The 72,089-nt window shown below is 39.2% G+C and overlaps 1 protein-coding gene across 2 annotated transcripts; it reads right to left on the bottom strand.

The window, feature by feature from the left end:
- Nucleotides 1–22,151: 22,151 nt before the first annotated feature.
- Nucleotides 22,152–67,550, bottom strand: lrrtm4l1 (leucine rich repeat transmembrane neuronal 4 like 1). 2 transcript variants are annotated; one of them, XM_061699366.1, is made up of 3 exons: nucleotides 67,213–67,550; nucleotides 51,427–53,051; nucleotides 22,152–27,417 (listed from the first exon to the last, which is right to left on the bottom strand). In XM_061699366.1, exons 1-3 carry the CDS (start codon nucleotides 67,214–67,216, stop codon nucleotides 27,352–27,354), a joined length of 1,695 nt encoding a protein of 564 aa, XP_061555350.1. In that variant the 5' UTR covers nucleotides 67,217–67,550; the 3' UTR covers nucleotides 22,152–27,351. The 2 variants fall into 2 exon arrangements, 1 of the variants encoding a protein (XP_061555350.1); XR_009769957.1 differs by having other exon boundaries at nucleotides 27,364–27,417; nucleotides 51,362–53,051.
- Between the last annotated feature and the right edge of the window lie 4,539 nt (nucleotides 67,551–72,089).

The following is a 72,089-nucleotide window of genomic DNA, read 5'->3' as shown; positions in this document are numbered from 1 at the left end:
CTTCCATCTTTGACTCCCAGGCCTCAGCTGCTCTATACAGTCACAATGTGTGTTCTGATGATCACGGTTGAGTTATTCAAATAGCTTCTCCCTCTGTTCAGATTTCTTTCTCTTTAGTATATGTAGTAACTAATGTTTACTAACTAATTTTCCTGCTGCTTTACTTCTGTGACTATTGAGAAAGCATGCAACATGCTTGGAAAGGTATTCTGTTTGCAGACTGGAGAGACAAGGAAACATTTCCGGCTTGGTCAAATACAAAAAGCCCTGCGGCAACATTCTTCCATGCACGATGAAGACAATGTAAGTAGTTTAGTGGCAGATGTGTGTTATAAAACTTTAATTTTAGTTTTAAACTGAACTATGTGGTGCCAAACTTTCTACAATGCAAGGAAACTGTCTTTATAGAGTGAGTGTCTTATCTCTATTAATAAAAACAGGAATCTGTATTTTGTAAGCATTTTTTCTGGCAATAATATAAGTGGAAATAAAGCTTTTAGGAGTGTGAAAATGTATTTAACTACATCAGTGTGTTTATATGTTTTACGAATAGACAATTCGAAAGAAAGATAAAAAAAGGATAAAGATTTTATGTATGTATCCCTTGTAAACGCTTGACTCATTTGACCTTCTTTTACTCTAATGTACAAAATATTCAGCGTGCGTCTCCTTTGATATGTATGCTCAACAGATACTGAGAAAAAGTGTCATACAGCAGATTACATCAGCTCTTACTAAAGAATGTTAATTCTGAGAAAGTTCACAGGCAGTTCAACATAAAGCTCAGAGACACTCCTGCGCAAAAGTATCGGCACAGGTAAGAAAATCCTTTATTAACAATTTGTAACATAGTTGAACATTTTTTTTTTTTAAATTTATTTCCAGGTATTTACCATAATTTCTCAAGTATAATACACACCCCAAATATCACACTTCCGCAGCTGAAAAATAATGCTGCGTTTACACACTACTTCATTCCCAGCAGCCACAGCAGCCCTGTTTGTCCAAAACGTAGTATGCCTTGAGATTTTGGCCAATTTTCTCTCTGTATCAAAGTCTTGCTAAGTTTTCTTATGTCTACCTTAGGTCTATCATGGTATCCATGGCAGGCCTTGAGGGGGAAGGTGCTGCTGAGTCCCAGAGGCTCAAACGTGCGCAACGGTTTGGCCGGCGCTCAAGCGGTATTTTCCCTCCCGGCCGATCACGTTCTGATGGGGTCCTTCACGTTTCTCATTTTCTGATTAATGTCCAACACATTTGTATCATCTCTCAAGGCTTTCCACAAATGAAACATCGACACAGGGCAGATTTGGAGCACAGTTTGTGACAACAGCAGACTCAAATAAAGCTCCCTTGCAAGGCCAGCCATTTATACTCCAAAGTGAGATCTCCCTTAATCACAGTGCCTTTTTGAACACGTACAACATGTCTTGTGTTCCATAGCTCGGGACACTGGGACACCGCTTTAATTATTGCAAAATGTAATTTTCACTCTAAAACCACTCAGCCACAAACACATGGTGTTTACACTCTGGAATTATTCTTCCGTCATCTCCTAATGGAGATGTCGTCACTGCTTCGGTGGCAGGCACCCACCTTGCGCTACGTCAACCTTGGTGGCAAGGCGTTGCGCCCTGCAACACGGTAGCACATACACAATGAATGGGTTGGGTGACGACGGGCTGCTTTGTGTTAACGGTAGTGTGGAAGTACCTTCATTCCAGCAAAGAGGGGCTGCACAGTATAAGGTCAGAGTAACCATCCAGCAAATGCAAGATTGGTTGGACCTCGGTCATCCAATAAATCTTTTTACCAATCTGTCTAATTCCAGCTGCTTTGACGCCAAACAAAAAGGCTGTTTTATTCATTGAGAAGCCTGAAGAAAGTAATTTGCCGAAAACCCTGGTGATGTGGGGTTACTCTTGACTGTGACGTTGTAAAGACAATAACAATTAAAATGCTATTCAACAAGTAAGGGCATTAGTTGATATGAGGGTATGATTTGATGTGTCGTGAAGTCCAGTACCAAATGGCCTGCGGCCTGGTACCGATCCCGGTAGTTGGGGACTGCCCTAGGACACACTCGAGCATAGCTCAAACATTCAGGGCAGCCAGTGTCACTGTTCAGAGGATGAAAAAAGTGTTTCCTCCATGGACATCGACGAGGCCCAGGAGCAAATGATTGCTTGCATCAAAAGAGATGCTGGTACTGTGGGCCTCACTGTCAACGCATCTGCACTATTGCAATGGAAGGTATGGGGACCAGATGTTGACCGATCCACACAGGGGTTTGAGATTGGTTCCAAAAAAAATGTCCAGGAACATTTTGAAAGCCCATATGAAGATGAAACCAAGGCCCTGATTGTACTCCACTCAAAGGAAATTGCTTGAACTTCAGCTGCTGAGGCAGTCAAAAAGGTGAAGCAGACAGGAGAGCACATAATTTGAAGCTTTCAGTAGAGAGCGCCCTGTTGAGAGAACAAAGCCATTCTACAACATTATAACAACATTAAGCTGATAGTGTTCGGTACTTCAGCCGTGAGGAGAGTATCAAAAGACACACAGAAATAGCTCTCAAACAGGAAATAGAGCTATTTTCAAGATTGTACATGGCTTTCCAGACCACAGATGGAAACCTACAAAAGTTCTCTCGACACAAGAACAAATCATGTACACTAATTTTGATGGGGGAGGTTTCCGTCTCGGACTGAACAGTGATCTACTTCCATGCCTTCCATGCCATGTTCACTGTGCATGCTCTACCAGTTTGAAGGTTACCTGCACTATTTTAGATGGGACAGCCATCATCCAGATGCTGAAAGCAAATTGAGTAAAAACCTTCAATGACTATGTTCATATCTGACCAGAAAATTTTAAAGTGTGGGACCGCTACTTGTCTGAGTCCCTGAAAGTTGTTACAAGAGCAAAGCATGGGACAGGGTTCAGAGACGTGTAGTAGGTCCTGCAGCAGTCCTGCAGGTCCAGGAACTTGCAGCTTTCTTAGAATTGACATCAATTAGACCCCGCTGTTTGCCTTGCTCTTAGATCCTCTACTCAGATTGTTCGTGTAGAAGGATAAACAGGTCGTCACTAATGATATGTAAGTCCTTAGCAAGCCACCACTCCCACATAGGTCTTCGATTGCTCCTAGTATGCACAAGAAAGGTGATAGTCACATGTTATTATTTGTGGCCCGTGTACCAAAAAATGGCCATCATAAAATCATGATTCAAACAGTTGATACAGATGTTGTGGTTCTAGCTATGGCAGTGGCTCAGACTCTACAGCCAAAAGAAAAGATTTGGTTGGCTTTTTGAGCTGGAAAGAATTTCCAATACTTAGCAGCCCATCAAACTGCAGCAGACGTAGAGCTTGAGAAAGCATGTGCACTACCAGTGTTCCACGAATTGACTGGCTGTGACACTGTGTCAAACCTTGTTGGCCACGGGGAAAAGAGTTGGTTAGTTGGTAGAGTAGGTTGTCCAGTGACTGAAGGGTCGGCGGTGCGAATCCCAGCTCTGACTGTCCACAGTCCAAGTGTCCTTGGCCGAGACACTAAACGCCTGCATTGCAGCAGCTGCTCACTGGTGTAGGACTATATGGGTGAATGTGAGCCTCGGTGAAGTGCTTTGGACACTGTGATGATATAGAAAGTGCTATATATAGCAAGGGTGAGACTGCTGCCTCATTTTTGAGCCAGTTAGCTATCTATCCAGTTATCACTCATCAGCTTCCATCCTGATAGGCTCAAATTGATAACTTTCTACTTCTGCCCTACTGTGGTCAATCCTGCTCCACCATCTCCCGTTCATCTGTCGTGGCTGCCGTCCACCTCCAGGGGTGGCTCTTTTCCAGCCTCAGTCATTGTGATGCCCTGCACATCCATGTGGCTCCTCAGGCTCAGCTACAGTATGTCTTCTCCCACTCTGGACTGGTCGTCAGCCAATCACAGGACACACATAAACAAACAACCATTCACACTCACATTCACATCTACAGGCAATTTAGAGTCTTCAATTAACCTACCATGCGTGTTTTTGGGATGTGGGAGGAAACCGGAGTACTCAGGGAAAAACCCACACAGACACGGGGAGAACATGCAAACTCCACACAGGGGAGGCCGGATTTGAACCCAGGTCATCAGAACTGTGAGACAGATAAGCTAACAAGTCGTCCACCGTTCCGACTAAAATTATTATTATTAATTATTATGATTATTATTATGCTTTCTCGTTTTTGTTTTTTGCCAACTACTTCTGTCTTGTATTGTACAGCATATCATTCAGAATGTATCCATTAAAGTTTGAAGAGATTCCATATTTATAACTCGTAGAGCTCAAGAAACATCTGTGGATGAGGCAAACCGGGGCCAAATTCTATGAATGCTTTCCCTTCACAGGGTCTACAATTAACAATGACTAATCCATGAGACAATGGAAGGAAGATTTAGCAAAGCAGTTGATACAGCAGCCTAATTATGAGGCTTGAGAAAAGGGCACATGCAGCAGTTGTGATAATAAAACAGCAAATTAGTAGATGATAACAAGGATATAAACCTGAAATAGTTTCTCTTCCAAAGTATGACAGCAGTTATATTCTGTCTGAATGCTGTTGTGTATTTAATAGTGCTGATTGCTTAATGACATCAGGTGTGATTTTGCTGAAACCGAACCGTTGTTTTCAATACAGTCATTTATACAAGACTGGGCTTAGGTGGACCACAGAGGGGTCTTTCCTCATCATAAGGCATGATACCGGCTCTGCAAACATCTGCATGAGGAACTGATGAAAAGTACAGAAGGGCACCACAACCTTCAGCATGTCCCTATCTTAAAAAATTTTGCCGTTCCTTACAACTTGCTATGGGGTAATTTAATTCTAATTATAATTCACTATAATTACATTTTAATTGTAATCACATACTATGAAATACCTCTGGTTGGCAATTAATTTTAGTTTTACAGTAACATATATAAAACTAAAATGTTCTAGGTTGGTTAATGCTTAACGCTTGTTGATTATAATGCAAATACATTTTATTTTCATAATATCAGCTGATACCGGTACATTTTCTTGAAATATTAATATATCAAACAGAATTAGGCAGGGGCGGTACGGTGGCCTCGCCTATGTTGAGTTTAATAATTCAATCAGGCTTTTGTGTGCAATAATCACATGCTGATCTAATGTGATGGATGTTTGGTTTAATTCACTCTTGACATCTAGCATGATTGCTCTAGTTTTTCACATGACATTATGCAGTAATCAAGTCAAGCAATTCTTTTGTTGGTGTGCTTAACTCCAATTAAGTGCATTTATATAGAGGACAAAAATATCTCGTTCCCCTCTCCATCTTGTCAAATAAAATGTTAATTTGTGAACTGACAATATGCCACGCACTTCTGTTGTACGGACTTAACAAAATAAATGTATTCTTCACAAGATCCTGTCTAGACATACCAAAAATTCATTGAACAAGATATTTTGTGTCATTAAATTAAATTCATCCACATCAATTGCCAGGAAGGACAACGATTTCAAGCTGTATTTGTAAAATTATGTTAGTAACTGAATAAACAATTCCTATACACCTTAACTCTTAGAAAATAAATTGAATTTCTGCACTTGTATGTATCATTAGATAACGTTTATTAGTGCTTTAAAAAGCATGAGATACATTTATTTTATGCATGTTACTCATGTTAATTGAACTTGTCTTACCTGGTGAGGAACTGCATGTATTTATCCTACGACGCAAAAACAATGAATGCCGAACCTTTGTTTCAATTTGAGGTTCCCGACTTGTTGTCTCAACTGGCAAATTTCCCCTTACATAGTCGCGTTTTCGTTTGGCACCTTGTAGAAAACAGCTGGATCAGAAACCACGGCGTAGTCATGTCCATGCAGAAACGTTTAGGCCAGACATGTCTTTCCTCCCAAACATTGGTTCTTGAAGGGAGTCTTTGTTTCATTCGAACAAGTGAACAGGTTAATTGGAAAATGAGTGTCATGATTGGTATAAAAGGAGCATTAGTTGCTCAGTTGCTCAGGAACTCAGTTGTTCACAAACAAGAAAGCATTGGGGTGAGGTTGATCACTTTGTGGACAACTGCGTGAGCAAATGTGCAAAGTGCAACAGTTTAAGAACAATGTTTCTCAACATACAATTACAAGAAATGTAAGGATTTCATCAGCTACAGCAGGGGTCTCAAAAGTACGGCCTGCGAGCCAGAACTGGCCTGTCAAGGGTCCAGTCCGGCCCGTGGGAATGGAGAACAGATTCACTGCTATTTTAATTATGTCCACTAGAGCGCACAGTGATGACACTTAAAATGACATTGTGGACTTGTGAAAGTGCTGTGACACCTTTGCACTACAGTTCTGTGAAAATAAGTACCTCCTTTAGACATATTTAAAGACATTAAATCTTGCAAAAGCTTCGGCTCAAAAGAGATTGACAGGTGGAACCTTTTTGTTTTTTTTCATGCACTGCCACAACTTGTATTTTTATGTATACATTTACAAAGGATTGATGACTGAACAGTGCATGTTCACTGATAAATAAAATGTTGAAATTGCAAAGGTTTTTGCGAAAAACTCTGATTCCCCATATGATATGCAACATTTACGACACATTAATAATCAATAAATAAATAAATATTTTCCGGCTATACTTGTAATTATTTGCACCAAAACAATGGGAAAAAAATTTAATTACTCATAGCTTTTCTTAAGGAACAAATATCCTGCTCCAGCCAACTTGAGATCTAATTGGGGTGAATGTGGTCTGTGAACTAAAATGAGTTTGACACCCCTGATCTACAGTCCATAATATCATCAATAGATACAGATAATTGGGAGAAATCTCTGCACGTAAGCAGACAGGCTGAAAACCAACATTGAATGTCTCTGACCTTTGATCCTTCAGGCGACACTACATTAAAAAAACTACATCATTGTTTACAGGCTCTTGTCATGTGGGCTCAGGAACACTTTAGAAAACCATTGTCAGTTAATACAGTTCTGCTAAAGTTGTCCCTGTGGAGGGCGTCAAGTCACTGACATTGAATCTTTTCATCCATGGGAAAGGTAAAAAAAAACAAAAAACTAAGAAGGCTGTTGTACTTACTAGAAGCCTGCCATATAGGCACTCAGCGATGTTGGGCGTAGTGCTGAAACTTTAACCTTTTAATTTTCCTTTGGGAGTGTGGCATTGACTAGCAGATAGCGTTTTGAAAAATATAACAGAATGCTGAAGAGAGGACGAAAAACGGAAATAGTTAGACTGCCTGAGATTTTATATGGAAGCTCCACAGTCAAGTGTTGGCATATAGTTGGGCTTTATGCTTTAGTCTGAGAAATTTCCTGGAAATATTTGTTATTATTTATTGTGTATCTATCAACTGTATAACTCAAATAAACAAATAATAACACACTGGATGCCATTATTAGCTAATTTATTTGGAAATTAAATGAGGTCATCTGAGTGGTATTCTCAGAGGAGAATGTCCTATAATGGATTTCTAATGGCCTGTTCAAAGATGCACAAAACTGAACAATTGAAAGTGAGAGGTGGGGAGGAGGATCCAGGTAAAACATTTCCATAATGACATTAAGTCCACGGGGAGCAAAGGAAGCTCATTACATAACATAACTCAAAGAGCAACATGGGGCAGTAGCCCTTATCCACATTCCTACCCCATAAGGAAATGGAAGCTCAAGGACAGGCTGTGACCTTGACACAAACCCAGCAAATGTAATGAAGACACGTCTGAGCTTGACTGATTGAAATGTGGCAGATGATTAAATACTCTGCACCACCATCAAGTTGGATACAGTGAAGTATTGATCCCCAACGCCTGTATGCGAGATGTGAGGCTCCTCTGAAACAACTCAATACCAGTGAGGAAATATAGTATATACAGTATATTACACTGCGTTCCAAATTATTATGCATGGAGGACTTAAGGTACTGTAAATTATCCAAATAAAAGCGTGTACTGAATTTTTAAATGTCTGTATACTGTAACTTAAAGCTGAACTTTTTTTTTGTTAAAAAAAAAAATAATTCAATTTCCCAAGCCAATGCTAGAGGAGATGACAAAATGCTGATTAAGCCTGTCAGCTCCTCTAGCATCTTGCTAGTTTATTTATTTTTTTATCATTAGTGAATGCCTGATTCATTTCCCACTCTGGCCCAGTTGGTGGCGCACCGAAAATGACGTGGAAGGAAATGACGGCAGGGAAATGAGGCATTTTGCCGAGCAATGGGTGGAGCGTAGGGGTAAAACGCTCACTAAAAATAATATTTTCCGTTTCTGTAGCATAAAATAGTCATACAATAATTACTGTGCAAATGAAAACAATAATAAAATTGCAAACCGCGGTTTGGAGGAAAAGGTAAACACAAAACGCTACCTTGGTGATGGTGGAGGCCTGCTGCTTTTATTGTTAGTCCCATTCATGTCACCTCTGGTGTTTATTTATCGTGTCCACTCAATTCTTCTTTTTTATAAAGTCCCAGGTTGAGGAGGGTCCTTCTTTTGGAAAAAAAAAAGCCTTCCTTTATGATCTGAAATGAGTATACAGTAGATATAAAAGGTCAACACTCCCCTGTTTTTGAAAGGAGAAGGAGGCTTGGGGCAAGGCGGTATATGCACAGTTCTTGCAAGGACTCAAATAAATGTTTGTCAGATTTCAAAACACTTAAAAACTGGTAACAGAGGGTAATTTTTCTTTTAAATATTGATGAAGGAAAAAAAGAGGGCTGCAGCAAAATTGACACTTTTTTTTGTTTAGGGCAAAAGGACAGGTGCTTGAGCATGACCTAGTAGCTATGTGTGCATGTGCCTGATTAGCACAACCATTAAGCAAGCAAAACAAGAAATTGCTGTTTGTTCATTATTTTAGTTTAGGCGTTTTTTTTGTGGGCTCATGCCAAGCTTTGTAGAGGGTCAAGAACTAATTACATTTTGGTTTAGCTTACTGTTATTCATGGTTGCAGTCAATTTTGTCATGAAGCTTATTGCAACCTTTCTGCTATTTAAAAAAAAAATATATATATCCTGAAGTTTAGCCCGGTCTACTTAATAGTTCCAGAATGAATCCTGTCATTTACGAGTGTACCGGTAACTGTATGTTTACCCAAGAACACTAGTCAAATGGTTAAAAGAAAAAAAAGACTGCCTACTGTGATGAAATGTGATTAAAATGGCAAAAGCAATGAGTTTTGTCACACAGGTGAAATAATTTCCCATTCCCTCAATGGGATCTTAATTCGCAGTTTTTCAGTTTGAATTAATCCCATAATTGTTCACGTCTGTTGCTATCTAACTTGCAGTTTAGCCTTTACATCACTGTAGCTTCATGCTGTGCTGCTTTCAGTATATTGAAAAATACACGGCGCTGATTTAGTTGTCTTATCACACTTAAACATAACATTAAACAGACTGCTGAGTCAAATTCTCCTCAAATTGCATCCGTTAATTACAATGCTATTTGCCACCGATGGAGGTGGTTTTCTCATGCTCTTAATCCTTAATATTATATAGTATACAGTGTATGAATTGAATAAAAATGTAAATATAATACTTTTGTTTTTGTTCCAATTTTTCATGAGCTGAACTCAATGATCTAAGACCATATTTAATGTTCACAAAAGGCATATTTCTCTCAAATATTGCTCACAAATCTGTCAAAATCTGTGTTAGCGAGCACTTCTCTTTTGCCAAAATAATCCTTCTACCTCACACGTGTGGCATATCAAGATGTTAATTCAACAGCATGATTATTGCTTTTTGTGCCCACAATAAAAGGCAACTCTTAAATGCAATTTGACTGTATTAAGGGAGGGGGTCCGGCTGGTCAGAAAACCATGAACAGCATTTTATATATATATATATATATATATATATATATATATATATATATATTAATGACACACATCCTTGTAAAACTATTTCAATGCTGCTTGGACTTGCAAGAAGTACCGGCGTCATGGAAAGACGCAGAAATCATTTTGCTACATAAATCAGGTGATAAAATGGACCTAACATATTATCGCCTGCTCTAAACGATTTATAAAGTCTTTGCAAAGATATTGGACAAACGAATTGGAATCAAACTCAATGAAGCACAGCTGATAGAACAAGCGGGTTTTCGTAGCGGTTTTAATACTATGGACCACTTACAGACAGTTCAACAAATAATCGAACAACGCAACGAGTACGAAATGCCTCTGTGTGTAGTCTTCATCGACTATGAAAAAGCGTTTGACTCAGTCACCACCACTTCGATACTGCAGGCGCTAGTAATTCAAGGGATATAGCCGACCTATATCAACATTCTACAATCAATATACAACGATTCTTCAGGTTCAATACGAATTGATCATGAAAGAGTGCAAATAGATCTAGGAAAAGGGTCAGGCAAGGCAACACACTGTCTCCGAAACTATTTACAGCTTGCCTTGAAGAAATATTTAAAAACCTCAATTGGGGAAAAAGGAGGACTAAAAATTTACGGCACTTATTTGAACCATCTTCATTTTGCAGATGACATCATTTTATTCTCCTACGATGCTGAACAACTACAGCGTCTTATTCAGGAATTACAGTTAGAAAGCCGTCGCTCAAGTCTGAAAATGAAAAAAAGCAAAATGAAGGTCATGTTCAATCGTTACTGTCCACAAAAAGATATCAAAATGGAAGACTATGTCCTAGACGCCGTCGACAACTACGTCTATTTGGGCCAACTTGTAACAATGGATGGAAATACAAGCACTGAAGTTGAACGCCGCATAAAGCTTGCCTGGCAGGCTTATGGAAGGCTTAGTGTTATATTCAAGAACAATCTTCCCATTTGCTTGAAAATAAAAGTTTTCGAGCAATGTATTTTACCAGTCCTCACTTATGGTAGTGAAGCTTGGACTACGAATGCCAAAGTTATACAAAGACTCAGTGTAACCCAAAGGAACATGGAACGCCAAATGTTGAAAATAAGCATTCGTGACAAGAAAAGATGCAATTGGATAAGACAGCAGACGCGAGTTACCAACATCATTCAAAAAATAAAAAGCCTTAAATGGAAATGGGCTGGCCACGTTGCCCGAAGAGCTGACAAAGGTGACCCACAGAAACTATCAATTGGATACCACTGGGCACAAAGCGACCACGGCGAAGACCTAAACGTAGATGGATAGATGAAATCATTAAACACACCGGAATACACTGGCAACAAATTGCAAAATGTCATAGTAGTTGGAAACGTGAAGAAGTGGCCTTCATCCTGCAGTGGATAGATAATGGCTGATGCTGCTGCTGATGATGATGATATAAAACACATGAGAAAGTGCTCCTTTGCTTCTGGAGAGTGTTATGGAGAGGATGTGAAGTATTGTCCATGATGGAGAGATGTTTGTTCCGAGAACGCTTGTCCCTTACTGACTCGAATATCTCCCATCTTCAATCCAATGTCTGTTACCAGCGTTCTTAACGATCTTGTTACTCTGCTTGACATCCCTGACAATGAAGCACCCCATTCCTCCCCTTACCTTCAGAAGACAACAGCAAAGTAAATAATACTTACCCCAGACTGATAAATTCCCAAAATCATCATCAACAGCAAAAGTGTGCAAAATCATGCAATGTAACAATGATGAATTCAGAAATAATAACACAACAGAGATGAGCAGAATTATGTCAAAGTTAATATTACAGGGACAAATACATTAAATGATGAGAAAACAGAGTAGTATATAAAATGGAAGAACAGTGACACAGTGAGTCAATTGTTTAAAAAGTCACTGGCAAGAGTAAAGCTTTTGCGTTGTCTGTTGGTTTTGACATGCAGTGTTCGACAGAACCTACCAAACGGGAGCTGGTCCAAGGTGGGAAAAGTCCAAGGGAATTTTGTTTGCCCAATTATTTTTTCTTGAAGCGTACAAGTCCTCAAGAGTGTGCGAGACGTCTTTCTCTATTCATGAATGATTTTATTCTTCTCTGTGGCTCCCTGTTTGAAACAATAGGATTCAAGATAAACTTGTAATATCTTTTTTGGCAGTAGTTCATCAAAAAAAAAAGGGCTGCAGGGAAAACAATAGTAAATTATTGGATTTTAAAATGTAATGGAGCTGTGGTTGTAGCCTTCCTGCCAGATGAGAAATACTGAGGTGTTGTACCAATAGCTCAAAATTTAAGGCACTACAACTAAGTATTATCAGCAAAAGTATGTTTTAAAGAGCTTAGCCACCCCCCGCCCCCCCAAAAAAAAAAAAAACACGGAAATGAGGGACATCTTTGAAGTGAGAGGCAGGAGTTGAACCCAGAAGCAGACACTGACTCCTGAAAATAAAAGTTTATTTTAAAAAAGACACAAAGTAACAACAAAAATGGAAAGCAGGAGGCAAAGGAAAAAACACAAAGGAATTTAAAAAAACTAGCAGCGGCTGAGCTCTCAAGACGGCAAGGCTGAAAAAGAACAAAACCGCAGTCAGTCCAAACTAAATGAAGTGGGAAAATCTCCAAGACTCCAAAAACAACAAATGAATGAACATAAAATTGCTTGTAAAACTAAGAGCAAGACAAAAAGTACACAAAGGGAGATAATGAGAGCAAGGGGGGGGGGGGACTGGGAGGAATTGTGAGTCAGAAGGAAAAAAACATTGATACATGAGTGTAGCAAGACGTTTTGTCGAGGAGCGGAAGTCAGATCAGAGCGAACTAAAACCTTCCATCCATCAATTTTCTGAGCCGCTTATCCTCACAAGGGTCGCGGGAGTGCTGGAGCCTATCCCAGCTATCATCGGGCAGGAGGCGGGGTACACCCTGACTGGTTGCCAGCCAATCGCAGGGCACATACAAACAAACAAGCATTCACACTCACATTCACACCTACGGGCTATTTAGAGTCTTCAATTAACCTACCATGCATGTTTTTGGGATGTGGGAGGAAACCGGAGAAAACCCACGCAGGCACGGGGCCGGGGATTGAACCCCGGTCCTCAGAACTGTCCTCAGTTCAGCACACCTGACCCTGCAACAAAACAAAGACAGAAGTAACACAGGAAACAGAACAGGCATGATTTTAAAATATGACATTCACAAAAAAAGATTCACAACAACATCTTTGTATCTGTCCAAAATACCCCTCATTTCTGATAAATTCAATTTATAGCCGTTAGACATTTTCAAATGTATTTCATTTTGCACCAATATGCAACAAAATATGGATAGGAGTCGGGCCTGCAAAGAACGACGAAAGAAATGCTAGTAAACCATTAAAAAAAAATATATATATATATCGAGAAGTATGATCCCAAAACACTTTATCATTTCAAACTTATCTTTCAACATTACCCTTATAACTAAAAATACATTATTTGGGGTTTAACTTAACACTTAAACTAACTTACAATTCTCCCTGACTTGCAAATATCTTAGAACAGCAACAACACTTCAACATATTTACTTGCCACCAATTACTACTTTCCCACTAACCAGGGCTTTGGCAGCATAATGTCGCAGTACAGAAATTGCACAAAATCGGCAAATAGGGGTGCTGTCCAGCGAACAGCTGAGGATAGGGGGATCCACAGGAAAAAGTGAATTTGTGAATAGCAAACCGCAAATAACTTGGGGTTCACGGTAGTGATTATGTGAACGTAAAACATATATATATATATATATATTATACCCACTGATTAGAGAACATTTCTGTCTGTAGAGAGACGCTTTCATATTTACGATGCTTACATAGAATATACAGTATATACAGATATGTGATTTTTCAGATGTGAAATTATTGAAAATGTACTTATGTACTTAAACGTAAAAGCCAAAAATGTAAAAAAACAAAAATGAAAAAAACAAAACCAAAAAAACTTATACTTTAATAACAAAACAATAAACCAAAACACAGTTCTTGCTACTAAAAATATCATTTTAAGATGACTGAACAACAGTGCATAATGGGAGGGTTGAGACAACGGGCAGTTGGTAAAACATTATGAGGAAAAGAGTCATAAGATGGGTTTCATGTATTTTTTTAGGCATTAGATTTGTCAGTGAAATTAATCGTTATCTCGATAGCTCCAACTACCGGAGACAAATTCCTTGTGTGTTTTTGAACATACTTGGCAAATAACGATGATTCTGATTCCGATTCACATCATTTGAGAAGCCTCCAGGGCATGGAGCTTTTCTTCTGCTGCCTCTTGTTGACATGAATTAATGATCATTGTTACCTTTTAGATTAAAGGTGCTCAGGTAGAGAGCTCATCTTTCTGCTCAGCAAACTGAGGTCGACTCAACCTTTTAGCTTTTCAGAAAAGCCTCATAATAATGTCTTAGCAGAGCACATTTATCAACTAACAAATCACGGAATCAATGGGGAGCCCAACGCTGAGGTGTCTTATGTGAAAGACGTATGGTTCACGTTGTGTCTTGGCTCCATTTCACCCCACCAAAAATGGACTAAGAATTAGCCAGGAAAATGTCCATTCCATCTGTGTTTCCCAACAGATGCTGTTACACTTTGCAAATACTAGCAAACTGCAATGCCATTTTTTTCTTGAATATTCTGCACGAGCAAGGGCAGTCTCGTTTCTTCAAAGCCAAAAGAAATTTTTCTCTTTCCCCTTATCATATAACACCAATTGACTTTATTGTAGCAGTACTTGACTACAGCCATTTAAGAATGTAATGATTCAAAGGATCCGTCTTGTCTGTTAATGGGTTATAAATAAAAAGCAATTACATTTTTTGTTCACAATTTGACAACTGAAAAACACAATATAAACAGTAAATATAACAGTACAGTGATGCACCAAATGTTTTATACCAGTTTAAAAAGATATGTGCAATCAATGACTGTGTGATTGAATAATGAGTGAACTGAAATGAAATGCATTTACATTATGATACCAGTGGCCTCAGCAGCCCCATTTGCCCAACGCGGAGTGTGACATGAGATTTTGTTAATTTCTTTTCCCTCTGTATTCAAGTCCTGCAAAGTTTTCTCATGGTCTATCACCGTCTCCATGACAGGACATGGAAAGGAAGGGGCTGCTGAGTCCCGGAGGCTCAAAGGCACACTCTAGTTTTGCTCGTGATCCAGCACTGATGCCTGTATATTCCCTTTCAGCCTGTCACTTTCTGACGGGGTCCCTCAAGTTTGTAACCTTCTGATCAAGGTCTGACATATTTTTCACATTCAATCAAGGCTTTCCACAGATGAAACGGCAGCTTTGGAGCACTTTTGTGGCTACGGTAGATTCAAAAGAAGCTCCCCCTTGCTGGGCCCGGCTTTATACTCGCTCCCAGAGCGCATGCTGTGTCAGACCATAATACAACACAACACGACATATCGCGCCAGGCCCATAAACCATCACATGCTGTTATTTGCCATGACAAAACAGCTACCATACAGCTTAGCTTGCCTTGAAACTTGGAAGGACTGTGAAATGTAAGGGATATATATATATATATATATATATATATATGCTTCCTCTCCCAATATGGACTCCCTCTAACTTTTGTTTCAGCTTATTACTGTGCGTAGTCACATTTTCTTGTGTTCACACAGTTTTACTACACCCTACTAAGAATTATTTTTTTTGATAGTTTAAAAATCCCCATTTGCTCATTAAAATTTTAAGAAAACATTTGGCCCGGAAATACTCACACAAATCAATTAGACACATTTGCCTTGTACCAGCTTTTCATTTCATGAACCATGAATAAAAAATTTCCTGGTAGTGGCTCGGGCGTGCTTTGCATTGTCTTCCACAGAGCCATGAAAGCTGCTTGGAGCAGAGCCACACATGTGCACTTGTACCCAAAGTAAACATCAATGAACAACAACAATGAACGAATGAGAACAGGATGGAAGAGGCCAGTCATACAATGATAATGTCCCACAGACTGTGGGTTAATCGCTATCACTTGATTGCACAGTTGATCAAAAGGATTTCGATTTTCTACTGAGGCTACGTGGAGAGATTTGTCTTTTGTTATCTCTGCTTTGCACTGAATCAAGCGCCTTTTCTCTCTGGTTTCATTTATACCAATCCACGCTGAATCAAAGCCAGAACCAGACATCTCTCTACTGTACACGTGTTAGGTTAGTTATTGCACCATTTGCTGCTTGTTGGCTCATTTTGTTCCAGCGTCTCTGGAGTAATGATTCACATGAATCAGAGATTTTTAAATACATCACAAGTAATTTACAAAATACTGTATATACTTCCCCCCTTTCTCTCTTGAGCGGTAGGGGTTATTTTAGGGACTCAGTACTGCTTAGAGATTTCTTCTTACAGTACACAGCATCCCCAGTTTACGGCATCCATGCAGTAATCTGCCATCTGGGGGATTGGCAGTTTGTGGTGTCCGCTGCTGTTGAGTCTTTGTTTCATGATTTTTTTTTTTGCCAAAGTCTGCTTGACTGTAGTGAGAAATGATTATTACACCGACGTGACTCACAAGTTCAAGGCTGCTGGGTCTTGAGCCTCATTTAATAATATCAACGCTCTCTACGTCCCGAAGATCCTCTGGTAGGCTCTTCCAGCGATGACTTTGAACGACAGCTTGCAGTGGGTCTTCGATCTGACTCTGGGTGATACTAAAATACCACGACTAAAGGACATGAGATTCTGCTAGTATTAATATAGGAAAAGAAGATTTGCGAGATAAGATAAGCCAAGACCATGGAGCTTTTGATACATCAGTTTAAAAATTTTTTTTTTTATCTTGAAACACCTCAGGGAGCCAATGCAGTCTCTAAAATGGATGTAATGTCCAATTTCTTCAAAACGTACACTCAGATGAGTGCAGAAACCTGGCCAGTGAGCTGTTTGCAAAAGAATTCAGAATGGCATTCATAATGCACTTATGAATCACCAGGCATGGTGTCCCATCATGTGCTAGGCCTACCTGGAGTAATTTTTACGACATGTAGAAGCTGCAGGGACATGCTGCTGATGAACAGAAGCTTTGCTGCAAGCAAGGCCTTGTCAGTACAGTCATTGTGTGTTGTTTGTTAGTCAAGCGAGGGAATTATTATATTTTGCAGCTTGACATTTTACAGTAAATGAGCTATTCAAAAATGATGCTGGTTCTTCAGACACAATTATTATTACACATTCAATAATTGTATAGTTCTAATTAAGAATGTCAGAAAGGAATTAACATAACTGTACAATTTATTGTTGTGGTTGTCGTGTTCTGTTGTAAACCCATTTTGAGCTTCTTAAAACAAAGAGCATGTATAAATAGATGTTTCATGTCTTTGTTTTTAATGGGTTATGTACTTGTTTGTTGTTTTTGTTTTTGTGATATTGGCTTTTTGTAAAAGTAATTTCGGCCCTCTGTATGTCCTTCTATGCTGCTCTTATCCACAGGCACTGCTTTTGTCTCGATTGGACATCTGTAACCTTAAGCTAAATATGTTTTCATTTCATAGTTGTACCTAGAACTCCTTGAATGTCCAAAGAGGTCAACGATTATCATATACGTATCACCACCAGTGATCTCTAAGGTGTATTTATGGTTGATTTGTTGATACAGTATGTACTGTTTGAGTGATTATATGTGCTGAATGTGATGATATGGAGATGACTTGCACTATGGGTCTCAAGCTTTGGGCCTAGGAGCAGAACAGCGGTCAGCTGCTGGATCAGCAACTTAGTTTGGCTAAATGAAACTTGCCAGTGAGGTAACACAGTCTGGATATTTAGGGAGTAGGTATGGATTTAGGATGGTCAGCAATCTTCGCAGAGAGACCATCAGAGCAACTCCTGACCGGATTTAAGGTAAGCTCCCCAGTTTTTTATGTGTGCTTTTTGTGCTTGCTCCACTGTTACCTTTTGATCCAGATGTCCAGTAGGATTATGAAAAATATTAAGCCAGTTAAACATTAAACTTGACTAGGGTCTAGCAGCGGTGTTCCACCCCTGGAGGATCTAGATATTGCAATTCCTCCACTCTTTTCCATATTAAAGCTTTCAACAGCCACACTTTTCATGCTGCCACCGCCCCACCCCCAACACTGCAATCGACAAGTCAAAATTGTTCCAGTACAGACCTCTAAACTTTTGTTTTTGTTTGTTTTTTACAGCTTCCAGTCCCAATGTCTATAGGGTATTTCAGATTAAAACAAAAAATGGTTTAATTAATTGGAGGAAAAAAACTATTAAAAATATTCCAGAAAAGAAATATGATAAACAGTACATACTTTTTTAAAAAAAGGAGAAAGCACAAAAGTAGGAGTTAGTGTTGAGACTCTCAATTAGAATCCTGTTGGGATCATATGGGGAAAGCAGATGATACTCCTTCTGTGGGTTGCAAAGAAGTTACATCACTTATTTGAAAAAAAACAAAACCTGCTCATATGCTGCTTTTGCAGACTGGCTAAATCGGAGCACACACACACACACACACACACACACACACACACACACCAATTTTTACCATTGTAACCACATTTTTTAAATGTGAGAGATCCAACACATGGCCAGAGAAATATCCGCATGTGTTTGTTTACTGCTCTTACGTGTGTAATGTGGTCAAGATGACGAACGCAGCACACCATGTATATGACGATGTCGTTGGAAAAAGTCTCTGCTCCCGAAGCAGATCTCTAACATAGTACCAAGCCTGACCTGTAAGAGGTAGCATGGTGTCACAGGGCAAAATTGAATTACACCGCCTCCAATTAGTTTCGAATTCCTAGGCTTTTAGCTCGATCCCATAGATACAGCTACATCACTCTTGTTCTGTCGTCCTTGTACTCTATCCCTGTTCATTTTACGATTAATTACCACTGTGCAAGTTCAATAAAGATTCTAATCAAAAGACAGTCCAGTAAGACGAGATTGTTGTATTTATTTTGTTTGGATTTATGTTTTTTTCTTGTAGCTTTTTTAAAATATAAAATTAGGATTCTACATTATATATATATATATATATATATATATATATATATATGCATGGGGTAATTAGGGTAAATGCATGGGGTAATTAGGGTAAACGAGGCACAGGTGTACGAGACAGGGGGAAAACCACAACCAGAACACACACTCATGACACATTTAGGTGTTACATCAAATGAAGTTGCTTTCTGTTTAAAAAAAAAAATTGCTGGTGAATCACCTCTTCAGTTAGGCAATTTGATGCAAATTTGAAGCAAAGCCCAGAAGCAGGAAAAGGAACATACGACGTCAAATGTTATTTTGCTTTGCAATGATCTGTTTCTCCCACAGTCCTTCCCTTGGAATATTGGCATTTTGTTTTTTGTTTTTTTACAATCCGATAATCACTTCCATTTCCATTTAGAAAATATTATTCTAAGCAGTAAGTTACTTTTTTGAGTAGTATGCATGTTTTCAGTTATTAATTTTAGTGGAGTGCATCTTCTCTATGCCCTTTTCTATCATTTGGTTGATGGAGAGTGCCTGCCTCCAAATTGTCACGGTCCCCCAACATTTTACTGTGCTAAATTTAACGTCACCATTTAGCTTATAGTTTAACATCCTCTTCCAGGAGAGTCTCTGGTGAAGGGCTTCAGAGCGGCAACTGTTATTCGCCGGGGAGCGGAAGAACCATGAATAATGCATTGTATCTGCTGTGAGGCATACAGCACTGTCTGCTCTGCCACTTCACATGCCACTGATGGTGACTGAGTTATGGAGATCAGTGTGAACAGCAACCGATCAGACAGTGACACAAAAAGAATGAAAGGGTGCATAGGCAGTACTAAGCACAGGGATATATGAAATGTATGACAGAAAATGTCAAAAGGAAAATGTTTAAAATGATGTTTCATTCAGATGTGGCAAGATCAGATGAAGCCACATTGAATTCAGGCCAGTGAGAATATGACTGCCAGAATCGGCCTGTGTGGTGGTTGGACTGGATGCAGGTTTGCTCTGGAGGGTGGCCGGTCCAGATGCCACTTTTGTTTGCCAGCCATGAAATTGAAATTCTAGTTATCTTTAATTTACTTTCCTTTTCCTTTTGTGCGGATAAACCTTCTGGGTTTGTAAATGCCAAAGACTGTAAGTGAATAGCGCAGGCTCTGTGTAACACTCTTTCTCCCAAGCGGCAGTGTTCAACATTAGTTTTTTTTCTTTTCCATTAACAAAAGTTGTGAATTTTACAAAAATAATTTTTCATACAGTATGTTAATTGAAACAACATCAGTTAAACTTCACTGTGGAAGTGTTGCAGTGCATTGATTGGTTGGCAGCAGGGTAATAAGAACCAAGCTCCCATAAAGATACCATTTCCCATATAAATGTACTATTCGTATTAAAGGTCAAATATGCAGTTTTCAAACTGCTAGAAAGATTTGAATATAGCTTTAAAAAAATGTTTTCCTCCACTCTTTGCTGCATGTCAAAGTCTGATTTTTGTGAACATATATCACGTTAATGATCCTCAAGTGACTGCTTTGAAAATGGTCATCTTACTACAGATTGCTTTTGTTTTGGTTCTGAATGTGGAGATGGGATTAAGCTGCTGTCCAGTGCAGGGGCGAATCTATTCTAGTGTTATTAGGCCCACTGGTCAAAATCTTGAAAAATCCTAAACTATTGGCCTTATCACCTTCAACAAAAAGCTGTGTGTTGTAGCATTTTTTAATAAGTATAATATATAAACAATATATAATTGCTTGATTGATTTTAGCATGGCGGCACGGTGACCAACTGGTTTGCACATCTGCCTCACAGTTCTGAGGACCGGGGTTCAAATCCCAGCCCTGTCTGTGTGGAGTTTGCATGTTTTCCCCGTTGCCTGCGTGGGTTTTCTCCAGGTACTCTGGTTTCCTTCCACGTCCCAAAAACATGCAGGGTAGGTTAATTGAAGACTCTAAATTGCCCGTAGGTATGAATGTAAGTGTGAATGTTTTTTTGTTTATATGTGCCCTGCGATTGGCTTGCGACCAGTTCAGGGTGCACACCGCCTCCTGCCCGAAGATGGGTGGGATAGGAGATAGCAGATATAGGCTCCAGGACGCCTGCGACCCTAGTGAGGAGAAGCAGAACAGAAGATGAATGAATGAATTTCCAAGTGGCCCATGCGTCCTTTGATTTTTCTGTATGTGACCATTGAAGGAAAAGGTTTAGAAACCCCGGCATACAACATCATGGCAAGTCAGAAAAGTTTCATTTCAATTCATGTTTTGGGGGTCTTATTCTTTGAACACTGTGATTTTGTGTGCAACTGATGCATGGTTGATTTTGTTGTACTAATAAAACTGTGTTTTGAATTTGGGGGAAAGTTTTTTTTTTTTTCATTTTTATTTGTCCAATTACAAAGGATTTGGTGAATACACATATGAAACTTGCAGAGTTCAATACGTTCAACAAGCTTATAAATGATAGTTAATGATATCTTTGCATTGTCATTGTTATGCAGTATGTGGAGCATTTTTACACCTGTTTAAGAATACTCTCGCCTCTTAAAAGTCCTCTCCACTCCTGACTCTTCATATCTTAATGTAGCACTTTTGAAGCATTAAAATGTTTTATGAATAGCTTTTATCATTACTTAAATCAACTTCTAGAATTGTGGGTGGGGCTTTTGAAAAGCACATCACAAGGCTTTTAGTACTAGAATTATTCATGAGTAAGGACCTGGAAATGCTAATAAACGGGGGGCCAGAAGTAAGTGACAAAGTAAAGAGAAATGCAGTCGAAAGGGAGGTAGAAGTGATCATGTCCTCAGGGGGGATTATCGAAAAAATCCCATATGGTACTTTATGAATATAAACCATCGAGACTTCTGGGTTTACAACCTGACATGTTCTGAGTACAGTGAACATGGGGAGGGCTCAATAATTACGAGTCCCTCTTGAGTTATACAGTGCATTTCACAAGAGCATAATTAGGGCTGTTGCAGCTAACAGCGGGTGCGACTGTGAACAAGAACACTTGAGGAGAGATCAATGTTCTTCCTCTCTAAATTAATGAGCCTAATGATGATGTGACAGCTTCGGCACTGGTGATCCATGGGGAAAAGGCTGGCCTTCACGGAGTGTGCACACATGTACAATTCTGAAAAGCCTTGAGCATTATGGCATAGGAACAAGATATGGCTAAGTCATATTTTATTTGATCAATTCATATTGCTGACCAATCAAGTCAATATTTTCATTGAAAAAAACACATTTGAAAGTGAACAAAAACATACAGCCGCTTACTAAGCATCAACAGTGAGGAAAGCAGAAATGTACAATAGAAAATGAAAACGTTTCAGCATAGAAAGGGTTACATTTAAGGGTTTTGAGAAGCATGTCACAACTCAGTAAACAGTACCTTAAGATGAAATACAAGGACACAAAGAACAGCGTGCAGAGATGACCGTCTCCAGAAGGGAGAGTGGGGTGGCTAGTTTAAGGAAAGTGAAACAAGTCATACATCCATCCATCCATTTTCTGAGCCGCTTATCCTCACAAGGGTCGCGGTGAAACAAGTCATTTGATGTGAAAAGTGCTCAGTTATCTTTTCAGGACGGGTCCGAGTAAATACCATCGCTGCAAGATTCACAAAGCCACGCACATTGCACGTATGAAAACGAAAAAGCTGATTCACAACAGAGCACTTTTACATACAGTATGAGATAAATAGAAGCTTCTTTTGGCGTGCTATGGGACAATCTGTTCTCAAAAGATTTTAGTAGAGTGTCAAGTTTCGAACAAATGTGAAAAGAAGGTAAAAGTAGAAGGAAACAAACAGAGAGGTAATTGGTAAACTGCTATGCAAGATATGACTCATTGTCAATTTTCAAATCTTAAGTTTGGGCCCACTTGGTATTATAGCAAAGCAAAGCAAATTTATTTATAAAGCGTATTTACTAACACCAATCCTCTTTTCTTTATTGCGAAAAACAATTTTCTCAGTTTTATTGTGGTTTAATTGAAGAAAATGTTGGCTCATCCAGTTATTTATCTGTTTTAGACAGTGACACAACACCTTAATTGAACAGTAGTCTTCTGGAGACTCTGTTAGATATAACTGTGTGTCATCTGCATAGCTATGATAGTCAAAATTAAAGTTCTGAAGAATTTGACCCAAGGGTAGCATATACAGGCTGAACTGGAGGGGTCCAAGAACTGACCCTTGAGGAACCCCATAGGTCATTGCCATTCGATGAGGTGGAATACTTCCATCTCATCCACACATCCATTTTCTTTACCGCTTATCCTCACTAGGGTCGCAGGCTGCTGGAGCCTATCCCACCTATCTTCGGGCAGGAAGCGGGGTACACCCTGAGCTGGTCGCCAACCAATCGCAGGGCACATAGAAACAAACAACCATTCGCACTCACATTCACACCTACGGGTAATTTAGAGTCTTCAATTAACCTACCGTGCCTGTTTTTTGGGATGTGGGAGGAAACCGGAGTGCCCGGAGAAAACCCACCAAGGCATGGAGGGAACATGCAAACGCCACACAGGCAGGGCAGGGGATTGAACCCTGGTCCTTAGAACTGTGAGGCAGTCCTACTCACGTTTCCAACCTGTTCAGCAGTAAATTATGATCTACCGTATCAAAGGCCGCACTGAGGTCCAAGAAGACCACAATTGACACCTTTCCCGAGTCAGTATTCAACCTTATATCATTTAGCACTTTGATAAGAGCAGATTCTGTACTGTGATGAGTTCGGAAACCTGATTGAAATTTGTAAAAAAGTCAATTTAAGTTCAATAAATTACTGAGTTGATTAAAAATAACTTTCAATAATCTTGGCTATGAAAGGAAGATTTGAGATGGGTCTATAGCTTGCTAACATGGAAGCGTCCAGCGTTCTATTTTTTACCAGAGGCTTAATAGCAGCTACTTTAAGAGCTTTAGGAAACTCGTCTGACTGAAGTGAGCAATTGATTATTTGCTGCAAATCAGCTAGCACAGACTTCGCAATAGCTTTGGAAAAAGTCAGAAGGTATTGAGTTAAGACAGCTCGTTGATGGTTTCAACTGCTGAACCGTTTTCTCAACTGTATCAAATTCTGACATGGTAATGGAGTTTTTCCTGGGTGGCTTCAGATGTAGTATCATTTATCATTTTGCTGATTTGTGCAAATATTTAACCTGATGTATTGTATTTTTTCACTAAAATAACAAGCAAATTCATTGCATTTATCTGCTGTTAGGAGTTCTGGAGCTATCTGATTCAGGGGGTTGTGAGCTTGTCAACCACAGCAAACACAGTGCGAGTATTGTTGAAGTTCTTACTGATGATTTCAGAAAAGTGTTGCTGTCTAGCCTTGACTAACTCTTGGTTAAAATTACAAAGACTTTGTCTGTATAGGTCATAGTCAATTTGGAGTTTAGTTTTTCTCCACTTACGTTCTGCTTTCCTCCACTTTGATTTAGAGGTCTTTACCATAATTGTGCTCCTCCACGGTGTTCTAGGTCACCTCAAGATTGTCTTAGTTTTAATAGGAGCGACAACATTCATGACATTTGAGATTTTACAGGTGAAATTATCCAAAAGTTCATCAACTGTCTCAGCATTCACAGTTTGTGGCACAGCAATGGTCTCCATAAACTTAGTGGCAGTACTCTCATTTAGGTAGCTTTTCTTAATAGACATAGAGGTTGTCTGAAAATTTGGAAGAATCTGTAATTCAGAAATACACAAAAATGGTCAGAAATAGCCATATCCTTAATGTCAATTGATAGAATTTCAACATCCTTAGAGATGACCAGGTCTGTGATGTGACCTTGAGTGTGGGTTGGACTCTTAATATGTTAAGAGAGGTCAAATGTGTCTAGTACAGCAGAGATTTCTTTAGATTTTTTTCCCCATGTTATTGTCAACATGAATGTTAAAGTCTCCCATTATGACAAAATAGTACAAATAACTGACAGCAGTTAAGGAAAAGTCCTCCATACATTTTCAATTGTTCCTAGGACGCCTATAAATTATTAAAACAATAACCTTTGGGTCACCTTTAACTAAAAAAACAGATATTCAAAAGACCTAAAATCACCAAGGATAATTTCTTTACACTGAAATAATGACTTTAAAATAACAGCAATACCACCGCCTTTTTGCCCTATTCGGCACTTGTTCATAAAATAAAAATTTGGTGGTGTTGCCTCATTTAAAATGGTTTTACAGATACTTTCTGTTAACCACGTTTCATTTAGTAACAAAAAGTCCAGATCATAGGTTGTCATTAATCAACATTAATTTATTACCCAGTGACCTGATATTGAAAAGAGCTAGTCTCGAAGAGATAACTGAGGACAATGGTTTGATAGATTCACATTTTATCCTCACTATGTTTGTAGTTCTACTTTTTTTGTGCCATATTTCTTTGACCAACTTTCTGTCCCTTGTAATTACAGGGATCAAAAATCCCTGATCTCCATAGGGGTCTGACTTATTCTGGAAAAGACCCCGCAGCTATGAGTCAGATTCGCAGATAAGATTCTTCATGGGTGGAGGAGGGGCCCTTCGCATCTTAGTGGACGGTGGTTTCAGGCGAGGGGGATGGGAGGAAGATCTTGGCGTGGTGTGCGTTACATTCCAATATTGACAATAGTCTTCATCCTGTTCTTCACACCAAATGCACTGGCCATCAGTACCAGAAACTAATAGTAGAAGTAGGGGGACAGTTATTTTTGACAAGGATCTTACAGTTTGTAAAAACTATACAAGTTAAGACTGGTCGTGTGATTTATTTTCCTTCCTCAAAGGAAGCAAGGATGCATCATGCTTGTTTTTGACTGTAAAACACTAAAATGTTATTATTGTACTGTTAATATCATACCATATTATGATAATATTGCATTGTGAGTTACTTTGTGAATCATACCACAATGAACAGTCTAACAAGCTACCTGCTCAAATCCACATAGTAGACTCAATAATGCACAAACATGCGGTGGGCATACTCTGCTATGTTTTGGAGCAACAATTAGGGGGGAAAAAAATATATATAATTACATTGATTCATAGTTGTTTAGAGTTATGGGGATGAGGCACAAAAACTACAAGGAACCCCAAAAGGCATATTAGCTTTGGAGCTTTTTACATTTTCATACAAAATTCTACTAAATTCTTGTGAGAACAGCCTCTCTCATAGCATGGCACATTACCTCTATTGGCACAGAACTGCAACTTTGTGAAAATTAAGTATGTCATGTCTGCACATGTTTAGCTTTTCTCATTCCCATTTTAAATGATTATGTCCCCACAGAAATCAATACCAATGAGTCCAGGTCTCATTTTAGGCCAACACATTATCATCGATGTGGCACTGAAAAAGAATGGAATGCACTTAGAAGGTAAGATGAAGAAACCATTAATTCTACGTCACACATCACGTTAATGGGATGTTTCTGACATGTTCTAGGATGGCAAAGGAACAAAACATAAACAAAACACGAGAAGAGATTGCTTCATTAAGATTTCAAAGTTATTTCAGAAAGACATGGAGTCATGACTAGGAGTGACAACATCAAAAGCAGTGCATTTGGTGTTTAAGGTTAAAAGCGGCAGAAACAAATAGCCTTAAAGTACATCATTAATAACATTATACTCTTAGAAAAGTACAATTCATTCATGATGAGTGTTTTCTTTTTTCCACTACTTATACTTCTGATTGCATTTTCTTTCAATTATATCAAACCAGAGAGACAGGGTCTGATCGGCATTCGCAACCACATTAAAAATAAAATGTACAAATAATCATAATAATAAATTACAAATGCACAACAACAAAAGTCATTGGCTTGGGATAGTCTCAGTTCTGGCTATTCTTCTCTCTTTTGACTTTTCTCTTCTTACCACCTGCAACCTGATTCATCTTTAACAACAGGTGCAAAAACAGATCCTGTGAGGCACATACTGTATACACCATCCAAGCCTTGAATGAGTCTTTTCATGAAGAAAGAAAAGTCTGTCATAATGCTCGAATGGTATCAAAATCCACTTCAATTACTCACACTCTGTCAGTGGAGGAGTCAAAGCTCATTGATGAGTGCATATTAATCAGTAAACCTTTTAAAGCAATTTTGCATATGTACAGTCTTGATCCTCGAAACCAACCACGTTGTCCTCATAGAGACGATAAGCAATTGTGGTTGAGATCAGTCATTTCCCAGTAGTTATTGTGAGGGTTTATTTTTTTTTTTCATATTAGGCCATCAGTACCAGAAACTAATACTAGAAGTAGACGGAGTCATAACCATTTATTCTTGCAACGCAATTTTCCAGTAAGTTTTTTTTAGGGAATCATTTCAATTTGATCCTTATGCTCTTCTCTATGTAATTCTCTCTGCAATTATAGATTGTATGTTGAATTAGTATGTTGTTCCCAGCACGATCCAAAGCAGTTTCTTCTAATGGATGGTAGGCAGATCGCCCAGCCACGCACTGGGTAGTGGGCGTCGACACGTGTACTCATTCTGCAAGGAAACAGACAAAAAGATCATTTAACAGCCATTCAATGCCAGTTTCAGAGGTAGATGCCAAAGTGTTCAATTGCAGTGACTGGTGATTTCATTATAAAGCAGTGAAAGCAAAGCAAGACACGCAATTTATATACATACTGTACATACATACATACAGTACATACTCTCTGTACATAGGTCCAAATGAACTAAAACTTCCTACTAATTAAGGCACATTGATTTCTTTGGGAAGTCCTTCTTAATGTTATTCATAAATGTGCATTGGGACATTGTTATTTAATAGGAATGCATACATACATATGTATGTAAAAGTAATTTATTAAGTTCAACATTCTTTGCAAAATTCATTGCCAATTAACCACTCAAAAATAACAAAAAAAAGGCCTGCATATTTGCTTATAAATATGCAACATTGCGAAGCCCCATATTATTTGCATAATTAAGATACACATTATATTACATATGAATATGGTACATTTTCAACATTGTAAGAATCTGTTGCTTAACATATGCTTCAATAAATGTGTTTGCATGTGGGTCATTTTCATATAATTTGATCAATAACGGTGAAGACATACCACACTTATTTTGATTTTTAAATGAATTCATTTTACTGATATGAGTATTTGAATTATTCACAGGTGTTATCATTCCAAAGTTAATAATTATTCTAAACAAATAATATTCTAAAGTAATATTTTTAAAATTTTTAATGCCAAAAATGTCTCTACCATTATGTGTCCCAAATGAAGTTTCATGAGTTATGAAGATGCTAATTACGTTTTGGGATTTTTAAATTGTAGGATTTGTCTTCTGTTGCTTAATATGCCTTTTCCATGAAAACGAACACAAATGCACCTTAGTGACTTCAGAGTTCCTTTTTTTTGGTTCTTTTACAAATGATCCGTCTTTGTCACGTAAGCTTACGTAAGTCTTTACTGTTAATGCCACTGGAGGGAGCCTCAATATGTTGTTGCAATACACCAGAAGGATCTGTGACCTGAAGTGCGGCGAGGATTAACCAGACATTTTGCATTCACACATTAGCAGACAGCGAAATAAATGGTGTTATTTCTGAGATATATATATCCACAGCATATCATCGCCAGCAGTTGCTCGAATTACTCTCCGATCATCCAGTGATTTTGGGTTCGTAGTTTACTAGCCTTTTTTTTGTAACAATTGTCTTGACAGTTATTGATCAAATTGTATGAATATGACACCTGTATACTAGTTATGGGCATTGATCAACTATGTGGTTGGAAATTAGTGCAATCAATTAAAAGATCAATTGTTATTTTTCCAAATACTACTTGGCAGAATCATGAACAACATTTAGAATTTTGGTTAAATACACTGTAACTTTATTTGATTAGCTTTCAATCAATCAGTCATTTAACAAACACAACCAAGGATAAAACTAACCGAAAAGATGTAGGGCGGGGAAGCTACATCTTATTATGCCTACACCCTTCTTCTAATTTTCAGTATAGATTAAATGCATCCAGGTGGAGGAGTACCCTAGCAGCATAGCTTTGTGGATGTAAATAAACCACGCTTAATTCACATTGACTTGTTGGACGGGTTTTGGCATTTCACTTTCATTTGAGAGACAAACTCTTTCATACAGAGTCTTACTCAGCTTGCATATAAAAATTTGATGCTGAAAATAGCAACTCTTACAGCATCTGCAGTTTGATCTAACCTTTAAAAAAAGCCCATTTGGGACGAGGTAGAAGGTAATTCCACCATTCACTCATAAAACAAAGGCTAAAAATCTTTTAGTATCTGCTAAGAATGATCCCATTTCAGCTCTTTGCTCCACCAGCAGTATTGTCAGTGAGGAGCAGATCTAAGAAGCAAAAAGGGCTCAGAAGGAATGCTCTGAGCTGAACTTTGATTTGGATTTATCAGACTGACAAGTCTTCAATATTACCTTATCTACCTTGAAGGCAGTTCGCTAAGACAGCTAGCTGTGTGAATTGTCAAAAAAATCACAGCTAAGTACACATGGAGAGAAAAATAGGAATATGCATGTAATAACGCAGTGTCACAACTTATCAACTCGAGGTTTACACGATATGTTTGGGATAAACCAATTAGGTAACTTTGAGAAAATAAATGCAACAGGTTTTCAGTCGTTTTGCTGTACCTTGGACTGCATGCTTTTAAATGGTAGCCCTTGAAGAAATTAAGATGGATGTTGTTAATTGAAAAGAAGAGCAAAGAACAGCACTGCCAGTCACTCTTCTCTGTATCTTAGCTTCTTCAAGCAACATTACCTGCTTCTTTTTTTCCTCAAATTTTACAATCTGTCTTTTTGCTTTTTACCATATGTCCATCGATATACATTACCAAGTAATACAAAGGCATATCAAGATGCACAATGGCACGTATACACATGCATTTTACAGGGAAGAAATGTTGAATTTGGGGAGTGTGGGAATTTTTGGAATGCAGAAAATTGTTCTCTTGAGAATTTGGAATGTGAATGATGAGGAATTGTTGTTGTTCAATGCCTCATTCTCTTCAACACATTTTTTGGGAGTGAACATTTTTTGAATTTTCAGATAATTGGCCATTTTTGGAAAGTTTAAAATAATACCTCGCCTGTCCTAGATTTTAGGAATCTTTGGAAAAATTGAATGTTTAGAGTTTCGAATTAGAATAATACTTTCACCATTCACACAATGAAGTGGAATGTTTTGGAATGTATTAAATAGAAAATCCTTTGTTGGTAATGAAAGCTTCACGGCCCACATTGATCAGCTGTGAATTTGGCCAATTGACAAATGACACAAACTGTCTTCAAATCTTGACAGAGGATTCTTAGTAAAAATGTTCTTGCACTTTTTTTCCATTCATCGGTGTTTTGTGCTAGTTCACCGTCATGCATTACGTGTACCATGACATCAACCATGAGTTCAATTTGGAATATATTTCCCCAGTACAGTAATCCATATACATTTGTCCAAATGTTTGCTTGAGTCTTGTTCTGTGAGCACACATTGAGGCTATTTGCATTACTTCTGTAACTATTGCGATCGGTATGCTTTGCATACAAATGGTCTTGAGTGAGCTCTATAAATTGCTTCTTGTGTGAAACTTCGGTAATTAGAGACCTTTTCATACTGTAGGCCATCAATTTGGATTGAGACAGACAATATTAATTTGCATAATGTAATAATGTATGGACATGTTATGTTTTTTTTTGTATGTGTGTATTACTTGGGTTGTTACTAACATCTGTTAAAAATCTCATGTCAACACCCCAATTGGAAATACATTTTCGGACAAATGTTGTTGAGTATTTATTGTCCCTGTTGTACCTAATTACTCCTGCAATGGAAATGAGAGAAATTAAAATACAGATGATGGATGCAAGCAAGGAAGTTAATTTACATTAGTAGATGTACCTGCTTTTAGTAACTGCCTCTGAATGGTACAATCAATAGTATACGTGTCTTGCTTTGCAACTGGTAATGAAGCCATTAGTGGTGTAGCGGGCTTGTTTTGTCTTGTTTTCCCTTGCTATACTGTACATGTGCTTTTATGCATCATTGCCAAGCTGGTATTCCATTGCCTTTTTCAGTGGTAATTATTGTAGTCAGCTACAATAATAATAAAATAATAATAATAATGGACTTTAATACCATGAGTTCAAGACATCTTTCCTATAATTAATTAATAAAATAATTAATATTAAATATGAATAATATTCTGGCCCCCTTTAGATATAATGAGCCTGCTGCCTATAAAAAAGCACTCATTTCATTGATGAGGACATGGAAGACTGCCCAGCATTACAGACGTTTTCTTATCCGTCACTAGAGATTAGCTTGACTTTTCCAATCTTTGCATAAGTAGATGATGTAGTTCACTCAAGTTTTGCATTTAGAGTTTAGATTCCAAGCTGGCAAGAGCCCAGGAGAAACTCTGCAGGCCAGATTGAGATGAACCCTTGAGTTACACGAATGCAGGGTGACAGTTGGTTGGCCATTGATACTGATGATCTCAGTAACCATGTTAACAGGCCATGTCAGGGATATTCTGCCTCGAAGCACAGAAAGGCATTTAAAAATTAATATGATGTCCGGAGACAAGCCAATAGCTGACAAAATACATAGAATAAACATTTGAGTCTCTAGAACATTCCACTGCCCCTCTAATACTTCCCTTTCTCCGTGTTCATATGACATTCTTCCCCAAGTCTTGGCTTTGAGTTGTTAGGCAAAGACAAAGAATGCTGGCAGAAATCCTGGTGGTTTCAAATTAGACTATTTTTAAACCACCAGTATCGCTGTTTTGCCTTATATACTCAGCGATGACTTGGCTTATGAAGTCACACTTTCAATTCTCAAGCAGCTTGCCAAACGAGAAACTACATTATATTCACAGTGAGCACTCAAATGTGAAATCCTGAGTGGGGCTAGCCCGCGAGTCGAAAACAGTCTCTTTTATGACCTATGAAGGCTAGAATGATTTAATCATTAAATGTTAAATGCGCAAAATAAATTTTATAATAACACATGTTAAACTCTTAATCCATATTACCTGTACCTTTAATAAACGTTTTGTGATGGCCACCTTAGTACGGAATATTTAGTACTGTAATTTATTCACGAAACAGAACATAAAAAAATATAAAAATCCTTCTGAAATCCAAACAAATCATAGGCCAACTAGCATTCTGAAAAACACTTTTTTCAACCTTAGTGATTCTAATATAATTAAAATACCAAAACATATTGAATTTCAAACTCGAGCCTCACATTTTACGGGGTGAAAAAACAAACAGTTTTGCACTTCTACAATTCAGGACAAAAACTGAAATTCACAATATTTTCGGGGGAGAATCCACAGTTTGTGATGAATTGGCAGAGTGGAAAATTACATTGCATTTTGTGATCTTTGGAAGCATCTTTGCATAAACGACCACCATCTCAATCTACCACAAATGTAATGAGATGTTGAAAATGTGAGAAAATTGCCAACTTATTACCACTGCATTTCCATTTCCATTAGATCACTAAAAATGTTATTTAAACCCAAAAAGTACAAATGAAAAATTTCACATACTGTATATCACTGTTGCCATCCAACCTGGATAAGCCTGTAACCACTGATGCTGATAAATATAATACGATACAACCCACAGAAAAACATCATACGTAGTAAAATGTGCAATCTCGACTACTTGTGATAAAAAGGCATTCAGGTACTAATCAGGCCTTATCGGAATACCAGTGGGTCAATTGGTTCAAGTACGTTTTTGCAAGTGAGACCAAAACAGAACAATATACTCATGTGAGTCTGCTGTCCTATCTCATAATAATAATCTTATGTGATCATTTGAATAGACACAAAGGCACAGATAGAGCATGTCAATGCGTGTTCGCAGCTCATTTTCTTTTCCAACATTCTTTTATCTTTGGGCCAAATATCTATCCATCCATCCATTTTCTGTACCACTGATCCTCACAAGGGTCGTGGGCATGCTGGAGCCTATCCCAGCTATCTTCGGGCAGGAGGCGGGGTACACCCTGAAATGGTCGCCAGCCAATCGCAGGGCACATATAAACAAACAACCACTCGCACTCACATTCACACCTAAAGGCAATTTAGAGTCTTCAATTAACCTAACGTGCCTGTTTTGGGGATGTGGGAGGAAACCGGAGTACTTGGAAACCGGAGTATCTGGAGAAAACTCACACAGGCTCGGGTCGAACATGCAAACTCCACACAGGCGAGGTCAGGATGTAAACCCCGGTCATCAGAACTAAATATAGAAATAATGGAATATCTCCGCTTAAATCAATGCAACATCATTGCCTGTGTTGGTATGATGAAATTATATCATTTTGCAAAACAATGGTCAATCAGTTCAATCATTTCAGAACAATAAATGTTTGGGCTGAAAAACAAAACTAAATATGACAACCACTGAACTAAACAAACTACTTGTGGACAGTGTTAAACGTCAAAGGTAGATTTCACTACATGTTTCATTGTTTTTGAGTTTTAGTACTTATGGTTGTTTGTTTTTATGTGCCCTGCGATTGGCTGGCGACCAGTTCAGGGTGTACCCCGCCTCCTGCCCGATGACAGCTGGGATAGGCTCCTGCATGCCCGCGACCCTAGTGAGGAGAAGCGGCTCAGAAAATGGATGGATGGAAGATTGGGTCCCATTTCAGTTTGATCCTCTCTGAATATCATATACTATTTAAAATGCAATGCTGTTAAAATTGAAGTTTTGATATCTAAGAACCTTTTTATTTCAAAGTCAGCTACTCATGGCAAAGAAAAAAAATTGAATTAACATTAAAGGGCACCATGCATTAAATGTTTTGCCCCCCCAAGAAAAAAAAAAAAAACAAGCGTTATGTCAGTGTTGCTGATATATTGCATACATTTATGGCCTAAATCAATAGATAAATTAATCAGTTAATTTATTTTTTGGTACTTTTTGTACTAAATTCATCTCTGTTGTAAAGTTAAGCAAATACTAAAGAACAACATATATTTTTAAAATTAAAATATCGGAATTGGCATCAGCCTTAAAAAAATCCATATTGGTTGGGCCCTACTGTTCATTAGTATTATAAACAAGTGGTGTGCATTTATAGTCAAAATACAAACGTATGATGAAGGATGAATGACACATTTTCAAAGAGCATTGGACATCATGTGTCTATGCTTGTGTGTTAGTGGATGGATAGAAGATAACGTTGGTCAATTATTTCAGTGTGACCTTAATGTACAGTAATAAAGTGGTGACCCCAAAACAAAGAAAAGACCAGCAAAGCCACATTGACTGAGGGTGGGGGCCCTAATTTCCCATGTCTGCTCTAGTACCTGGATATTTATCTTTAATGAGATCTGTTTGCTTCCTCTCACTTGGGAGAAGTAGGAAAATGATCTCATTTGTAATCTTCCATGTGCTTAATCAGACCATGTATTTGCATATTGCATGTCTCACTGTTGCGAAACATAAAAAGAGGGAACAGCTTCAATCTCATTGCATACAGACAAACGACAGTAGGTTTAAGATCCAGTACAAACCTTATTCTTGCTGAAGAAACCCAAGAATTTTATAAGGAAAGTCAGGGAAGCTTGTATAAGCTCTTGATGGATGGTACACAGTAACTTGCACTTTCTCTTGAGTGCTCTCTGTCTGACATCCAAACATTCAATCCTCTGATTAATAGAGAGTGAGATGCATTAACATACTATTATAAATGGGTAAACAAGGCCACATCGGCATAACTTGGTTTGGAGGAAATGAAATAATCCTTTTGACGACAACGTTTGTTCTAAATTAAAGAAATGATAATGGCACTCTTATTAATTATGTGGCTTCAAATTGTGTTTCCAGGGAAACTGTCTTTTGTAAAAAAAAACTTGGAAAAACACAGCAGTGGTTATAAGCACATAACCACTGCTGTGTTTTCCCACATTTCAATAATGTAACAAACATATCACAATACCGGTACTGAAATGATACCATGGCAAAAATAAAACATTTCAGTAAAAGCAGTGGAATGAAAAGTGACAAAACAACTTCAAAAACGTTTCTATTTATTTGTATTCATTCAAAACAGGCGGCACGGTGGAAGACTGGTTAGCAAATCCGGGGTTCAAATCCAGGCCTCGCCTGTGTGGAGTTTGCATGTTCTCCTTGTGCCAGCGTGAGTTTTCTCCGGGCACTCCGATTTCCTCCCACGTCCCAAAAACATGCATGGTAGGTTCATTGAAGACTCTAAATTGCCCGTACGTGTGACGGGTGTATAAACAATACCTGTGATCAAAAACAGGTATTGTTTATAACCGCATAAACTTCTAGAAATTATTTTCAAACATGTACAGTATAATGCATTTAGAATTAAATGGTTTCTGAATTCATTTTACAGAGTATTTAATTAAGAGTAGAATAAGTACTTCAACTTTTACCAATCATTTTTTTATTTTATTTTTATTTTTTTACTTGAGTTCAGAGTGTGTGTACCTTTGCCGCCTCTTATGTTATTTAAAGCATTGCGCAATGAAACCGAGCAGAGTGAGCACAGCAATGTGGCAACATCCATCCATCCACCAATCCATTTTCTCTACCACTTGTCCTCTTTAGGATCACGGGTGAGCAAGAGTCTATCCCAGCTCACTTTGGACAAGAGGTAGGGTACACATGGACTGGTCGCCAGTTATTTGCAGGGCCCATATAGACAAAAAATATTTGAAAAAAATAAATAAATAAATAAATAAACATTCACACACCTTCGCACTTATTGGTAATTTAGAATATTCAATTAGCCTAACATGCATGTTTTTAGAATGTGGGAGAAAAACCTATGCAAACATGAGGAGAACACTGCATTCCTCACAGAAAGGCCGGAGCCGAGATTCAAACATGCAGACCTCAGAACTGTGAAGGAGACATGCTAACCACTCTGCTGCCTGGTGTGAACACTTTACATAAAAAAATAAATATTACAGTATGGATTGCGTTATTTCAGATGTGATTGGCAAAATAGATGGATATTGAGACATTACATAGTGACTATGAACTGCAGCATGAGTTGGCAATGTTGTTTGCTGTAAAAAATAAAAATCTAATCAAATCAAATACACGTACTGTATCAATAAATGGCCTATAGAAGTTGAGAATGAAATAAACACCAGCACCGATCAGCAGTGGAGAGGCAACTCTACACAAATAAATAATAAACTGTTTAAATAATATGATTACTATAGAGGCAGATGTGGAAATAAGTGCATCTTCATATATAATATGTATAGTATAATATAGTACGAAGTAGTAGTATACATTTTGGGGATTGCAGCAGTGAGCATGAGTAGTATTAAACAAAATATCATAAAAAGCTGAACAGCGAGCCTTGTTTTGTGTGTACACAGCTCCAAGATCTCCCAGAGGATATCATTTCCAATGGACTTTGGATAAGAGCAAGGCCAGCACGTCCGTGGGGAGGTTTCGTAGTGTGTGCACTTATTTACAGAACGTGGGTGAATATGTGCATGTTTTATCAGCACTTTGGCATTGTGATTTATGATGGTTGTGATTTATCCAGGTGATGGATGAACACATTAGGAGCTACAGCTATGCCAACCCTCTATAAGTCTCTGTCACTATATATTCTGGGGTTGTATTTAACACAACTCCGTGCAATATTAAATTATTCCCACAGTTAAAACAAAGATGAAATACAGTGGAACCTCTGAAATCAATCACAATCCTTTTCAGGATGCTGGTTGAGCTCAGATTTTTTTGGATTTGAATTTTTCTCCATACACAATAAAAGAAGTACAAACTCTGTTTCCGAAGTTGACTATTAGTCATCCAAAAATAATGATTTACTGTAACAAGGAATGTAAACGTTCCTACAAACCAAACTGCAGTTAATAATAGTAAAAACAATACAATGTGTTCACTTCCTTAACATTGAAAAACAATGTCTTTAGTGACAAACATGATTACTGCTTAAAAGCCTTTTGACACTCCACTTGCTCAGTGTGAAAGACCCCTGCGTCAAAGCGCAATGACGACGGCAACGGGGGTACGGTCTTCCCACATTTGGAAATTATGACGTAACAGCCTAGGAGGAAGTCAGGAGGCTTTACTATTAATCTCGATAAAGCCATTTTGTGGTAAGCAGTCAGGACAGAGACATGCTGCTTTCCCACTTAGGGTTCCATTTCCAGTTCTGCGGTCATCATAAATTGTTCCTATTAGCAATCACTGAGATCCTTTTGTGGCTCACTCTAGTTAGTTTTATGTTTACACAGTAGAAAATTATTCCTCCCATTTCTTCTTGGTCACAAGAATGTAAACACAGCAACATTTGCTTTAAGAACTTGCAAGCAAAACGAATCATAAAATGAAACAAAACAGGCTTTTTGTTGATGACCTTAACATTATCTGGACATTCTAGCAGGTCATGCGATATCTATGTGACTATTTACTGCTAAGTAAAAGATGTGTCTATTCAGTTTATGGCCGAATCTGTTGACATGCCACATGTCTACTGTGTTCCAAAATATTTTGCTATAGGTTCTATAAGATATAGCAAAACCCTAATCTCAAATGTTTCATACAGTTTAATAAAATAATTTGTGTGTGAGAGCAAACGGGTTCATTATGCTAAAGGTATGTTATAGACATTTTCTGTCAGGCATTTGCATCAAGTTAAAAGAGCATATGTTAAAAACAGCCACTTATGAGCATCAAGCAGGTATTAGAAGATGCCTGCTTGTGTATCTGGAGTCCCAAGAACCGCTCAATTCTGTATCCTTCACATACTTGCAGTCTTGCATAAACTTGTATTTTGGCTACCTCTGACCAATGCTTCCAGATGGATGGAGGTCTGGCTGGTTGGTCGATTGCCACCATGTCACCACATGGCTGCGACTTCAGCAAAGCAGTGTCGATGATTTTGGCTGTAATCATGCGTAAGAAGATAGGCCCCTTTTAATAACAAAGTATGTTAAGTTTCTAACTGACCATTTCCTGCCTTCTTATAAAATCATCAGAGCTTCTACAGTATATCAATTCTGCAACACAATTGCACCATCCAATGCTGCAAAAAACACCATTAAAATCTTAGCTACTATGGTTATAAAGGGAGAAAAAAATCATGACGTGGCCACCATCATACACTAAACTTAAAGTTCCTGTATTTTGGCTATTTAGACCATCGAGTGACTCTCTAACATGGACTTACTACAACCCCAATTCCAATGAAGTTGGGACGTTGTGTTAAACATAAATAAAAACAGAATACAATGATTTGCAAATTATGTTCGACCTATATTTAATTGAATACACAACAAAACAAGATATTTCATGTTCAAACTGATAAACTTGTTTTTAGGAAATAATCATTAACTTAGAATTTTATGGCTGGAACACATTCCAAAAAAGATGGGACAGGGTCATGTTTACCACTGTGTTACCACCATTTCTTTTAACTACATTCAATAAACGTTTGGGAACTGAGGACACTAATTGTTGAATCTTTGTTGGTGGAATTCTTTCCCATTCCTGCTTGATGTACAACTTCATCTGTTCAACAGTCCAGGGTCTCCATTGTCATATTTTACGCTTTATAATGCGCCACAAATATTCAATGGGAGACAGGTCTGGACTGCAGGCAGGGCAGTCTATTACCCGCACTCTTTTACTGCGAAGCCACGCTGTTGTAGCACGTGCAGAATGTGTTTGGCATTGTCTTGCTGAAATAAGCAGGGGCGTCCATGAAAAAGACGTTGCTTGGATGGCAGCATATGTTTCTCCAAAACCTTTATGTATCTTTCAGCATTAATGGTGCCTTCACAGATGTATAAGTTACCCATGCCATTGGCACGAACACAGCCCCATACCATCAGAAATGCTGGCTTTTGAACTTTGCGTCCATAACAGTCCGGATGGTTCTTTTCCTCTTTGGCCCGGAGGACACGACATCCACAATTTCCCAAAACAATTTGAAATGTGGACTCATTGGCCCACAGAACACGTTTACACTTTGCAGCAGCCCATCCTAGATGAGCTCGGGACCAAAAACAATTATCTCAGTTTTGTTGTGGTTTAATTGAAGAACATTTCTCATCCAGTAATTTATTTGTTTTAGAGAGTGAGACAACACCTAATTTGAACTGTAGTCATCTGGAGACACTGCTAGATATAACAGTGTGTTATCTGCATAGCTATGATAGTCAAAATTAAATTTCTGAAGACTTTGACCCAAGGGTAGCATATACAGGCTGAACAGGAGGGGTCCAAGAACTGACCCTTGAGGGACCCCATAGGTCATTGCCATTCGATGAGATTGAACACTTCCAATGGTTACAAAATAACTCCTTCCTCCAGGTAGGACCTGAACCATTTAAGGACTGCTCCATTTATTCCTACCCACGTTTCCAACCTGTTCAGCAGTATATTATGATCTACCGTATCAAAAGCCGCACTGAGGTCCAAGAAGACCAGAATTGACACCTTTCCCGAGTCAGTATTCAACCTTATATCATTTAGCACTTTGATAAGAGGAGCTTGTATACTGTGATGCGTTCGGAAACCTGATTGAAATTTGTCAAAAAGTCCATTTAAGTTCAAGAAATTGCTGAGTTGATTAAAAATAACTTTCTCAACAATCTTGGCTATGAAAGGAATATTTGAGATGGGTTTATAGCTAGCTAACATGGAATCGTCCAGCGTTCTATTTTTTAGCAGAGGCTTCAAGGCAGCTACTTTAAGAGCTTTAGGAAACTCGCCTGACTGAAGTGAGCAATTGATTATTTGCTGCAAATCAGCTAGCACAGACTTCGCAATTGCTTTGGAAAAAGTCAGATGGTATTGAGTCAAGACAGCTCGTTGATGGTTTCAGCTGCTGAACTGTTTTCTCTCCAGTTTTTTGGTCAACTGTATAAAATTCTGACATGCTAATAGACTTTTTCCTGGGTGGCTTCAGATGTAGTCTAATTTTATCATTTTGCTTATTTGTGCTAATATTTAACCTGATGGATGGTATTTTTTCACTAAAATAAGAAAATTAATTGCATTTATCTGCTGTTAGGAGTTCTGGAGCTATCTGATTTGGGGGGGTTGTGAGCTTGTCAACCACAGCAAACAGAGTGCGAGTATTGTGGAAGTTCTTACTGATGATTTCAGAAAGGTGTTGTTGTCTAGTCCTGACTAACTAACTCTTGGTTAAAATTACAAAGACTTTGTCTGTAGAGGTCATAGTCAATTTGGAGTTTAGTTTTTCTCCACTTACGTTCTGCTTTCCTACACTTTGATTTAGTGGTCTTTACCATCATTGTGCTCCTCCACGGTGTTCTAGGTCGTCTCAAGATTGTCTTCGTTTTAATAGGTGCAACAGCATTCATGACATTTGAGATTTTACAGGTGAAATTATCCAAAAGTTCAACTGTCTCAGCATTCACAGTTTGTGGCACAGCAATGGTCTCCATAAACTTAGTGGCGGTACTCTAATTAATGTACCTTTTCTTAATAGACAGAGGTTGTCTGAACTTTTGGAATAATCTGTAATTCAAAGAATACACAAAAATGGCCAGAATTAGCCATATCCTTAATGTTAACTGATTTCAAAGCAATTTCAAAGCATAAAAAGGAAAAGCAAAAATTTTTTAAATCAACCAGGTGACGGATCGTAGTTTGACAGCTGATGATCCAAAAATGTTATTCACTGTAAATTGCTTTGACTATTTAGGGCATACATAGCTTACGGCCATACTAACCTGAAAATGCCTGATCTCAACTATTTAGGAAAATGAAAGAAAACAGGAGGTCTCAGACCAAATGATTTGCTACACACCTGACTTTTGTTTGCTGTATTCACACCTGACCAACTGAACAGCAAACTCAAAAGCACCCCAAGACGTGTTTTCATTTATAGAGATATTAAGTAAAATGTGAGAAAATGCCTTTATCTTGGAATGATAACAAATCTCTGCATCTTTTGTCTGGAATTGCACCAAAGTTAATCAGTGCCTGGCCCACGCCCCAACCCAACAATAACTTCCCCATGGAATATTTTTTGTTCTAATTCTGCAAACCGGCAAACTAGCAAACCAACAACAAAAATCTATGTCCAGGTGATACAGACACATGTATAAACATAAAAAAACACCAATATGTCAAGTTAAGCACTAATTTGGTTTAAAAAAGAAGCGATATAAACCTTTGGTTGGTTTTATTGTGGGCATAATTCTAACATAAAGTTCACAGATTTTCTGCTCTCATTTCGTCACGGTTATGACAAGAATACGAAACACTGTCCCTTTCATCAAAAACAGGATATGAACAAGACCTCCTCCACTGAGGTTTTATCTCAGATAACCTCCATTCTTTTACAAGCTCATACAGGTTTCTCTGGCTCTCTCTCTCCACACACACAATATCACTATTACTACAACATCCCTCTTCCCATCGCTCCCATCTCTATGCAGTAAATGCACTTTTACCTCACAGTGAACAAATTTTCTCTTGCTTCTACTACATGCTGCTGTCTTTGGATCATGCATCATATTTATATGCTAGTGTGTGTGCATTGAAATTCCTTTTGACATACAGTATTAATTGCTTTGGTTTCATTTCTAAAGAAGTATGTTTTATAGCCCTTTACATGGCAAGGGAACACATTTGGTAATTTAAGCAATGGAACCTGTATTATAGGCAGAGCCCCACCAGCTCAATCAGATGGCCCTATTTTTCTTTCATTCCAGTCTATTTTTGGTATACTTCAATTAAAGTAGTGATGCAATTGCATAGCTGATATGTATAAATTGGTGTGTGTCTTTTTGACTTTTTTATTCCTATTCCTTTTTATATTTATGGAACAGCTTCCACAAACAGTTGTCATATTGTGTAACCTCATTGGTACTTCTGTGTGGATGCTTATTATAGGCATGACAATAAATGTGAACACAGATGGCACCTCCACGCCTGCTCATGGATTTGTGTGCTCAAGAATACAACGTAAATACGATTTAGGTGAGATGACACCACCTCAATTTATTTTGAAGGTGTCTGATGTTAAATACTGGCAAAAGGCCAGGCATTATGAAAACATAAATATACCAAGTAAATTAATCCTCTCTGATGTGGAGAAATGATAAAGGGGGAGCGGAAGTGCTTTTCGGGAAGCAAGCTCTCATGCGTGATTTAAAATTGGTTTTATGAAGAGATATTAACAGTTATTACCACAGTGTCTTTAAAAGAACGATTGGATGGAATGGTGAGGCGTAGGTTCAGTGTCACGTGCAATATACAGATACAAATAAGACATATACAAAACACAGCTTATTTTTTTAAGTTATAATAGTCTTATCCATAATGTCCAGGCATCATTCCATTTTCTATACTGCTTACACTGTTCAAAATTGTGGGATTTGGAGCCTATCCCTGATGGAATGGAGAATAGGCAAACTTCGCAGAGATGATGTTCACCCAGAAATTTGAACTTGGATCTCCTGACTGTGAAGAAGGTATGCTATCCACTATTCCACCATGTTGCTAGGATCTAAGTCACTATAGAGAACTCAAATCTGATCAACACTGTCCTTCTATATAACATTATGAATGTTAGCAGTTAGATCATGACTGGGCTTCCTCGCGCCCTCTGTGATGTAAGTGGACTCACATTTAAGTGAAGATGACAGCAGTGTCAAAATACTGAGTGTTTCAGTGTCATGATAGGGATGATTGCCAGTAGCCATGTGGATGAATGAGCAGAAGTGGTTCTGTTAGAGTAAATAATGTTTAGCATGCGTATAGGTTTACGTTTTCCTTTTTTTCCTTCATTTCCATTGGTTTAATAGGAATCTCGGACTGTTTTTGTTGAACCCTGCTATTTGCAGTTGGGTATTTGTATTTTATTTTATTTATTTATTCATTTTTACATATCCACCGTTATTCACTGAAATAAAATACCAATGACTAGCAAGGGAACACTGAAAGCTTCCGAGCAGCTTTTTTTTTTTTAAACTTACATTTGTGGTTGATTTTTCAGCTACTGTGGGTCGAAGACGAAGGAGAGGTGGAGAGCGGGTTCTGAGGCAGAAAGAGGAGAGGAAAGCACAGAGCCGAGAACTGAATATTGGGACTATGACAGGAAAAGCTCGGGAGTTCATTGACGTGATGATGAAAGGTTGATATATTGAGTGTTCAGGAGAGGATGTGGAAAGGCAGTAAGGCTAGAGGTTTAGGGGCAGGCTTCATTATTTTACCATGGTGTAGATGGGAGGAGAAATGGAGTAGGGGTTATTTCAAAGGAAGCATTAGCTGAGAATGTCTTGGAGGTGAAAAGAGAATCAGAACGAGTGATGAAGCTGTAACTTGAAATTGAGGGTGTTATGTATAATGTAATTATTGGCTATGTCCCACAGGTTGGATGTGACCTAGAGGTTAAAGACAAATTCTGGAAGGAGCTAGACCAAGTAGTTCTGAGCATCCCAGACAAAGAGAGAGTCGTGACTGGCGCAAATAGTACTGGACATGTTGGTGAAAGAAACGGGTAGTGAAGAAGTGATGGGTAAGTTTGGCATCCAGGAAAGGAATGTGGGGCAGATGGTGGTAGACTTTGCAACTTTGACTTTGGACACTAAAGAAGGAGAAAAAGATCTATACAGGTTGGCCAGACAGAGTGATAGCGATGGGAAGTGAGTATTTGCGAGCAACAGTTTGGTTTCATGCCTAGAAAGAGTACCACAAGTAAAGAGAAGATCAGAAGGACCTACATTGTGTTTTTGTAGATCAAGAGAAAGCCTATTACAGAGTACCTTGACAGGAACTGTGGTACTGCATTCGGAAGTCTGGAGTGGCAGAGAAGTATGTTACAATAATACAGGACATATATGAGGGCAGCAGAACAGTGGTGAGGTGTGCTGTAGGTGTGACAGAGGAGTTTAAGGTGGAGGTGGGACTGCATCGGGAAGCAGCTCTGAGCCCCTTCCTCTTTGTAGTTGTGATGGATAGGCTGACAGATGAGATTAGACTGGAATCCCCGTGGACCATGATGTTTGCAGATGACATTGTGATCTGCAGTGAAAGCAGGGAGCAGGTGGAGGAACAGTTATAAAGATGGAAGCATGCTCTGGAAAGGATAGGAATGAAGATTAGCCGAAGTAAGACATAATATATGTGGATAAATGAGAGGGGTGGAGGGGGAAGAGTGAGGCTACAGGGAGAAGCGATAGCAAGGGTGGAGGACTTTAAATACTTGGGGTCAGTCGTCCAGAGCAATGGTGAGTGTGGTCACGAAGTGAAGAAACGGGTCCAAGCAGGTTGGAACGGGTGGAGGAATGTGTCAGGACTGTTATGTGACAGAAGAGTCTCTACTAGGAAGAAGGGCAAAGATTATAAGACAGTGGTGAGGCCAGCCATGATCTACGGATTGCAGACAGTGGCACTGAAGAGACAACAGGAAGCAGAGCTGGAGGTGGCGGAAATAAAAGATGTTGAGGTTCTCTCTAGGAGTGACCAGGTTGGATTGGATTAGAAATGAGCTCATCAGAGATACAATCAAGGTTAGATGTTTTGGAGACAAAGTTAGAGAGAGCCGACTTCGATAGTTTGGACACGTCCAAAGGAGAGATAGTGAGTATATTGGTAGAAGGATGATGAGGATGGAGCTGCCAGGCAAGAGAGCTTGAGGAAGATGCAAGAGAAGGTTGATAGATGTAGTGAGGGATGACATGAGGGCAGTTGGTCTTCGAGGAGAGGATGCAGGAGATAGGCTTACATGGAAAAGGATGACACGCTGTGGCGACCCCTAACGGGACAAGCAGAAAGTAAAAGAAGAAGAGCATTATAATCATTCACATAGCTATAGTTGGTGTACTGTGATCTCAATTTCACATTAATATTCTAGTCACCGTCACTCTGTGTGACAGTATAATCCAAAATGTAGTCACTACTCAATGTTTAATTTTCATCATATTAATCCCAAATTGATATGAAACACATTTCTGCTTGCAAATTCTTCGCTTCAAATTATTCCACATTTCATCACTCACAATATGTGCAGATATATTTTGGCTTCTACCTAATTCCTGACCGATGCGTCTAGTGGTGTGATGAGATCCTATAGAAAAAGCAGTGTGCGTTCAAAGTGTCCAGTAGTTTACGGTTACTCTTTTTATCAAAACATTTGTCATCATGCTTTTCTAGAGCTTCATGAATGACATGCAAATGCCATAAGAAGACAATGTGTGCTGATGAATTGAAAAGCAGCATGAGCAGGCAGACAGCAAATACTAAGTTTTTCAGTTTTCCACACCTTCAATTCTGAAGCCATGCTGACCTTTTCACAAACAGGCTGATTTGCGTAATCAATAAACTTTTCCAGAATGCTTTCTCACTGATCAATAATTTTCAAATTTGTTTGAAAAAAGGTCCAAATGTTATCCCCACGAAATGAAAAGAAATTAGCCATTTCTGTGTACAGTATGTATACATTACTAATAAAAAAATAGCTACTTTAATCACATTTTCGTTTTTCTCAGGCGACACAACTTTTCTCAGTGTCCAGAGAGCAGTGTCCTAACTCCTGGCACACCAATACCTCTTGTGTCCATTGTCGGGTATTTTTAGCTGTGTGGCAAACCTTTCTGACACTGGTCAGCACATTCCGCTCTAGATTGCTCTGACAGTCTTGAGATTCCATTGCACCTTGCACAGATTCAAGACACCCTGTGCTGAATGCAGTATGCAGGCCACGACATAATTAACACAGCTCACTGTAGATGCGTTGCCTCAGAGCACTATTTCGCAAATAGTTGACGCATTCCACTACAATTTTTAGTACTTTTGCCATTTTTGGAGGCAACGTTTTTGTTGCCAACGCATGCCTGTGCAGAACACAATGCGTAACAATGATGTGTGGTGACTTTCTTCCCAGCATGACTGGATCGTCATCTGAACAAACTGCAGAAACCATATCCTATGAAAGATCATCCACAAGTTTCTTAACATCGGCTGCCTTAGCCGTTGTTGCAAGAGGCTTACAAAATAAAAAATCTTCCTTTATCATGTCATCTTTCACAGAACGCACGAATACAGCAAACTGGCTTAGATTGGAAACGTTTCTGGAGGCTGAATTTTGCCGGGCTTGAAATCAGATCTGCAACTACTTGAGCCATGATGTCTTTGCTCATGTCCTCTATTCTGTCGATGATGGTGTCATTTGAAAGAGGAATTTGGGATAACTCAGCTGCTTTTCCCAGCATGATATTCGCCATCTTCAACACAGCTGGTTTTATGAGTGTTTCACCAATGGTGTGTGGTTTGCCCTGCTTTGCGATCAGGTAAGCAACTTCGTACGATGCTGTGAGGATCGGTTTGTTGATGGGTACAAAGCCGAGAACAGGCAGAGTAGCTTTTTTCCTATGTCACTCCTGTGACATCGGAAAACTTAAACTTATGGGATTGTACCAGTTAGACTTTTACTTTTTAATAAAAGTGAAGACAAATTTACATTAATATGTTTGTGTGTATTTGTTACGCTACTTTCTGGTTCACAGAAAATGATGTAAGAATGATCAGTATATCACTATTTAATTTGACTACCATAACTGAAACAATAAAAACAGGAAGTGAACTCCTTTCTCTGCAGTTTTAACTTGAGTCACACAAAAATACAGTAAAATGGGTTCTTCCTTGGTATAGGTGCCATCCCTCCACAAAGTGTCATGCAAATTGAGTTTTTGTCCAATTCTCTTTAATTAGCCCTGTGAGATCCACTATTTTATGTGGACTTTGAGGATAATTTTTTTGGGGGATTTGGGCTGGTATAGATTCTGTTATGTTACCACAAAAAGCGAAAAGCCATATGAGGAGGTCAGGGTAATTTATATGAGATCAGGATAATTTGATGCAAATTTAGCTTGAACAGGCTTATGATACGCTTGTGATTGGGAATCCGTCCACTGTCCACTGCGTGCACCTTAACTATGGGTTATGTAAAATACAATTGATCTTCTTCATATGGACCACTACCTTTAGAAGTGCTTTTTTAAATTATTATTATTTGTCTAACAGCCATGACCTTTCCAAGTTTATAAAAAAAGTAACAAATTAGTAAATTAATGTACAACCAGCTCACCACAAACCGATCCTTCAACCGCTCTGCACCCTGTCTTTGGAACTCACTACCACATGACCTCAGGCAGTGTTGGAAATGTAGTTGGTAACAATTCCAAGTAAACCCTGTTGAAAATGTAATAGGAGTATAACTATTTCAATTACTCTCTCAAAGCAATATAACATTTGATTACATTTTGGTTACTTTTCTTAATTTTGAATGAATGCGTCAAAATGACCGATGGGATGCCATCCATCCATCCATTTTCTGAGCCGCTTATTGAAAAACCAAAAATCATTATTTTGGATTTAACGACATATGTGCTTTTTACAAAAATAATAAAGTGATGACAAAACACTAATGAAATCTAAATACAATACATAAAAAAATGTGTTTGTTGCATGTGTAAAGGATACCATACCATGTTGATCTAATAACAAATGTGCACAGTTTAGACAATATCACTAACTATAACAACCCAGATAAGTGAATGTTCCATAAAAAGGTAAAACAATTACAGGAAGTCCTCGAGTTACGACGGACTCGACCTACGACGTTTCCACTTTACGACGCCCATGCTTCGTCCGCCATTTTGTCCCAGTAGCATAGTGTTTCTGCTTAGCTAGTGCATAGTGCTTGTCTGTGTTTGTGCGGCGGGAGTATCTTTGCCTTTTTCGCCCTCCTTTTTTCACAATCTCAGCAGTAATGGTAAGTACAGCATCTTATTTTTTTATTTTAATGTATTTTAGTTTCTTTATACAAAGCATTACCCTTTCCTGCTACGGTCACCTGACAGTGGTCGGGAGACGCAGGGGTTAACGCCCTTCTCTCGTTGCACAGCTGAGCTGGGTGGCGGCAACAATAAAGGCACAAAGCACCGATTTGCTGCTTTAATGGCTTTATTAGCTCCTCTGCACATTCAACGTCAACGGGTCCTCCGCTAATCGCTACTCTTTCCCGGTCGCCATCACTACACTTGCCACTGTACACACTCGCACCTGCGCGCAGTCCTTCTTCCTTCACAGTCCCGTCTCTCTCACACATCAACGCACACGCCCACACACACTGAGCTTGCTGTCACAATCATGTGGGACAATACTCGTAACAGAAGTATTTCACCGTGAATTTCGACTTTAGCGGTGAAATCGGAACTCGTTTGTAAATCGAGGACTACCCGTATAAAGATTAAACTGTTCGAAAGTCATCCATCCATCCATCCATTTACTTTCTGAGCCAACTAATAGATGTACCACGAGGTGGCACTTCAAGATCATATTTGGAAAAATTACAATGACATACATTTTGTAATTCAATTACATAATCTAGTTACATCTAATAAATTACTCCCCAACACATCATTTCATACCGTATCATAATTGTGTACTGTATGTGTTTTGAGTTTAGACTTACTGTCCCTAACCAATGAAGGTGGGTGGGTTGATGCTTTGATCTAAAGATTCATTCATTCATTAATTTTCCGTACAGCTTATCCTCACTAGGGTTGGGTGCGTGCCGGAGCCTATCCCAGCTATCTTTGGGCGAGAGGCGTGGTAAACCCTGAACTGGTTGCCAGCCAATCGCAGTGATCTAAAGATGAAGAACACAATTCTACCCAAGGCTCTACTCAAGGCAAGAGGAACATGGGGGTAGGTAAAGGATTATAAAATTCAATGTAGGCCACGAGAGGAGGTGGCTCTTTTGTGCCACTGATCTGTTTGCCCACACATACTGTAATTAACACTTTCAAAGGAAACCCATCTTTCTGTTGTTCTTTCCAGATCTGGCCAATAATATACTCATCGAGGTTTGTTTTCAGTGTGACCGTACTTTTGCATGTGTAATAGCAGCCTTGGGTGAAAAGCAGTGATTTACAACATATTACTGCACGCATCATCATTCAGCTCATCCTCTGCAGGGACTTATTTTGAGAATGACCTAGCAATTGAGAGAAGAGGGCATGAAATTGCCCCTTGGTTATATAAAGAGGTTGTTGCACTGAGTAAGTGGGAATCCTTCTCAAGAAGGGTTCAAACAGCTGCTCTTACTATGTGCACGCATCTGTTTGCAGTTGTAATTTGCTGTTAGTTATTTGTTATTTGCTGGTTTTGTGAACCAGAAAAGTACAACAAGCACATTTTGTTGACATGGATATGATTCTGAACAAGATAAGCCACACAAAAAAGCTGGCTCAATGGATACGGGTTTATCTATGGGCACACAGGAACAACATTTTGCTGAAACTTTGTGAACAAAGAAATTTCTAACTTGGATGGAAAATTATAGGAAACGTCAGCAATGAAATTACCAACTTCAAAGTAAGTATATTTTACAGCAGTTGCACGCCTGTTTCCACCTCAGCTCCTAATCCTTCTTGAAAACTTGAAGCCATACAGGGGACAGGGAGCGGAAAATGAAAGTGTTCTTCCAAATGGTTTGTGGAGGGATGCCTGTCAAGTGGAACAGATCTAGAGGGGAAATTAGCCAGAAAACATCCCAAGTGAGCACCGTGGCTGGCTGTGGGGCATCATTCCGTCCTCAAAGGAGAAAAGGCTACACTCACAGGATCTCAGACACAAGGAATGCTTAATGAAATAACTAGAGAGACAAATGTGTGCTTTTCCAACCCTGACAATTGAAAGCCACGATGTTAGCAACCTTGAACAAAATTATTTTAGACTACCATTTGTCTCACACTGTTACATCATCTAAAGGTTTCTTCATTTACTTCTTTGGTAACTGTAATTTGACTTTGTTTGATGAAAGCTGTGTCGTATTTCACAAAAATACCCAACACCACGATATTATTAAGAGCATATCATTAGCACCACATATTTAAAGGTATATTTTCATGGCCCTCATTGTATGTTGTAGGTGTATGTTTCATGTGTTACATTCTTTAAGCATTTTCTAAGACTTCTGCAGTGTACAGGTGAGAATTTAGTGTGTAAGTAAAAATGAATTCCTATGACGAACCAATACTTTTCATATGTGTTTGTTCTTCTCATTTTGTAAAAATATGTAACAAGGTAAATGACAAGCGCCCACAAAGCTCACCACAGTATCACATTGTTATTTAATATCAATATAATGGCTAATTATGAGTCAGTTTGGCATGATCATCATGCCTGTAGTCATAATTTCCTACGTTGTGTCCCACAGGGCTCAACTTTAGGGCATATTTAGATACTATCCAACGAAAACAGATAATATTTTTTTTCTCAGAAAAGTATCAACTTTATCCATTTCTATTTCAGCTACATAGAAGTAGGACAGTCCAGCTTTGTTGACTAGCAAGATACTATTTTCATGAAACTAAAGCTGTGAGATATAGCCTTGCAATCAATAAACATTAAACACTTAAGGCATTTGTCAAACTATTTGTGATGTAATGTAATGTGTGTAAAGTAATTGTATATTCACCCATCGTCTTGAGAAAACCCGATCTTTAAGCATATGGATAGCATAGATCTATGTATCTAAGTGGAATAGCTACATTTCAACAAAACCAATTCATCCCGCATCAGTAAAATCCTAATGGCCATAAGACTTATCATTGTTTTAAAATGACCCTCGTAGAGACCATCAAAGAGAACACCTACACATGAAACTCCCTCATCATCCAAAAAGTCAATTGCCTGTTTAGTCAGAAGGAATCACATTTCCTTTCAACATTAAAAATGAAGAAACATTCAAAAATGCAGTGCAAGCTGGGGCTGCTACTATATCAATATAAACAGATGTATGACAGCTGATGGACTGTTTGTTTATTTCTTAATTATTTTGAGCAAACATTTCCAATCCAAATGCTGTTTGAATAAAAACTTGTGATGTTAGTCTCTGGTAACCACCTCAATAAAGCATGGCATGTTTACCAAGGTGTTATATTGCCTTTTTTGCTTAATATGCTGTATGAACACAAAGTCATTTCCTTCAAACTTTTTTTTTTAAAAAAGTAGCAAACTTGTTGTAAAAACATCCATATTTACTCAAATTCTGTGTCATGCAAGAATTATTTCTACTAGTGTTAGTGTCCAATTATTCATGGTTGCCTTGTTAACAAAACCACAAACAAATTTTGAAACTGTACATCTGTGAGCTCAATAAATGAAAAACTATGCATTGTATTTTCGTTTATTCCTAAGACCCACATCATATTAGAAAACTCCGTAATTAGTTCATTTTAAAAACTCATTTAGAATGATGAGCTTAAGGTTATCACTTGAATAATTGAAGTCATTAAACATAATTGAAGGCATTAAACAATGTGGAAAATCAAAATGAGAGTCAAGGTTAATTAGTATTTTTAGAGGGCATACTAAAATATTTACCTTTCTGACGAGTCTTTGTATTTTGAATTAGATTTCTAGTTTTAGGCCGATGCGATGGATCATACCTCACACTCCCTGGAGCTAGACATTGTGCAAGTGCAGGAGCCAGTGCCGTTGCCAAGCACTTCCAATGCCTCCGGAGTGGCAGCAGGGTTGTAGCTCATGTAATACTCTTGCAGCTGGGTGCTGAGGTCCTGCTCCGGCTCTGGACTCTTTTTGCGACATTTTCGCCCCACCATGGATCGCTGGTGGAGCAATCTGGTTGCACCTGGGTACCGCCGCCACAATACGTAGATAACGGTCAAAATTAGAGACATGCTGAAGAAGAGTGCCACACTGCCCACAACCACTTTGTGTAGAGTCATATGTTCCATCTCTGGGGGGAGTATGTGAGTTGGCCGACTACGTGCGATAGAGTCTCTTGGATCTTTGCTCATATGCCCTGGGAATGTAGGATGAGGAATAGGTTGAGGTCTAAAAGGTGGGTGTGGACCAAAGGTTGGTGGCGCGAGTGGAGACCCACTTGTGGGGGCAAATGTTGGCTCATTGGTGGCTTCAGAAAAAAGCTCTGACATTGGTGAGGGGGTCTCAGTCAGAACGTAATCGGTTTCCTCACAAATGCCATGGTTTCTTGTAACTTCTATAATCTTTTCTCCTTGGAGATGCTTTGGGCTGCTGCATATCATAGTGGTGTCTTTGGTGCCACGGAAATTTCTTAACCAAGCCACCAGTGGACATATGCCAGTGGCACAATCCCATATGTTGCCAGCAAGGCTGATGGAAGTCAGTGAGATCCATGCGGACACCGCCTCCTGTGACACATTGGACAGTTTGTTGGATTCCAGGTTGAGAACTTGAAGGTTGGGCAAACAGTGGAACACAGCTGGATCCAGGGTCTGGATTTCATTTCCAGACAGGTCAATTTTCTGCAGTGTATACCATGTCCATGGAAGTCCTTGATTGACGACCCTGATGCGGTTCCACTGCAGATATAGTGATCTAAGATTAGCAAGACGAGGAAATAGAAAAAAGTTTATCCGGGTGAACTGGTTGTGTTCAAGATGCAACTCCATCAGTTTCTGTAACCCTAAAAAGGTAGTGCGTGTGAGAGCCTTGATTCGATTGTAGCCCAAATCCAGAAACTCCAAACTTCGGCACTCAAGGAATGCTCGTATGGGGATGTTAGAGAGACCATTTGACCGCAGGTGTAGGTTTTGCAACTTTCGCAAACCATGAAATTGTCCCGGCTGCAGGATTTCCAACTTGTTGTATGACAGGTCTAAACTGCGAAGATTGGGAATTCCATGGAATGTTGAATTGTGCAGAGAAGTGATCTTGTTTGAGCTCATTATTAGCTCTTTTAGTCTACGAACTCCCTGGAATGCCCGACTGTCGACTGCTGAAACCTGATTGTGATCCAGGTATATCCAGAGAAGCTGACCCAGGTGAGCGAACTGATATGGTAACAGGCTGTGCAGTTCATTATAGCGCAGGGAGAGGCCCTGGCACCCAACTGAAATGTTTTCTGGGACATCCAAGAAGCCAGATGAATCACAATTAACAGTTTTCCCTTCACATCGACAGCTATTTGGGCATGTGCGCTCACCAAAGCTGAACAACAAGGGAGCTCGCAAAAGGAGGAGGAGTGGAAAGAGGAGGTGTGTCACTCGTCCATCATTCAGCATATGACCTAGAAGGGAAGAAAATTAATTTTACTGACTGCAATTTCATTAAAGTCACATAAAATGAATCAGGAAGCAGACCACTCATTAAAGATGGTACTAAATTTGGATAAGCGTTTGAATTTGTCATTACTAAATTAATATAAGAACATACTATCAATTACTACTTACTCGCAGATTGGAGTAAAGTAAACAAGTAAAGTTGACGACAAAAGCATCAACAGTGAAGAAACAATCATATTTATTATTTGATAATTGATGTCTTGTGACCTATTGTTTCAAGTTATTTTCTGGCACATGGAAATACATTAAAGTTCTGTATTTATTAATAATAATGGTTCTTTTTTTTTTGCAACTAAGTTGGGGCAAAAACCTTTCACAAAACAATACATTTTGCATTGCCGCACCCACCAATACAAGATATACTGTACCACTATTAAAGACCATTAAAGTAGATGATGCAGGGTTTTACGATGGCAATGACAGAGATGTTATCCTCCACATTACAAATTAGAGGACCACACATTATGCAGCAGTTATTTATGGTAGAATTACTACATAATCTCTGGATGGATAAAATGTTTTAATGTTCTTACCTTTTGTATAGTATGCTTATTATTTCCCCTTTCTTTTGAGAAGCACACATTTAAAAAAATTACACACAAGTCTAGACTATGAATTAGAACAGTGATAGAGAATGTAAATGAGGTAAATTGATGGTGAGTAAATGAGAGTAGGGACAACGTGCCATGTGAAAATGTGTTCTATGAATAAATCTCTTGATTCCTCCAAGCCAGAAATGCACCACAGCTTCCACCTTATCCATTAGCTGCTCTGTGAAGTGGCTAAGTGTTCAATGCACCCGACCCATTCATTAGTTTTCTTAAAATGATATTTTAATTGGAGCAGATAGAAGGGTCTTTGTGAGCCCAAAGAGGGGACGAACCATTTTCGATGTCCTGAAACCTGAGGCTATTTGATGTGCATGAGAACTATGGCATTGAGCCATTTTCTCTTGGCATCGCAGCTTGACAGCATATTTAATTAATGTCCATTGATTCAGTATAGATCCCTGCATAGATGAAAGATTAAGAAACAAGTGTATATCAGGGCCCATGTGAGGCTTAACAGAGTGGAGAATGAATTTGAGTATAGTATAGCTTGATGAAGCGATTATTCTGTGCTGTAGTCTTTTTCTTTGTCTTTTCTGTCACAAGTGTTATAAAACCTTAAGACCTCATATTTTGGGTGACTCTTGTTGGCAGTTACTCATCATCAATATTTTAAAGGCAAAATTATGGAAAATACTTCATCAAAAGCTTCATCTCTGTGGGGATGCTCATGAAACAGGAAAAAAAAAACAGGCAATAAAAAGTAGAAAAAGACAAAATAGTTTTGGCTGGCAACCCAAGAGATTAAATCTAATCTGCTGCATGAATATCTGATTTTCTCACTTTTTTTCTTCTAAACTGAGCTTGACCAATTGTGGCCAGAGGCGTCTAAGGTTTTCTATACAAAGTAACTCTTGAAAATCTTGACAACTGTTAGTGTTCTCGCTTTTAAAAAAAAAACAACCTTTAATATCTGAAAGTGAAGTCTGTAATTTCCGCTGCTTTATTTAAGCATACAGTAAATGACAGTGAAACGTGAATGAATATGCAAACAACAAAGATCAACCAATTAATCTATCTAATCTATAGGGGTGGTACAAAATAACCACATCACCATATATGGCATTGTTATCTCTCTTAGACATGGGACAAAATAATCACGTAGAAATACAGTTTATGGCATTGTTATCGCTTAGAGTACATAATATATACAACAGCAAATGCTGTGTGGCCAATTGCTGCTCTATTCATTTAATTTGGACTAAAAGGTATAAATCAGCAGCACGGTGTACGACTAATTAGCACATCCGCCACACAGTTCTGTGGACCCGGGTTCAAATCCGGCCTCGCCTGTGTGGAGTTTACATGTTCTCCCCCTGCCTGCATGGGTTTTCTCCGGGTACTCCTCTTCCCTCCCACCATTCCCCAAACATGCACGGTAGGTTAAGACTCTAAATTGCCCGTAGGTGTGAATGTGAGTGTGATTGGTTGTTTGTCTTTGGTTGTGTGCCCTGTGATTGGCTGGCAACTAGTTCAAGGTGCGGGGTACACCTTGAACTCTCTCTCGCCCGAAGATAGCTGGGATAGGCTACAGCACGCCCGCGAACCTTGTGAGGATAAGCGGCGCAGAAAATGGATGGATGGATGGTATAAATCACAACACCTACAAAAATGGAGATGATGATTGTTCGTTTCATAATATAATAACCCAAGTGATGACAATTAATGCAAAGTTTTGAACTGTTGATTGACAATAAAGCTTAAGCATTTTAAAACAGCTTGACTGTTTGCTGTGTGTCTCAGAACAAATATACTGTACATACACACATCAATCTCAGCACCAGCAATGTTGCAATATGAATTGTGTAAAACAAACAAACAAACAGTCCTATACTGTAGAGGTATGTTTGCCACTTTGATTGTAAGCCAGGCGCTGCACTTCAACACTTTCCGGTTCTATTATTTATTCTATTTTTTTTATTCCACCAGAATTTTTTAAATTCACAAATGAGGACAGGCATAACAGGCATTCAGTATCACCCACAAGTCTTGAGTATTGCTATTTATCCATGATAATTGTTTCTGAACGCAAAGGAGATCACAACAAATATTTTAAAAAATGTTTTAATCATTAACATTTGCATTTCGTAGAGATGCGTAGACAGTCCCTCCGTCCATTTTGTACTCATGAGGGTGATGGGTGAGCTGCAGCTTATCTCAGCTGGGTTTGGGCGAGAAGCACTGTACATTTTGGTTTGGTTATTTTCACACAATAGATTTAAAGACTTAAAGACTTTTCCCGCTGTACATTCTACCTAGAATTCTAACTAGAATGTACAGTATTTACAATGGAAATTGGTGTGCAAATGCACTACCCAGCAGTGTCTCAAGAAATTCTGTTAACACATCTTTTCATATTCAAGTCACCTGAGGTTATGCTCTGATGGCAATTTTTTTTTAATCCCCTAAAAATGAGACTACCTTCCAGCCTTGCAGGATCGAAGGCTGTGCCAGTTCCCAAAGTGTCAGCTGTCATGTTGCGACGGCTTGATATTTCATTTGAATGCACAATGCTCGAAGCACCGATGCAAAGGCTATTAGCCAGAGTGCCTGAGTGAATTGGCCAGCAGTGTGCAGGTCAAATTCTGAAGCACTTCAAACAAATGAAAAGAGAGCCAGAAAATTAACTATATCCACTATTTATTATTAAATGTTCAACTATGCAACAGTTTATGAACATTATAGTATAGTTTGCGTTTCATTGCAGAGACATCTTGGGATTAGAAACAGGCACAATACTGTTGTACAATCAACTCCTTCCATTATGTTAACAGCCATTTCCCCTTTGTGTTTTTATTTGACCAAGCTTGTATGCAGTAAAGAATGCTTTATGGGAGTATTTTGATTAAGTCAAGTTGCAGCAAAACCAAAAAGGAAGGGACTCCTAAAAAAGGTCACTACTTCTGTTATACTAGTTACTATTACATTGTTAAAATGACTGCAGTGAAAAAGGTAATTAAAACAATAAATCTGTAACGTCAGAGTTTTGTGGAGATTCAAAAATTATCATAACAGAGTGGTGTAAAGCTGCACTGCATTGTAGCATGTTGCCACACTCAAGTAACTCAATGTAAAATAAGGCAATACAGTATCAGAAAAGTTAAAGATGATTTGTCAAATATGCTGTTAAATTTTTCTTGGTGAATCAAAACAGAATTATTAGAAAGTTCAGCTTCATTCGATCTCTTGCCCAGTGATAGAAGCTGCTAGTTTGAAAGAGTATGATGTGTGACTGAGCTTAGGCACGCAGAATCTGAGATGGGCACTTTAGTATTGTGATTTACGACATAACTGACCGTGCGCTCTTAGATTTAGGGCACATAAAATGAAAAGCACTTCCAGGGCTTAAAGTATGTGACATGATATAAGTCATGGGGACCATCTTATGCAGAAGTGATTCACTGGACACATTGGCATAACAATATTGAAATTAACTATGATTTTAGAAAATTAAAACCTGTAATTTCAGAGGCAATCATTTAACATTTGGAAGTCATATGTACTACGAACTTAGAGCAAAAGCAGGTAGTCGTTTAAAGTGGCTGATTTATGCTAAAACACTTGGAGCTTCTCATCGTAAACCAAGTAGAAAGGGGAAATCTTCCTTAAATGCACAAGAACAACAACACAATACTGTATATGGAGGAAAAGAGAGCTGGTAAATAGCAATGAGTAATGGCAATTGGACAATCTACATTACAAGCTGATGCGATGAACAGTCAATTTTGTGAGCTAACTTATGCTGACAGCCTTAGTGGGGGATGTTATATTCGAGGTCGCATGAGTGCATTGACCTCCTAAAGTATAAAAGTGGATAAATGAAGGTCTGTGCTTTAGCTGCTCTTTTATTCTTTTATCAGAAAAGAAGAACAGATTTAAATTATTAACTCTTCAAGCCCTATTGCTACCTTAAAAAAACGTCAGCCATTAATATTCGACATCAATGTGAATATACACAATAGTGTGTAGAGCTCCAATTCATCCCTTTGATGAAGTGGCTTTAACATACTGTACGTCAAGTTCTCACACACAGTAAATGTTGTGCTGCAGTGGAGGTTGTCTATTGATTGCAGTGTTTATCATGGTCATTTACCGTACTATGTGGACACTGATTGCATGTTTCACCATTCCATACAGCTTCTAATCTTTCAAGCAAGACTCAACGTTGAGTTGAAAATTATTCTGAACATGACCAAATTTTGAGTTCAACGAGGCTGGTTCAGGGCAGCATAGTGAATGACTGCCTCACAGTCAAAAGGCTCCAGAATTTAATCTCGGCTTCCCCGTGTGAAGTATGCATGTTCTCCCCGCAGAGATGCCAACCCCTATTATCGCCTCTCAGGAACATTCTGGATATTTTGTCAAGAACGTTTTGATTTTGTCAGGAACATTTGCGTCTGAGCCAAAACAAACACACGTCACCAGAAAAACTCTGAACAATTTTATATTGTCTTTATATGCCGAAATATTGATAGCTTATTTCTTGTTTCAGTTTTGATTTATTCAATATGCTATCTTTGGCACTAAATTGCTAAATATACAATAATGCAGTGATAGTCTGTTATTTACAGACTGACACATTTTTTATGAACTATCAGATTGTAGAAAATCTACATTAATATAATAATAATAATAATAATAATAATAAATAAGATATAATGCAATTCTGAGAACATTGATTGTGCAGATCTCAAAAGTCAAAATCAAACTCAGCACTCTCGGAACGCATTGGCTACAAAATACTGTATGTTAGGTTGCAACAAATACTCCAATGTTTCGAGTACTTCGAATAAAAAAAATGCCCAAGGAATTTTCTCTGCCTCAGGGATCCACTTATTTAACTTATTCGCTGCTGGGCCTCCTAGTGATTGAGTTTGAGTTTGATACTTTATCTGTAATTACAGTATGTGTGTACACCTTTAAGAGGGCGGGCGGTGGTGAGTCGTGTGATGTACAGTAAGTAAGGAAAAGTCAGTCTGGGATAAGACGCCGTTGACATGAGTTGTGGCCGACAGCAGAGGGTACGTTGGTGATGTTCCTGTGTTGCCGTGAGGTCAATCAAGCGACTGAAAGTGCATTGGAGACTCCCTTCCTCCTTGACCACTTCCAAGGGCTGATATGGGTGCCAGCACACCCGCAACACTAGTGAGGATAAACGGTACGGAAGATGAATGAAGTTGCACACCAAGCTCCTTAGGCCTTTTGTAATTAATGACCTACAGGGTATTTTATACTTACAAGAAATGGTATGAATGCAAGATGAAAACATTCTAACTTTAAACTGAAATTGATTTACGTGTTTTCTTGCCTCTTATTCCGGTGTTTGCGTCGCGCCTACATTTAACAAAAGCTTAGAACCGGTTTAGTATGGCTTAGCCGTCTTCTACTGCTAATTACTCCTCGTCCTCCTTTCGTGATAACGATACTTGTCAGAAGTGTAGCATACTCACCGCCATGAAGGCGATGATTAGTGACTTTTAGAGGAGCGGCGTGTTATCTACATTAGCTAACCATCAGCCGCAGCTTCAGAGCTGCAGGCTTAAACAATTTGGTTTTTTTTTACACGGAGGAAAATATGATGACATCATCAATATTATATTTTTTTTTTGCGATTGGTTGGTAGAGTCCAAATCTTATGTCAGCCAATCTCTTGCCGCAGTACTTAGACAGCAAGCGTGTGATAGCCACTTGCTCGCTGGCTCGATCGGATCAGACTGGATCTAAAATCTGTTTTTTTTATGTTTTTTCCCTACAAGTGTTGTTTGTACATACTTACTATCTATAAATCATTCATGTTCCTTAAAACGTTTGTACTTTTTCTGGATCTAAAATCTCCGATTTTACTACTCTTAAATAAGCAGTCCATTCCATGCTCTGCTCCAGCACTTTTATCGAGCAGCGTGCAGATCCCACGTGATCACAACAACAGTTTGCTAAGGTGTTAACATAGTTGCAAGGTGTAAGAGTGAATGTTGCTTGCTACATCTTTGTTTATTGGCACTCCAGTTTAAGTTCACTGAACACTTAACTCACACAACAAAATAATTAACAGCTATTGAATGTTCCAATACCTCACAGCCTTCGTTTCTGCATTTTTGGTCACAAAAATCGCTAGCTCAAACCTAACACACAATGAATAAAAAACACCATTGATGAGCTAACGAAAATTAGCATTGAACTCGTGGCACTTATCTCTTTCAAAATAATGAATAATGGTACACAAATGCTTTATAACCATATACAGTAACAATACTCTCCGGCATATATAGAGTGTTCCCTCGCCACTTCGCGCTTCACGTTTTGCGACTTCAGTGCTTCGCGGGTTTTTCCAAAATATTTATAAAAAAAAAAAAAAATACAGCCATATCGGCAGCCATATTGCGGAGAGACGCGGTTTCATGTTGATGTGCGTGAGAGAAGGTTTCCCTGCATGCCAAACAAAGAGAAGAGTTGGCTCAGAGGCTTTGTACATGCCTGTACTGTACGGGCACTCATACAAGGCGCGTGATTGGTTCCCGGCACGACATCGACCAAATGTAAAGTATAAATACTGTTTACATATTTTAAACATTCTGGTACCCACATACACACCCACGAAAATTCGTGGGGGGAGGCAAATCCTACTTCGCGGTTTTTCACCTTTCGCAGGGGGTCCTGGTCCCCACTAACGAGGGAACACTGTATTCTTCAAAATCAGTGAAAAACGAGTTATCATAACAATATTCAATTGTGAGTTCTACTTTCCTTGATACTGCAAGTGTGTATGTCATTGCGTGTATCACACTGCCCCTCAGAGGCAAAGACGTGCACAACAGGAACAGCGATTGTTAATTAAACGAAACTCCAGTTGCGTCAATAAGTTCAAAAGTGTAAAGCCGCGCGTGGAGAAAAAAATGCTGTTCCCACCAACACTGACAGTAAAAAACATAACTGTATTGAACTTTAATTGTTATGTTGCACTTTAAAAGTATAATTTGTATGTATTATTTATTGAAATTATTTTTCATGTTTTTTTTTATTTATTCTTTAGTTAGTTATGTAGAATATGCTCATGTTTAAGTTAAGCAGTGGTTATGTTGAAATGTAAATATATTAAATATATATATATATATATATATCCTGTATGTTCCACAGTAATACATCAAGTGTAAAATGCGTAAAATTTGACTGTTCATGAGCCTAGATGAACAGATGCTGGCTTGGTTTTAAGTTTTCTATTAAATTAAATATATAAACTTATCAAATATTTTCCCATGTCTCCAAAGAGCAAATTGTTACTACTACGCCATAGCTTACTTATAAGAAAACAATAAAGAGTGAATGGCTCAAGACAATTTCTGAATTTCTAATGCTCAGTTTAGTTGTTTTAGTTTTGTTTAGTCTGGTTTAGCAGGATTGATATGTGTAGGCATTTTTGCATTAGCTTTTTTTTTTTTTTTTTTTGTTACGTGATACATCGTAATACTATCCTCCTATTTATCGCAGCAAGTATGAAACACACACTGAGGGTGAATTCAAAAGGCATATACAGCAATTTTAAGATGAGGTGAGTGCCTCAGCTCAGCAAATAATATGCGATGGAGTTTATTAGCTGATGGCTGAGAAAGTGAGCAGGCCTGACTGTGGCTCTTGTCTCTTAGCATGTGTATTGCACTTGGAAATTATAGCAATTTACTGATCTAGACTTGGAAAAAGCAACTGTTTCTGACATTACTAAGCACATTTTATATCTTGTTTATAATTGAAGTGTCATGCAATATAGTTCTTGGCTATAATGTATTCACTTGGAAATATGTATTCAAATTTAGGCAATCAAAATAAAAACTAGACTGTACAGGATTCTGCTGCATAACACGATCCAAATCTAGTTGCGAGTAGAGACATCTGTATCTCTGTAACATACACACTGTCTCTTGTCACGCACACAGACTCATTAGTGCTCTGTGATTGTTTCTCTTCCTGTTACACTGAAATCTCTGACTTTTGGTTATATTTCTTCTCTGTATACCGCCTGCAGCCTTCCCTTGGACTGAACCAAATTAAAATGAGACTTTGTTGGATATGCTGATTCATGCAGATATCACAACTGCAACTAGAAATAGCAGTTCCCTCAGAAATGGCACAAGAATACAAGAGAAAGACATGAATGAGGAGGTTTTGTTAATACATCACCACATCATAGCAATCTTCAGCAGAGATGTACAATACCTACACTCAAGTATAAATTGACAAATGTCGACATTTTTCCCCTTCATAAAATCCTCTCCAGACATTGAATCTTATGATGTCTGGTATTTATGAGTGGGGTTTAAAAAAAACAAAAAACTACTTTTGACAAACATGACAAACAATGGTAGGTAATCAATGTAAACAACGGTGTGGAACCACTGATTAACTTTCATTTGGATCACTTATTCATTTAAACTTTTTCCACAAGCTTATATCATGTTTTTGCAACACCGAGGCTTGTCGTAATGTCAATGTTTGTCCATAAGTTAATTGAAGGTATTTAATAAGAGTTACTGTACTTACTTTTTAACTTTTTTTGCTTACTACTGTGGTTTAGGAAGTACTGGGTCAGCCAGTTTAGTTTAGTAACTGACATCAATATTGCATGAAAGATGTTTTTTTCCCCCTGGACTGGTATGACGACATCACATTAGTTTGTTCCCTTTTGTCCATTCACATACAGTACACAAACATCTGTGTGTGTGTGTGTGTGTGTGTGTGTGTGTGTGTGTATGATCATCAGGTGCCATACCCCTATTAGCTGTGAGCAGTATAGCGATGACAGAGCAATATGACTGGCCAATAAACCAGGCACACTTAGGACAAAAAACAAATTTATCATAACTTAACATAACTGTTTTTAATAATTTCATCATTTATTTGGACAAAAATCACCAGAACTACATTTTTCAGCTAAGAAATTCTGGCAGCAATCTGATTTTACTCTTCCTGGCTAATGCAGCCATGATTAATGCAATGCTTTATTCACAATGGTTCACTTTGTGCCAGGAATCACTAATCAAACTCATTTCACCATTTTATAATGTTACTATTATATATGTACTATACTATTACCATCGTCTCCTGCTTTCATATAGTATGAACTCTTTAATGATGCCCATAATGACTGTATTCTTGTTTCTATGATATACTGTGAAGACAGAAGATAGACAGACAGACAGCTAGAACTGACTGACAGAACGAACACCTTTCCTTCAGGGGTTGAAGGCAGCCAGAAGCCTCATGAAGTAAAGCGGACACTGTCCCTTGCTATAAATTACGGCAGTTTTGGCTGACCATTAAAGTTTATTGTCCAGCTCCAGTCCAAGGTATGACCCTCGTTACCGACAGATTGCCAGGGAGTCTTGGTTTGGAGGAAGTCCACTAACAATTCCTTGGTCTAACGTGTATTAATCTGAAGCTGGTTCTTGTTGCCCAGACCATATTAATAGTTAGTTGATATACTTGTAATTTGTCATGGACCCACCACGGTCCAAACTGTAGCTGTCTGTATTTTCGGTCTCTGCCCGTATCATCTTGCTAGTGAACCATTGGTATTCCACAGCTGGTGCTTGTTTCCTCCTGGCTCCCACAATCATTTCAAGAGGTCACGGATATGAATTTTACCCCTGTGAGACATGCTGCTTCATCTCTATTCTCTCTTGCGTGTGTGGAGTTGATCTGTGTCATTCTCTCCCTGGGTGGTTTAATTACCTGTGCAAAGACGGTTATGTTTTCATTGCCACCAGTTTTTGTGTTTGTTTGTATGGTTTTACGTTCTGTAACTTGTCATCTATAGTTCTGGGTATTTGGAATGAGTCCAATAATCAATTAGTTGATTAATCGATTGTTAAATCGATTGATTGTGTGGAATTAATTGTTGCTAATCGTGCCTTGAAGTAATTGAGATGAAATTGAGGGTCTTGTATGACTGTGGAAAAACAGTACGTGATTGCACATACACTGTAGTGCGATTACTTTAATCGAGCTTTCCTTTGGTCAAGTGTGAACACTTGGATCCAAACGCTGCAGCGCACCAAGCAAGTGGATTGAGACTGCTTGAAGCGGTGAAGTCAGTCCACTTGCCAAGTTTACCTCAGCTTTAAGACCAGTATTAAAAGCAGCATAAAGCATAGCAAACTTAAATATGTAGCAGCAATAGATTAGCATAGGCATCACAATTGCAAAAGTGTTTTGGTCCAAACTAGATTTACCAACTGCATGTGTGAACACAACAAGGGTTTCACTTATTGAAGTACGTATTGTGATAAGTAAGCTATTATTTGGAGGGAATAACTTGTAAGGTTAAAAAACTGGTAATCCTTTCTATTGCTTTGTTAAAAGGTCCTAACACAAACCAAATGTTATTCATCCAATACAGTCTATATACGCTTTGTTACGGTGATAAAGAATCTGTGTTTCTATGCTGTTTATTTATGGACCTTGTTCTAAATAAACAGCTTTGTTATTTTATGCTTTCAGGGTCAATTTAAAATGACAAAACTACAAAATGGAACAACGGGATTTTTAAAATTAGTATTTTTACAGTATCTAATATATTTGAGAAATGTTTTTTTTCCCTCAAAGTGTTGTTTGTACATACTTACTATCTATAAACCATTCATGTTCCTTAAAAAGTTTGTACTTTTTCTGTCCACACAAATTTGTACCCTCCATCCATTTCCTGAGCCGCTTATACTCACAAGGGTCGCGGGAGTGCTGGAGCCTGTCATCGGGCAGGAGGCGGTGTACACCCTGAACTGCTCGTCAGCCAATTGCAGGGCACACATAAACAAACAACCACTCGCACTCACATTCACACCTAGGGGCAATTTAGAGACTTCAATTAACCTACCATGCATGTTTTTGGGATGTGGGAGAAAACCAGAGTTCCCGGAGAAAACCCACGCAGGTACGGGGTGAACTTGCAAACTCCACACAGGCGGGGCCGGGGATTGAACCCCGGTCCTCAGAACTGTGAGGCAGACGCTCTAACCAGTCGTCCACCGTGCCGCCCAAATTTGTACCTTTCTAAAATAATGACTCCTCCTCCGAGGACCAATTAAAATCTCTGAATGAGAAGAATGTGTATTAGGAATCAATTTGCTCTTTTATTGTCCCTTTCATTATGTTTTCCAAAACAGAAATGCTGCTCGATTGTAGATTTGAACAGTTGTGTTGCTACCTGAGGCAAGACAGCACACGTAAAATAACATGGAAATTCACTACGAACTACAGCTGCAGATTGTTATCAAGAGACATTTACTCGGCAGAACATTTGATACACCTGTACAGTCTAGTGACAGCCAAATTCAAGAGATATTTGTAAAGAAGAGTTGAGATTTGAACCCAGAGCCTCTTGACTGTGAGGCAGATGTTCTCACCACTACTCACAATGCTGCCCAAAGTATTCCTGTGTGTGGTAATTTACTCATCTCCAGGACAGCCAAAGTGCATGCCCTATTACATTGTCACACTCGCTCGTTATGTTGCTCTAACCTCGTTTAGAGCAGCATCCCTCAGTTTATACTGAAAAGGAAAAAGAGTGAGGCGGCACGGTGGCCGACTGGTTAGAGCGTCAGCCTCACAGTTCTGAGGACCCGGGTTCAACCCCCGGCCCCGCCTGTGTGGAGTTTGCATGTTCTCCCCGTGCCTGTGTGGGTTTTCTCCGGGCACTCCGGTTTCCTCCCACATCCCAAAAACATGCATTAATTGAAGACTCTAAATTGTCTGTAGGTGTGACTGTGCGTGCGAATGGTTGTCTGTTTGTATGTGCCCTCCGATTGGCTGGCAACCAGTTCAGGGTGTACCCGAAGACAGCTGGGATAGGCTCCAGCACGCCCGCGACCCTAGTGAGGAGAAGCGGCTCAGAAAATGGATGGATGGAAAAAGAGTGATGTAGACCAGCACAAGCTTAAGGCAGGCATACTGAATCTTATTTTTGGAAGATGTCACTGGGCGTACAAACGGAGTGGATTTTATACACGCATGAATGGTTAAAGTAACACAATTCCAACTTCTTGCTCCCAAGTGGCACAATTAGTTTGGAAAACTAAGTGATGGGTTGTGATAGGAGATCTTGCTGCGTGAACTTCAGTTACAGTTGACTTTTCTGACAAATGCATGATTTTGTTGAATAACTGTAGTTAAATAATGAAAAGCTTAATTGTGGGTGCAAATTAGTTGCACTAAGCTGCTTATTAAAAATCTGCCAGTGTTTATTTATGTGTGTGTGGGCAGTGTGGAAGGCCCTCTGCCTGGGTCATGAGGACTCACAACATGTGTTACAATATAATGAGATCTACCAAATATTCTGTCTACACAAAAATCATAATGCTCAGTTTTGACTGACACTGTCAAACAGTTATCTTTTTTAAAAGATTGTTGTGGTTGTGCTTTGCAAGTGTAGCATTCTGTTTGTTTGTCATAGTTTGTTTCTCCTGTGTAGAAAATATGTTTTTCCAGCTTTAATATAAATTTAATGACAACAGAAACACACCTTGGCATTTTGCAGCTTTGTTCTTGATCACTGCTAACAACAAGCATAACAAACTGCTCATGAACTATCTCTACAAACTGAGCATTATCTTTTTAAATGCAAAATTATTGATACAGCTCTTGTAATGGATCATATTTTATCCTTACCCGCGAAAGGGCAATGTATATTGGGGGGGGGGGGGGGTTAAAAGATATGGATGCATGGCAAGTTTCATAAACAAACAAATGGATCTCACCACCACTGTGTGTGCGAGCAGACATGGAAATGAGTCCCTCACTGTATATCCAACACCACTGGCTTGCAAAAATCATGATATTTTGAATCCAAAATTCCTTCAAAGACACAACAGCGGTGTGTTTGCACCACCCAACCCCACACAGTAAAATGAAGATTGATTGAAGCTGCAGAAGGCAAGGGAAGTGTGGGTTTGTGGCTCCTGCGAGCTGTACCTTCTGAGCACTAAAATGGAGGAGGCGTGTGGGATGAGATTGGAGGAGCTGTTTGGGGATGGGGGGCGGCAGAAGTTAGAGGAATGACTCAAATCTGCCACCGCTTACAATGCTGTGGGAAAGTGCGGATTGATCCCTGCGTTGCCATTTTTACGAACCTCATCCTTTTTTAAGGCCATTTTGTGATGCTTCTCAATTAAGTGCTGAGTGACGTGTCGTATTTATTCCACATTAGTGCACTGCGCAATTACCCTTCGACAATATTACGCGCGACTCGGTTCTGTAACACATTCAAATGTGACAATATAATCTCCCCTGGTTGAGCATACATTTGTTTCGTGAACGAAAGCATCCCCGTTGCTGCTTTTCAGATGAAGCGTTTTGTCGAGAGTGCAGCTGAAAGTGCTGTTTAACCGCCGGAGGGCTTTGTTTGAGCAGGAGCACATTCACAATTGACAAACAGCCCACATTGTTATCGAGAGGAGCGTGACAAGCACCTAACTCCATTTGCTACGCGTATTCCTGCCCTCACTTCACTCACCCATGTTGGCTCATCCGCGCGCCCGCTCCGTCTTGATATCCAATAGTGCAATCCTTCAGCACTGATCACGACCTCCCTTGTGTCGCTTTTCCAATCCAGACCCTCAAAACAGGCAGAACCCCTCAGGCGAGCGGTGACTCACCTTCATTGATTTCTACTAAAAATAAAAAATAAATATTGAGGAAAAATCTCCTGGTTAAGCGTTTAAAGTTTGTTCCAGTGCGCTCTGACGCTGCGTAACTTGCCAAACGTAATAGAAAATGTGCCATCAAAGCGCAACTTGCAAATGGATCTTCCGCTTTGAAACTTGGATTTTAGAACGCGCGCAAAAAAATCAGTAGGTTTCGAAAGTGGGGAGGGGGAGTGGGGGGGGGGGGGGGAAAGGCGCAGTCTCCTTCCCCAAGCAGGTGCCCCATGCAAGCGCACGTCAACAGTGTGAGGGATTTGCAGGGGCGCGCGCTCAGCCTACCCAGATGCGTGTGCCCGCCCGCACGCGTGACGCGTGCGGGAGGGGGGGACGCGAGACAGTAAACGTGAACGCTCTCAACGCATTGTTGAACAGCTGCAGGCGCGTATGGGGGGAAATATGAGATTTGTTGTTCGTTCAGTCATCAAGCCGCTCCCCAAACTCAATCGTGCTTACGGTGTAAGGGGGACATATGCCGGAGGATTTTAATTATTACGGAATGAGTGGATGTACACCGCATTCTTGAGCCTGGCTCACGTTGCGTAATTATTGCTGCTGAGAATTGCTGAATGCAGTGCATAAGAGCAGATGTGTTTGTGAGGACGCATTGATTTATTTACTAAATACTGTTCACCACCAGACGGCACGGTGGCCGACTGGTTAGAGCGTCAGCCTCACAGTTCTGAGGACCTTGGTTCAATCCCCGGTCCCGCCTGTGTGGAGTTTGCATGTTCTCCCCGTGCCTGCGTGGGTTTCCTCCCACACAGGCACGGCGACTCTAAATTGCCCGTAGGTGTGCATGTGAGTGCGAATGGTTGTCTGTTTGTATGTGCCCTGCGATTGGCTGGCAACCAGTTCAGGGTGTACCCCGCCTCCTGCCCGATTACAGCTGGGATAGGCTCCAGCACGCCCGCGACCCTAGTGAGGAGAAGCGGCTCAGAAAATGGATGGATGGATGGATGGATGTTCACCACCAACAAATACTCAGAAATGACTTCACATTAGGGAGATTTTCCAGTTTAAAATAAATAATTAAATAAAACTGTTTTGTCATATGTTAAAACTGTCTGTATGACCTGACAGTGGAATATTATTAAAATGACCTTTTGAAAAATCACTATGCTTCTAACTTAATTTTACAACTGGGCAAGGCACGACAAGAATAGCCAATCGGAGACTATAGAGACTTGAGGCGTGACTGAATAAGCTGTTAATCATTTGCACACGCACACACAGCCTCGCTCAGCAGCCCCACCCAATCTATTATAATTTCTTGGCCAGATGATTTAACTCCTGTTAGCAACAAAAGTTGATGAAAGATGTAGCTGGAATGCTCTCTACTTAAAAAAAAAAGGGTCAACATGTATAACCAGAAGTGCACATAAAACTTTGGGTCTGGTTCTCAAATGAGCACCAGAGTTTGTTGCTTGGTGCTTGTTCATATATGACCTTATAAACATTTTGTTTTACTTTTCTGACGTATTGCATGTGGTTTGTTTTTGTTTTCTTAGTCTTAGTCTGAGCTTGTAAGCAGCCTCTACAAACATACATGTAGTCATAGACATAAATTTAGACACATTGTATAGTTTTCCATACTTTGCATACTGTATATCAATACAGTGGAACCTCGACAGAACGGACTAATAGGGGCACGGAGTTTTCCGATATAGCCGATTGTCTGTTACATTTAAGCACTTTTTTTAGGCCAAATGCACCCATAATACTGTACAGTACAAAGTTATTGTAAAGAAATATACAAAAAGCTTGAACATTTTTGAAAGTTTCACATTTTATCCAAACTTACCATGCCAGTGTGCTTGGTCATGGTGGCATTTTTTACATACAGTATTAATCATAGGCGAGTCGCTTTCACGAGCCGTGAGGAATTAGTGGGCTTCCTGGTTCCAAATTCGTTGCCAAAGCCGAACGGATGGACAAAAAAAGGTTACGGCACCAAAAATAGCATGTTCCAGACTCCAGTGACTTGTGTTTCGCATTCCTCATAGTTAACACTGCCACCACGCCTCTCTCTCTCTCTCTCTGCACTTCTCTCTCTCTCTCTCTCTCTCTGCACTTCGCTCTATGGCACAATAGACAAGAGATACAACCATCATAACTATGGCACGTCAATGCCTCAAGTTCAACATGGCCGCTACGTAGGCACACGTTCAACATGGCCGCTACGTAGGCACGGGAGACACGTCGACTCAGATTGCATATCTGTGACCAGGAAATACATCAGTCCCATTCTCTGCCTGCATGGTGCCACATCGCCAGTAAACAACAGCGACCAATTCTGAAGCTAACAGACTTTGTCAACGGCAGTGTAAGTGATAAATGGTTATGAAATTGTATTGTCCCCTTTCAAATAAACTGATTTAAAAAAAAAAAAAAAACAACAGACTTTGTCAACGGTAGTGTAAGTGATAAATGGAAACACATTGTTCTGTCTGGACGGTCCGTTTTAGCCAATATACAGTATGTTATATCGGGGTCCATTTTATCAAGGTCCCACTATACTAACAAATAGATTTTATTTTAGTTTATATATATTTTATGTTTTCATCTTATGTATTTCTAATTTGTGCCAAAAAAGGAAGGACAGTGGTTGTGCCAGCCCACACTGAGGAGGAAAATGATGAAGGTGGAGGGTCAGGGTGGCGCCATCGAGGGGCCTCGCACAGGACGTTATTCTAGCTGGCACCGCCACTTGCTGTCAGCCCCCCAGCGGATGGTACAGTACACCCTTACTGTTAGCACGGGACCGCGCAATCATCGGATTTGGCACAGGTCTCTCGGGCAGCACTCCGGAATATTTTTTACAGTCCAGTTTCATCTAAAGACATACAGGTATTTTGATGGCACGTCGTATCTGTTGTGGAGCAAGACAACCTTGTCGGTGTCACCTGGGGACTCAGGCACTGTTGCCGCCTCACAAGTGGTGATGTTTGCAGAGAACATTCTTGTGCGCCACAGTTTCGTAGCTGAGCTCCAATAAGCTGAGAAAGGAACAAATCAGTTCATGAAGTAGTTGCAAGCCATACGTTTACTCAGAGGATTCACGAACAACTTTGAATGAGTTGTTCGTGAACGACAACACACTTATCGAGCCTCGTCTACTGCTGTGGTCCAAAAAAAAAAAAAAAAGTGGCAAATCGGCAAAGGTCACTGACACGCCTTAACTGGGTGCACTTTTAATATATTCAGTGCTCATGCAGTGCACCACTTATGTGCTCCCATCTATAACGGTGGTGCCCTATAAGTGGACAGCTGCATATTGCTGGGCTTGGAAATAAACCTTAAACGAACTTTGATGTCACCGTTGCCATCTGTCATCAGTTATGTTGATCTCCCACTTATATTTTTAATTGATTGTTCATTCCCCAAAAATACAGCACCAAATCAGTAACATTTTGTGTTTGGCACGTGCATTGTGAGGAACTGAGGACATTTTAAAATGAGCACAACAACTGGCTGGAGGGGGACTCCAACGCACACTCCAACCCCTCCCCCATTGATGATAGGCTTTAGGGGGCATATGATCTACTTTCGGGGGCACCAATGGTGCCAGTATATCAATTTCCCCCCCTCCCCCCCATTGACAAATTGGTGTCGGGGGCATACACTTCACCAGTGCACCACGGGCATCAGCGGCGCTTTGCATGCCACAGCTTAGCAGAAGGAGCTAGCTCATTCCCCGCTGTCTGTTGATGCTGGCCTGTTGTACGTGTTAGTTAGCTTGCCAGGACTCTACAAGAATCTCAGAGAATTTGGCCAGGATCTCCAGAGAGCTGAAGTTTGATTGTATCTGGACCCATGGGGAAAATTTAGACACAATCTATAACAAAATATAAACAGTGTCTGTTGGAAGAGTTTGTTTCTACATTGACTTTCAGTAAAGTCTTTTGAAAGTTTAATTTAGCCTATTATATTGTCTAAATACCAGGCAGCGTGGGGAGCAAGTGGTTAGCACAGTGATTCCTTACCAGGGTGCTGTGGCACCCTAATATGCCATGGTATGCCGTGAGATATCACCAGTCATGCCATGGGAAATTATCCAGTTTCACTTAATTTGGTATAAAATTACTATTTATAAATTACCACTGTATCTTTGTTCGTCTATTTATGACAGCAATATATAGTGACGGGCAAAACAATTCCATTAGATGGAAGAGTGTAAAATTCAGCCTTATCGAACAGAACAAGTTATGGCTTCCTGCGGGTTATCAGCTTTGTGTTCAATTAAACAGGCCCAGATTTCACACTACGTCCATTTGCTAGTAAATTGAGACAAGATCATAATTATTTTAACATTCATACTTTTTGTGACATTTTTGTTTGATAGTGTAAAATGGGTGCCTTGGCTCAGTAAAGGTTGAAAAACACTGGCTTAGCAAATCCGCCTCACATTTGTGAGGTTGGGGGTAGGGCTGGGAAAGGAAAGGAAAACAATAAATAAATAAAAGTAAATCGAATTACTTGGCTGAGTCAACTTCAAAAACAGGTCGACGCAGAATTTCTGGCTTGAAGCGCCGCTAGGACCAAAAAAGAAAGAAAACAAAGTTCCACCCGGAACTATGATTGCGCCACTGGAACCAATGTTTCGCAGAGACATTTATTGCAGACAGCCACAATGTTGGACCAAAGGCAAACTTTGCCAAAAACGGCAGAGGAGTGTCTGCAAGTGATT

The sequence above is a fragment of the Phycodurus eques genome, chromosome 15 (assembly GCF_024500275.1).
Source record: "Phycodurus eques isolate BA_2022a chromosome 15, UOR_Pequ_1.1, whole genome shotgun sequence".
In the NCBI taxonomy this organism is placed as follows: domain Eukaryota; kingdom Metazoa; phylum Chordata; class Actinopteri; order Syngnathiformes; family Syngnathidae; genus Phycodurus; species Phycodurus eques.
The sequence above is the reverse complement of the archived record's forward strand: the minus strand, read 5'-3'. Positions and strand labels throughout refer to the sequence as shown.

Excerpts from the sequence above, each read along its gene's own strand:
- lrrtm4l1 (XM_061699366.1), bottom strand. Across the intron at positions 27,418-51,426 it reads CTAGCTCCAGGGAGTGTGAG|AATGAGTACACGTGTCGACG; the intron begins GTATGATCCATC and ends GTTTCCTTGCAG.